Below are 72,089 nucleotides of genomic sequence, written 5' to 3' on the forward strand. Positions count from 1 at the left end.
GACCAGGGCTCAAACTCGTGTCCCCTGCATTGGCAGGCGGATTCTTAACCACTGTGCCACCAGGGAAGTCCCTAAAGTCATTCTTAAAAGTTGAATGTTGTTGGCACAGGAAGGACTACACTAGAATATCCAGAATGTGGGTGTAGAATAAGGAAAAAGTCATCACCTGAAAGTGAAAACAGAATGTAATCATAATACCAATAGCTGAAGAGACAACTTACAGATGTGTTGTTGGTAGAGTTGGAAATGACCAATCCCTGTGTCAAGAAGACATGGCTCAAATGCCACTAATGTAAAATGAAACTGTTCCTTCTCTCCAACTGCACTGTAGCTTGCCTGTCACGTTGAAATGGTACCTGTGGAATTTGTCACTGTTTTCCAATACTCTCCAAGAGGAGGCTGCTTTGATTCTAGAAGACCAAGAGCTCTAATCTGGATAAAAGTATCCCCAGAATAAAGAAAGCTAATTTCCCAGACTTAGATGACTTAGTGGAGATATCTTTTGAGAGCATCTAACACTCTGTGTCCTATTCTGTATCTGTCAAGCAAATTATTAACACGTAAACTGGTTTTAGAGGGAAACTGCTGTACAGATAACAGGATCCCATTGTTAAGTCAGGTTTATTTCACATGGCAATGTATTAAATTTTCCCTCGAGGAGACCAGTCTATTGTTTGTCGGTTTAGTTAGTGTTTCACAGTCCCCTATAGGTTGATCAGCTTTCAGCAACCTAATGGAACTACTTTTGGACCAGCTCTAGTACCATGGAGATATCCTTAAGCTATTTTTTTTACATAAAGAACATAGTAGCTTCTCTTTTGCCTCTCTCTTCATCTGCAATAGATATTTATTCTCAAAATAAGAAAATATCAGTAGTAAATATCCAACTTACTAATATTTATTTAGTGTTTGGACATTTTCTAAAAATGCATTTTATTTCTTTGCATATGCCAATAAATGAACAACACCAAAAGAAGAAAATTATAGACGATGAAATTTTGCAAGAATTGGAAAGAAATTGTTTCTTTTCAGAAAACGATTTGTCTATTCCCAACAGCTTGATTTGTGTAGACTTGGTCTCAAGTTACCCTGTGACTATAGAAACACAGGATCAGAACTCACTCTGGGGACAGGAAACCAGCACCAGGCAGAATGAAGCTGGGGAAACTGAGATCTACAAAGACTGGTCTGAAACAAATGGCCAGGAAACCCCAGAAACAAAACTGAAGAACGGAGAGCAACATAACTCTTTCTAATTATGGAAGCATTTGGGGACCAGGTATCCATGTAGGCATCAGGGCACAGGAAGGAGAAATCCGGATAGTAGTCAAAAGTCAGTAGGCGGGCCTTCCCTGGTGGCGCAGTGGTTGGGAGTCCGCCTGCCGATGCAGGGGACACGGGTTTGTGCCCCGGTCTGGGAAGATCCCACATGCCACGGAGCGGCTGGGCCCGTGAGCCATGGCCGCTGAGCCTGCGCGTCCGGAGCCTGTGCTCCGCAGCGGGAGAGGCCACAGCAGTGAGAGGCCCGCGTACCGCAAAAAAACAAACAAAAAAATTCCGTAGGCAAACAGGTCATCTCATAATTGTCTAATAGAAATCTCAAGCTTTAACTGCCTAAGTTTAACTCTTATTAATTTGATTCCCCTAAAATTTTTTCTGAAGTTGCCCACAACTCATTTAATGGAACCACCCAGCAGTTAAAGCCAAAGCCTAAGAATCATCATCAATTCCACTCTTCACACAGCCCTCAACAATCTCCTCCTCTCTTGCACACACATCTTACGTCTCAACAAGGCCTGTTAACTCTACTTGCAGATATCTCAGATCTGTCCATTTCTTTCTCTTTCCATTCCTGCGATCTCAGTCCAAGCCACTTCCATTTCTCATGTGGACTACAGTGGTCATTTAGTTGGGTTCCTCACTTACTCTCTTACCCCTTACAGTCTGTTCTGCATACAGCAGCCATCCAATGCAAAGTTGATGAGCAGAGTTGAAATAGCCAATTCAGACCATGGGATCAAAGCCTCACGTTGAGGATGACAAAACAAGACAGAGCGTGGATTCCTGAACCATTCTATCATCTCTGCACTGCTTATTCTCAGAGAAAGAAGTAAACTTAAATATTATTTAGGCCATTGTGTTTGTTTGTTTGTTTCTCTTACAGCCAACTAAGTGTAACTGCATCCTAATACAGATTTTATGTGGAATGATGTGCTCGACAAGGGACATGGATTTAAAGAGGTAACGTCTGTCCAGTGTTTCTCTGCCTTCCATGGAGGACCCTGTAGACAGGGTACTATCAGCCCACAGGGGGCTGCAGCCTGTGTATCCTGGGCCCTAAGAACAGCAGGTAAGCAGTGGTTCAGGGTGGGATGTCAGCAGAGCAAGGCTAAAGTACGGTTTCTGAAGCGATGTGAAAGGACCTTCAGAAGGAGGGAAAACTAGTTCTTGGGTTTCCCCATAAGATTGTTTGCCCCTAGAAGGCAGAGTTTCTATCATATCATTCTCTGTAAGCCCACAAAGATCTTGAGTATAGTAAGTACTCAGGAAATGGAATAAAGGCCTTTCTAAGATGCAGCCATCCCTTTGAGCCCAGGCTGAGCTTGGTCTCCCTCTTTATCAGTGAAAATTATGAATATTTATATTAACTAAATCAATTATAATTCCTATGTTTACTATTCAACCTCTAGGCAAAAGGTATTGCCTTCTTTTGTTTATATACCAGCTAGAATAGTACCACATGGAATGAAATGCTTAATAAATGCTTTGAAATGATAGTGATAACAATTTATTGAACAGAAACTCTTCTTAATTTTTTAAAGTCTAGGCATTAATACATTTAAAGCATCCAGATGGTAACTGAAAACTATTATTGACAATATAAGAGCCAATGCTGTATTAGATTCAGTATAATGAAACAGTGAGCATGTAATGTAAGATTATAAAGTAATGAGAGTAGTTGAATAAATATATATGAGAGTAGGTCATTGTTTAGTGATTACTCCTTAGAAATACTCATGATCACTCTGGAAAAAAGTATAAACATTTTTTGCTAGCCAACACACATTTTTCTGAGCCTGCATAGGGAATAAATGTGGCTTTGCTGGCTTTAAAGTAGCAAAACTGGGGAGGGTGGGGGAAGGATGGGAGGATGGGTGGCAGAAACAGGACTTTAACCTACATATCCTGCTTGGGTTCCTTCTGAGTACCAGGCAGGCCACTAGCGTTCCACTGACGTTAAGACTGCCTTGGGCTGTTGGAAGAAATTATGACGAGAACTTTAGGAATGATGGAACTACCTGGAATGGTGAGATTATTACCCTCTAATAAGGAAGGAGACAGAAGAGGCAAAGTCTAGGTACAGATTCCTTCATGTAGAGAGAGAATGAATTCACTCTGTGACAGGAGATCCCTGAGGCACCTGGACTTCTAGCAGGTAGTGATAAGGAGATTATTGTCCTTACCCACACAACAGTCATTTCTTTTTTTTAATTTTATAGGAGTATAGTTGACTTACAATGTGTGTTAGTTTCAGTTGTACAGCAGAGTGATTCAGTTATACATATAATACATATATCCACTCTTTTTGAGGTTCTTTTCCCATATACAGAGTATTGAGTAGGGTTCCCTGCACTATACAGCAGGTCCTTATTAGTTTTCTGTCTTATATATAGTAGTATGTGTATGTTAATCCCAAGCTCCTGATTTATCCCTCCCCCACTCTATGTTTCCCCTTTGGTAACCGTAAGTTTGTTTTCAATATCTATAAGTCTGTTTCTGTTTTGTAAATAAGTTCATTTGTATCATTTTTAAAATTAGATTCCACATATGAAAGATGTCATATTTGTCTTTCTCTGTCTGACTTACTTCACTTAGTATGATAATCTGTAAGTCCATCCATGTTGCTGGAAATGGCATTATTTTGTTCTTTTTTATAGCTGAGTAATATTCCATTGTCTATATGTAACGCATCTTCTTTATCTGCTCCTCTGTTGATGGACATTTAGGTTGTTTCCATGTCTTGGCTATTGTAAATAGTGCTGCTATGAACATTGGGGTGCGTGTGTCTTTTCAAATTATGGTTTTCTCTGGATATATGCCCAGGAATGTGATTGCTGGATCATATGGTATTGATAGTTCCATTTCTAACCCCCTTCTTCCTTGATGGTGGAGCTTCCCTCCTATTCCAGAAACTGAATATGCCAACATTCTCACCTTTGCATTCTCCCTTGCATCTAGGGCGTGGGCATACATCCAACTCTGGGCAGTAGGGCCCAAGGGAAGTCTGTTGGGGGCTTCTGGGAAAGATTTTTCCATCTAATAAAACGAGAGACGTGCACATGAAACAAAACCGCACTTTCTTTTCTCACTTCTGCATGTTTTTGTGTGAAGTCATACCTGGAGCTGTGGCAATCATCTTGTGACTTGTGTGACAAAGACACTTCTTTAATAACATTGAGGATAACAGAGGAGGAAAAAGAAAGAGCCAGGAATCTCGATATTTTTGAGTTACTGAACCCACCCTTGAAAAACCTACCCCAAGACTTCCTGTTGTAGATGAAATTAAGCCCCTATTCCTTAAGCCACCTTTAATAGCAATAGTGTCACTCCTGGCACTGAAAGTATCCTATCTGAGAAAAGTGAGGGGAGGTCTGTTTACTGAAACAGGGTGGTACCATCCCAACACCCTCTATGTAAGCCCTTGGAAAGTTGTCCCAAGTATCTGAGATGAGAGGACAATGAAAGCCAGAATTCTTTTTAAAGGTGTATTACGAGCTGTAATTACTAGTGGGCCAAGAGCCTTACCCAGCACTACCATTTACAGAAGTCCAAAGCCACTGCATGAGCACAACTGCAGGGCATGTGGCTGCAGAAGGATGACAAGCAGGCTAGAAGAGGCTACCATGCGTCAGAACAAAGAGCGGAGAGAATGACCCCCAATCCAAGAGTGGTCAATGCATTGAAATGAGTGTCTGTGAAACCTTGGGAAGGAAGGAGCTGTAATAATTTGGAAGGGGAAGAGAAGACTGTAAATACTAAACCATTTTGTTTGTTTCCCAAGTTCTTGATTGTCCCACAAGGTTGGTGTGACTTGGAGAAACAAAAGGAAGTCTAGAACAGTGACTTCTTTTTTTTTTTTTTTTTTTTTTTTTTTTTTTTCCTGCGGTACGCGGGCCTCTCACTGTTGTGGCCTCTCCCGCTGCGGAGCACAGGCTCCGGACGCGCATGCTCAGCGGCCATGGCTCACGGGCTCAGCCGCTCCGCGGCATGTGAGATCTTCCCGGACCGGGGCACGAACCCGTGTCCCCTGCATCGGCAGGCGGACGCTCAACCACTGCGCCACCAGGGAAGCCCTAGAACAGTGACTTCTTATACGAGCGTCTAATGTATCATAGGTGTGGCTCAGCAGAACAGAACACTTAAAAAGCCTTGTACCTAAGGAGGTGGCGGGGGGAGGGGCAGGAGGTGGATCCAGAGCATAGGTGAGGGAGATTAGCCTGGGCCAGGCCAGAGAGAAGGGCATCTCTTTCCCTGAGCCTGGAGAAAGAAGAAAACGTGTGTAGAGGTTTATATCTGTCAGGATAATCCTAGTTATGCTGTGGTGACAACCTCCAAAATCATCACGGTTGACAACGAGAAAGGTTGATTTCTCACTCACATTACACGTCCAGCGCCCGTTGGCTCTGATTTGGTTCGGTGTCACCCACATTTCAGAATTTAGGCTCATGGCTCAGCCCCCATCTGGAACCCTGCAGTCTTGGTGGCAGAAAGAAAAGAGAGAATGGCAACCATGCCTGAGTTAAAGCTCCTGCAGGGAAGTGTTGCATATCAGCTCAGTCCACATTTCATGGCTAAAGCAATTCCTGTGGTCATGCCTGAGTTTGATAGCATGACGATGTGGAAGAGGGACTTTGAATACGGGTGAACAATGCAAAAGAGAGGGACTTTGAACATGGGCAGATGATATAATCTACCACAAGGTCCATCCTGCTTTTGCTGGTGATAGAAATAGCTCCATTCAGCCAGTAAATATTTACTAAGCCCCTGCTGTGTGCCTTGCACTACACGTGGCTCCGAGAATAGACTTCTAAAAAAGACAGACCACTGCTCTCATAGCTATGGTAGTTTAGGGAGTTCCTATTGATGACCTTGGTTTTTCTTACATAGGGGACTCTATCGTCTGCTAAGAGGGAGACAGTTGTTTGAGGGTAAAGAGTTTGAGGAGGGAGGTAAACATTTCAAAACACCGCTGAGCAACATGGGAAAGACTGCTGAATGGGGGGAATAAAAGGACTGCCAGGCAGCACCACATTGTCCTGCTGTGGATGACAGATTCATGGCTGTGTGATGTTTCCTACTGGTGCTCAGCAGCCGGGATGCTCCAAGGGCAAAAAAGGTAAGGATCTGAGGGCGAGGGCCAGCTAGGAAATAAGGGGGCCACAGGTGATGCTGACACTAGAAGGAACAGGGCTAGGTCTAGATAAGGAGGAGAGTGAAGTCTTATGGCCAAATGCTGAGCAACAAAGTTCCAGGAGGAGAGTGAATGAGAAAAGCAGGATATACTGACCAGAGAAAGCAAGGCTGCAATTTAAAGTTTCACAGGTGGAGCAGTTCTTGGTAGAGAAAAAGTCCAGGGTGTGGACGTTGGGTGGAAGGTGGTTGATCTTTATCCAGGCCTTGATTGTTCCTTACAAGTTGTTCCTGTATTTAAGGGTCATATCTATATGCAGTTTTACCTTGATTTTACAGTCCAATGCTGAATATACTGGGAATTATGAATCAGCTACCTGTATTGTTTTATTTCCCCCAACTCCAGATCCCAGTCACTTCATAGCTGCTTTGGAAAGGAACAGAGGACAAGTGTGACATTTCTTTTTGAAGTCTTCATGCTTCTTTGTACGTTACTATGTATATACTAGGTGTTTTTGTATTCCTATTGAACTTAATCGTATTCCTTTTCCTGCTTCCTACTCAATAGCAAGAAACTCCTTTTGACATTGGGCTTCTATAAATGTTCAGCAACTGCAACACAACTATCCTTTCTTGTTTTTTTAAAATTTTTCTTTGAGTATAGTTGATTTACAATGTTCTGTTAGTTTCAGATGTACAGCAAGGTGAATCAGTTATACATATACATATATCCACTCTTTCTTAGATTCTCTTCCCATATAGGTCATTACAGAGTATTGAGTAGAGTTCCCTGTGCTATACAGCAGGTCCTTATTAGTTATCTATTTTATATATAGTAGTGTGTATACGTCAATCCCAATGTCCCAATTTATCCCTCCTTTGCCCCCTGGTCATCATAAGTTTGTTTTCTACATCTGTGACTCTATTTCTGTTTTCTAAATAAGTTCATTTGTACCATTTTTTTTGGTTCCACATATAAGCAATATCATATGCTGTTTGTCTTTCTCTGTCTGACTTCACTCAATATGACAATCTCTAGGTCCATCCATGCTGCTGCAAATGGCATTATTTCATTATTTTTTACAGCTGAGTAGTGTTCCATTGTATACATGAAACACATCTTCTTTATCCACTCCCCTGTCCATGGACATTTAGGTTGCTTCCATGTCTTGGGTATTGTAAGTAGTGCTGCAATGAACATTGGGCTGTCTGTATCTTTTCAAATTATGATATATGCCCAGGAGTGGGACTGCTGGATCATATGGTAGTTCTACATTTAGTTTTTTGAGGAACCTCCTTACTGTTCTCCATAGTGATTGTACCAATTTACGTTCCCACCAACAGTGTAGGAGGGTTCCCTTTTCTCCACACCCTCTCCAGCATTTACTGTTGATTTTTTTTTTTGATGATGGCCATTCTGACAGGTGTAACATGATACCTTATTGTAGTTTTGATTTGCATTTCTCTAGTAATTAGTGATATCGAGCATCTTTCCATGTGCTTTTTGGTCATCTGTATGTCTTCTTTGGAGAACTTTCTATTTAGATCCTTCACCCATTTTTTGATTGGGTTGTTTGGCTTTTTTTAATATTGAGCTGCATGAGCTATTTGAATATTTTGGAGATTAATCCCTTGTGTATCGCTTCATTTGAAAATATTTTCTCCCATTCTGTGGGTTGTCTTTTCATTTTGTTTATGGTTTCCTTTGCTGTGCAAAAGTTTTCAAGTTTAATTAGGTGCCATTTGTTTACTTTTTTATTTTCATTACTCTAGGAGGTGGATCAAAAAAGATCTGGCTGCGATTTATGTCAGAGACTGTTCTGCCTATGTTTTCGTGTAAGAGTCTTATAGTATCAGGTCTTACATTTAGGTCTTTAATCCATTTTGAGTTTATTTTTGTGTATGGTGTTAGAGAATTTTCTAATTTCATTCTTTTACATGTAGCTGTCCAGTTTTCCCAGCACCACTTATTGAAGAGACTGTCTTTTCTCCATTGTATATTCTTGCCTCCTTCATCATAGATTTGTTGACCACAGGTGCATGGGTTTATCTCTGGACTTTCTTTCTTCTTCCATTGATCTATACTTCTGTTTTTGTGCCAGTACCATACTGTTTTGATTACTATAGCTTTGTATCAGTAGTATAGTCTGAAGTCAGGGAGCCTGATTCCTCCAGCTCTGTTTTTCTTTCTGAAGATTGCTTTGGCTATTTGGGGTCTTTTGTGTTTCCATACAAATTGTAAGATTTTTTTGTTCTAACAACTATCCTTTCTCTAAGGAGAGCAAAATGGTGCTCATTTCCAAATCGTGTAAAGTAATATGGGAACATGGAAATGGAAACATAAGAAAACAGAATGGGAAAAGAGGGGGAAAATATTTTAAATGATTTCAAGAAAACCAGTCTTTAGTTTTCTTGAGATATAATATATACACAATTCACCAATTTTAAGCATAGACTTCAATTAATTCTGACCTATGTGAACAGTTGTGTAATCACTATCACACATATCATTTCCTTTACCCCCCAAAGTTTCCTCATGCCCCTTTGCATTCAGTCAGCTTCCCTTAGCCTCAGCCTCTGACAATCACTTTCTTTCACACTAGTTTTGCCTTTCTAGAATTTTATATACATGAGATCATACAGTATGTAGCCTTTCCTGTTTAGCTTCTTCAAGGAAACCAGTCTTCTGTTGAAGATATGAAAGCAGCTGACAGGTTAGGAAAGGCAAGGAAAATAACAAAGTTCACCAGTCCAAGTGCCCATCAACTTTGGCTTCATCCTAAGTAATGATTCCCAAGAAGAAAATTGAGTTTTGTGTGCTAGTTATATTTTTCTAAAACTCATTAAAAATAAATACATAGTGCTTCCCTGGTGGCGCAGTGGTTGAGAGTCCGCCTGCCAATGCAGGGGACACAGGTTCGTACCCTGGTCTGGGAAGATCCCACATGCCGCGGAGCAGCTAGGCCCGTGAGCCATGGCCGCTGAGCCTGAGCGTCCGGAGCCTGTGCTCCACAACGGGAGAGGCCACAGCAGTGAGAGGCCGCAAAAAAATAAAATAAAGTAAATACATAATAATTGAAATAAAAACGCATATCTGTGTACCACTGATATGTACCACATACTACCATCAGTGATAAAAACTCTCAGGAAAACGCTGCATGAAAATATCTTGACAGTCTTTTACAGTCCTAACAGTCCCATTCTCTCAGTCATTGATTGTGGCCATTGAGTCTAAAAGTGGCCATCAGCAAAATTTATAAGTAATTATGACATCCAAATCCCCACTCATAGCATCATAACACGTACACATTTTCCTTACTTTGCCCAGGAAAATAGTTGGTTAGAAGAGTGTAGCACAGTCAGACCACAAGACTATAGAAAGTGTACCAGAACATTTTGTAATGGAAGGTCTATGAACAATCCATGTATGTGTGCTAATTCTTCCTGTATGTGGGTCACATTTACTCTATCATTTCTATACTTTTAGACTAAGACTCAGCAGTTTTCTGTGTGTCTCTATGTGATTGTAGAGGACCCAGCAAACTGAGTCAGGGGTGGGCAGCGCTGATAATCAGATTCACAAAGACCCATGTCTTTCTGTAGATGAGACCTTTTCCTTACAAAATTAGAACTCTGGGGTGTCCCCAAAGGGCCATGGAAGTTTGAATAAGAAAAAGCTTTAAGTTTAATTTTAAAATTCCTCTTTTACATTTGTCTTCGTGACAGCTTTTGCTCCTTGGTTAGGCTAGAGAAAGTTATGTAGGGTAATGGATAGGACCATTGTCAGGTGTTCCGGGTGGGTGAGTCCCACACCTACTTCTCCAGTGTTATTACTGAGGTGAACTAAGGTTTGATTAGAATATCCGAGGCAACTTTGAAATACAAAAGTGTACCAAAGGCTGTCTGGAAGGGTGTGTGGAAACAGGATGGTGCAGGAAAACCCACTTTGATCAAATGTATGAGTCACAGGCCTTTCGTAGCTCTCTGAGGAAGATAGACAAGGAGCTGGATGCCCAATTCACCAAGCTTGACGGGTTGTTTGGTAGGAGTGGCAGATTAATCCAGGACTTTGAACAAAGTGAGGGGGCCCATTTGAGTCTTTGTTTTCATCATTATTTGTCATGTTGCGGGGACCTATGAGAAACAGTTTCTCAGATCTTTTATATGCTACTAGATAAACATACTAAATGCTAGCTGTTAAATTGTCCTTCAGGGGAGGCCATTTCAAAATGAAACCTTGACTTTGTATTTGGTGATAATTTCATAGTTGTAAATCCTGACTAACTCAAAATTGTTCCTGCTTAACCGTGTAGTAACATATAGAGTGTGTCTAATTCTACCTTAGACAAATGGTCATTTTCTATTGGTAACATGACTTCATTTTCCTCTCTGGAGACTGCTGTGAGGGTTTAAGTTGCTAATATGGGTGCAGGCTTTATGAGTTTCTGCGTTTAACAAGCAATGCCAGTGTAATATTAACATTTTTACTTGCACTGATATTAAGGCTTTTCACTTTAAAATTGTAACTTCAGCTCAAAGAATGCAGTTCAAATTTTATTTTGCTTTTTTAAAAAAATGCTACCATAAACAAAGCCCTCTTTGTAATCAGAATTCTTTTTTTTTCCTGCATAAGGTGCATAGAACAATAGTCAGTTATATACATACATGGATTCCAGGAAGCTAAGCGAAAAGCATTTATCATTTAAGTAAAGTAGGTTATAGAAATTTTAAATGAATGAAGGAAAAAAAGCTCCAAATTAAGAGGAGCAAAAAGGATTATTTTTCTTTGAATGGCACTGCTTAAACTAATATAACAGAATCTCCCCTAATAAAATTTTTTATATTTTAATTATTTAAATAGTTTTAAAAGTAATTTCCCCTAGTAAACACACGTAAGGTCAACCAAAAAAGCCTCTTTTGTCTTAAACCTTGTTGTTGAAAATAATTCTACATGCATTAGCATTTTTCACTACCTTGGTGAGTGCCTAGGGGATATCTCACTACCTTGGTGAGTGCCTAGGGATATCTCACTACCTTGGTGAGTGCCTAGGGATATCTCACTACTTCTGTGATCTTTGCTTGTACTGCATCTACCTATAGATGGAGGCATTTGTCAGGAATCTGTACTGACTCTGTGACATTGTCTGGACTGAAGTTGCTTTTAATTGAAGCGGTGTCCGTTTTCGGGCAATGAAACTCTCAATTCACAGCCTCCACCCCGACCCCCCACCCCCATAAAATGAGACTTTCACTAATTTGAATGACAATCTGTAAAGTTCCCGTACTGGTTTTCATTAAATCGCTTTTTCCCAGCTACTTGTATCTTGTAAAACCTAAATCTTAAAAAAAAAAAAAAAAAAGCAGCTATTGATCATGGGGACAAAGGGAATCTTAGTTTTACGCAAAAAGGCAACCACGTATGAGAACTGCGCAAATAGATGGTCCGCATTTGGCTGAAGTCATCCGACGTCGTTTCACTCGCTTTTTTATTTCCAGGTTGCCAACCCGTTTCCCAAGATTGAGCGATTACAACGATGACAAAAGTCAGTCTCACACCCTGTCAAAGACTTGGCTCGTTGCCGTTTACTTCTCGGCAATATTAGATTCAACTAGGTCTTGTCCTTTGATTATCTGTGAGGATTGAATTCAACCCCCGACTTTGGGCGCAGTCTATTTTCTCGGGGAAAGTCTAAACATCCTCAAAGGATCAAGAGCTCAGCCATAGAGCCGGAGGAAAGCGGAGTCGATGCTTCAGATTAAAGGGGACCCCCAGACCTATTCCTCACCGCCGCTCTTCAGATTTTAAAGCGAGGGTTAGGAGGACCAGGAGGGACACGAGGGATGGAGGCAAAAGGCTCGATCCTTAATCCGAGCCAGAGACAAAGGTGAGTACGTGCGCGAGGGGGACGGAGAGACGGGCAGAGGGAGGCTCCTTGGCCCCTAGCCGGGTGGCGTGACTTCAAGAGGACTCAGAAAACGGGCCAGGACTGGGTAGGATAGGAAGGTGCCAGCGGGGCGGGCGAACCGGCTAATCGCAGAGGTGGCGAGGCTGGGAACGCCCCCTCCCGGCCCCGCCCCACTGCGCCGGGCAGGGAAACGAAAGCCAAGCCGGCGCCCGGGTCAAGGGCCGGGGCGGCCTCGCAGCCTCAGGCTTCCCGGGATGGGCGTCTCCGAGGAGGGAGCGTGCCTCACGTCCTACCCGCCCCGCCCCCTGCGCGCTGCGCACGCGCGGCCGCGCCCCGCCCCTCGCGTCCCCGCCAGGGCGATGGGGCGGGGGCGGGGAGTCGGGGTGAGGAGGCCGCCGGAGTCCCTAGACTGCGAGCGCGCGCGCCGCCTCCCCCGCCGCGTCACGGCTCCCAGGCCTGCCCTCCTCTGGTCCCTCCTCCCGGCTCCGTTTTCCCCTCCTCTCACCCTCCCTCTCCGACAGAGCGGTGACTTAAGCAACGGAGCGCGGTGAAGCCCATTTTTCTCCTTCCTCGCAGCCGCACCGGGCAGCCCGCGGCGCGCGGCCCCTACACTCCGGCCCGAGATGAATGCTGCGGCAGAAGCCGAGTTCAACATCCTCCTGGCCACCGACTCGTACAAGGTAGAAGCTCGGGGCAGGGGCAGGTGACGGAGGAAGAGAGGGCGCGTCGGGGACCAGCGCGAGGCTGCGGGGCAGGGTCGGCCGGGCTGGGGTCGTGGCGCGAGGCGGCCCCGAGGGAAGGCGCGGTAGCGGTGGCGGCGGCGGCGACTAGGGGCAGGTGAGGCTGGCGCCGCAGTGGGGAGGAGGCGGATGGAGGAGGGATGGAGGGATAGACGGCAGGAGGCGGGGCCTGGGGGTGCGTGGTTGGGGGGGGCGCGGCGAGGGGCTGAGGCGGGCCCGAGCTGGTGCCGCGCGCCTGCTGCCCGGGGTTCGGGGCGGCTCAGCTCGGCTCAGCGGGCCGGCGGCCGGGGTGGCTGGGGCGTCACCGACCGAGCTCACGCCTTCCGCAGGAGCACGGCCTTTTGGCCCCGGGCCGGGCTGAGCGAGGGTTCGCCCGAGGAGCGGGTCAGTTAGGTAACGGCCCCTGGGGTTCCACGGTGGAAAGACTGAGCCGGGTTTGAGAAGTGGGGTTTCCCCCGCGGAGCTGAGTCGAGCGCGCTCACGCCTTAGCCGGCAGGTACGCCCCTTCCCGAGGAACGGGTGGGCGAAGTTCTAGGGGTGCCAGAGCAGCCAGCCACGTTCCTGTGCCTGTGGCCCGGCTGGATCCCCCGTCCCATTCCACTGGGCTCCGTTTCATACTCCCTTGCTCCTGGTGATCACTCACGCTCCGTACCTCTTCTTGGAAAGGCCGATCTGCCCATATTCCGTTAGGACCACTGTGAGGTTTCTGTGAAAAGGAAAGTGAAACACGAGGTGTTAAAGGAACTGTAGTTAACCTTGGAGAACTTGTTGAGAGAGAAGCGACACAACATTCTCTTACTATGGCTATTGGACGCTTGCATGTATAGCTGACCCGTTAATTTTATTTGAAACTCACACACATTAGTAAAGGGAAGAGTGATTAAAGAGAAATCCGGCAAATATCCTTTCCCCTAGTTTCCAAATTATATGAAATAAACTGGATTATACTTTGCTAACAAGCTTTGTTAGCCAGGACACCTAGAAGATGACATGTCAGACCGGAAACTCCACTTTCGCAGAATAAATTTTCGTTTTTACTTGAGCAGCATGGTAGTTTGGAATGTAGTGATTAAAGCATAATGTTTTCAGATTTGGGGTTTTGTTGTGGTTTTTGTTGCTTTTTGTTTTTTCTTAAATATTCCAATAAAGCATTTTGGAGAATCCCATTTTACTTAAGTTCTCTGTTGAACTTTCCTTCCCAGCTGGTTTAAGATTCTACTTATGATAATTTAGGTGGGTTATTATTTAAAGTAGAACCAAGTTTCTTTAACAAGTGGTCTTTTAAATGGAATTTTAAAGTGGAAATCTACACAATTGCAAGGATATCATAGCGCTATCAAGGGTATTTTTACTTGTGCTCCTCTTGTGGTCTCTTAGTTCAATTATAGTGTTTTGAGTATTTTTAATAGTGATTTTAGAATGGTCTCATGCATAGTTTTCTAGAACTTTATCCTTAACTAAATCTTTAAAATAATTTTCAGATTTTTTAATGTAGTAACTTATTTTATTGAAAATGGGAAATGTAAACGGAGGTTGATTGGTCCAACTTTTAAAAAAAACAAAACAGACGTTTAAAGTATATATTCAGGGCTTCCCTGGTGGCACAGTGGTTAAGAATCCGCCTGCCAATGCAGGGGACATGGGTTTGAGCCCTGGTCTGGGAAGATCCCACGTGCAGCGGAGCAACTAATCCCATGGGCCACAACTACTGGGTCTGCACTCTAGAGCCCACGAGCCATAGCGGCTGAAGCCCGTGCGCCTGGAGCCCATGCTCTGCAGCAAGAGAAGCCACCGCAATAAGAAGCCCGCGCACCGCAACGAAGGCCCAACACAGCCAAAAATAAATAAATACAATAAATAAATTTAAATAAATAGATATTCATTTCTGTAATCTCATACTTTATTATACATAATGATGAACTAAGGAAATAGGTAAATGTGGTTGTTTCTTCTGTTTTTATCCCGGGTTCTTGTTATAAATGAAAAGGACACGTAAGTGTTAACCATTTATATTTTCAAAATGGTTTAAACATTACAAAACAGTGTGCAAGCTTCTTTCGTTTGTAGTTCCTCTAGCCATTATATATAAGGAATGTAAATTGCTTTAACATCAATTTCCTGGGATGAAAGGTAAGAGTAGTTACCTTAAAGTTTTCTAATCTGCTAGCGAGGCATACTTAACAACACTATCAGAATTTGCATCTATTTAATAAAGTTTATTCCTGTACACTTTCAGGTCAGACTGGTGTATTTTATCCCATTTCGAATATAAAACCTTTTAAGAAGATTATCACCTTCGTAAGATATTTCATTTCCCTCCCTTCCCCACAAAAAACCCTCAAGAGGATTCAGTCAGGATGCTATGTTTTATACCAGTGGTTTACAGCAGTACAGTAACATACGTAGTGTATTGCACACTCACAGTTTAGTCCTTTAAGTTTCATTTTCCTTACACTTTTAGTGGTCCTTATAGCCTCTTTAGCATTTTCGGCTTTTAATCTTCTTGGATGACGAGGAGACAGAAATGGTAATCTTGAGTCTAGAAGTAGTGAAATTACACTCTTATTAGGAAATTACATGAGAATGTTACATGCATATCCTTATCAGTACTTGCATACTGTTGGCCAGTTAAAGTAGGGAGCTAACAGCTTTAGATGTATTGGTGGAAGAGAGCAGGATATTGTTGATTTATTTTTTCTAGAACTGAAGCAAGGATAATTGGCTGTCTAGGCACTAGAGAAAGGTGTTTTGCAAGTAGATGGGATAGTGTCCAAGCGCATGACAACATGTGGGAATTTTGTTTTCACTTGTATCCTTTCCAGAGGGATCAGGACAATTTGGGCCAAAGGAGAGGCATTTAAGGTACATACTCATTTCTGTAATCTCATACTTTATTGTACATATTGATGAACTAAGGAAATAGGTGAATGTGGTTGTTTCTTCTATTTTTATCCTGGGTTCTTGTTACAAATGAAAAGGACACTTAATCTTAAGTGTTAACCATTTATGTTTTCAAAATGGTTTAAAGTAAAATTATCTACTGTGTTATATTTACATTGTGCTAAGCCCGCTAGAGAAAGGTGCGTTTGGGCTGGCCTTAGCCATTGCAGTGCTTAAAAAGCATTTGGAACGTTTTTTTGTGAAAGAGACAGGTCGTTTTTTTCAGTTATTTCTGGGACAGCCATTGATCAGTTTCTGAATAACCGGATCATTAAAAGATTCATTTCTGTTCTATTCTTCCTTCCCCTTCTATGTAGATAATGTTTGTAACAAACTACAGCAGAGAATCATTTTAACATTTCCGAACATTTTACCTGTTAGCAGATTAAAATGGATGATGTTGTCAATTGAGCCCTAGTTGGAAAAAATAATGTATAGCACAAGAAAGTAATCCCTAAGCAATTTACAGTTTAAACCACATCACATGTTAGTTATGAAATGTGCTGTCCAGTGTGGGTTGCTTCTCAAAAGGTCATTTAAAAATGGTTATCTAGAACTCAGCACATTTTCATGCATTAATTTAATAAATATTGGAGACCTACTACATATTATAAAATACGAAAGATGTCCCTTACAATCTAAGATGGGTGAAAGTTGATTTTAGAAAAGTTATAAGAGGCTGTATAATTCATGTACGATGATTAAGCACCCAAGTTAGCTTTTTTTAAAAAAGAGCTTGCTTCCTCATTAGTAGTGGAATAACAAATCTTAATTTGGGGCTTTTTGGAGGAAAAGATTTGGGGATAGATGAGAATCTTACGGGCAAGTTAGTCCTGCCTTGGACTTTTAGCTACGCAATGTCTTCCTCTGAGCTGTTCCTATTTTTCATAGTTGCTTCTCTTTCACAGCTTCTGAACAGGCACTTAAGTATGGTCACAGCAGCAGCCTAAGCCTTGTGAGACACGTGGTCCTGCTGCAGTTTGTATGTCAGAGAGTACCTGTTCATTCTTAGGATAGAGTTTTTCCAGTAAGTTTTATATTATAAATTATAGGAAAAACCCAGGCAACAGAAATAAAATCCTGCATGTAAATCATGAACATGCCTCCTAGGAAGGTTGGATTAGGTCAGTAATGATTGTAGAGTATCTTGCAAAACAAAAATACCAGAAACTGGTATCCTTTTTGTCAGTTTATGAAATCTCTCTTAAAGGTGCGGCAAAAAAAGGTACAAGTTGCCAGGAACTCTGCCCGATTTAAGGAAAGAGGCAGCATAATGACAATGGCTGGTTTTACAATTTATCACCTTCACCAAAATAATGTAATCCAAAAATCCTTAAGTTGTATTTTGAAGTTATTACCTCAAAAGCCAAATAGCAATGAATTATTTTCTGGGGCAGCAGAAGTCCAGGGCTTGACAAATCTTGAATAATATTGAAAAGAAGAAAGAATCAGTTACGATTTTTGCTGTTTCTGGCACATCACCTTTGAAGAGGCAGAGAGTCTTAGCCAATGTAAGTGCCTCTTATGAGTGCCCTTAGATATTACATAGGTAACATAGCTTAGTTTGTGACTTTGAGTCTGATTCCACGTGCTCTTCCGTACACATGGTGCTGTTAAAATGTTGGCTTGTGATTATTTCTTAGTGATTAACTGTAAAAGGTGGTTAGTAGTAGTTGCCTTTGGTCGTCTGATCCCATTGTGGGAGGAAAGCTCTTGGAAATATATCACGTCACCCATATGGGAAATCTAGAGAAGCTCAGGAGAAAATTATACTTCGCTGTCACAGAAAGATTCTATGCAACTTAAATATTTCTCATACCTCTCTTGAACCGTTATACAGGGATATCTGGGATTGCAGTTTTTAGAAGCTTATTTTTTCATGAAGTAAATCAACCACATAACTAACTGCGAAACTAAGTTTTATTAGAAGAGCTACATTTTCCTGTGTGCCTCTGTTCTTTACCACACATATATTTAAGTACTGGCAGTGCTCTGTTAGTTGCAGGAAGGCTATGCCACTTGAGGAAACATTTTGGGGGGTAATGTTTGGTTTTTTTTCTCTTCATCTTATAAGTAATTTTAAATTTATTGTACAACTATTTTCTCTAGTGATGTAAGTCAAAGCAATGCTGAAAACAACATGATTTAAGGGCTCCCTTTTGGCAGGTCACTTTAATTTTGAATATTATGAAACTTTTTGTTAGTGTTTACTTAACATATTTAAAACTAAGCTCTTGATTTCCCTACCCAGTCCTTCCATGGCTTTCCCCATCTCAGTAAATGGCACCATTATTCACTCAGTTGCTCAAGCCAAAAATCTAGGAGACATCCTTAATTCCTTCCCCTCTTTATTTCCAAACCTAATCTATCAGCCTACTTCTCCAAAGATACTGAGCCAGTCTCTCACCTAACCTAGTCTTTGGCAGTAAGTAGCCTCTTAATGCTCTGTGTCCACTCTGGTCACCCCATAATCCATTCTCCATCTCTGCCAAGCTGATCCTTGTCAGATGTGAATCAGATCATATTCACCCCAGCTTAAAGCATGCTAATGGCTTCCCACGGCACTTCAGGTAAAATTCAGGCTCCTTGGTAGCCTGTGAGCCTTACGTGATCTTGTTGTCTGTGCATCTCTCTCTCTCTGACCTTACCATGTGCCTCCTCCCCATTCTCTAAGCACCAACCACAGTGGTCTTCATTCTATTCCGTCCCTGAAGTCAAGATATTTCCTATTTCCTCGTCATTAAATCTTGTTCACATGTTACTATCTCAGAGAAGTCTTCTTGGCCTCCTCTTTAGTCTCCCAGGCCCCTTCTAGTCCATCATTTTCTTTTAATTTTTCATAGCATCCATCTAGCTCAAATTATTTTGTTTATGATCTCTCAGCCCTCACTAGCCCTATGGGAGGAAGGACTAGTCGGTCTGTTTTACTTCCCCATCCTCAGCATCTGAAGCAGGGCCTGATACACAGTTGGTACAGACTATATATTTGTGAATGCAGGAGCTATTTATAAAATAACAATTTATTGATTTGTATTTCTGCTATATCATCTCATTTTCTGGTGAAAGTTCCAGGGGACTCAGGGTGATAAGTTTAGCAGAAAGTAAAATGAAGAGGACAGTAAACCTAGCAAAACTAAAATTATCTATTGGCTATATTCTTAGAAAATATTTACTGAGAAGCTCTGTTTAAATTTTTTTCCCATTAAAACAATGTGTATATGCTAATATAAATAGATTTGAATAATACTATTTTATTCCTCTTTAAACATACTGGGTGTGAGTAGGTGGTTGATAGTAAATTATGTTTCATAGTTAATTGACGGAGAGTTTGCCTTACCCGACTTAGATTCTTTAGCTAGATTCTGAAACAGTTTTCTTAAGTTTCTCCAAAGAAGATTTTAGAAGTCATACTTCATTTCTAATTAAGCCTAGACAGTTTTGTCTTTTTAATAACGTTTGTTTTCAGAGAGGCATTCTGAATATTTATGCAAGGGTTTTAAGTACCATAATTAAAGAATACAACTGAAGCTTTAAAATTATAAACATATTTAATTATTGTCCTGAACAGGAACTGTATTTGTATGATGGAAAATTTTCAATATACTTTTAGACCAAGATGGAGTTAAATGGCTTAGGGACAGTTTCCATTCAGCTTTTGGCTGCTTGGTCTACTCAGAGGATGAAAATAATTCATTTGCCTTCTCATATTTTTAAATCTGATACAGGAAAAGTAAATTTATAAAGATGCACCATTAAGTATCTGAACTGTAAAGAAGGTCAGACGTAACTGTTGAGACACAGCTATGAATCTGACTTTATTCAAATTTTACTTCATCGTGGTTGACTTTTCTTCCACCTCACTGCTTATTCCCACTAAGGGAATTGGAGTTATTTAGATTGTAAACTGGACATTTTCGTTTTTATATACATCTTGGGTACATTTTCAAGTGGTGATATCTTTTTCTAATCAGTTTCTGAAGTAGTTAAAGTAGTAGTCATTTATTACTATGGTATCGTTCATATGTATACATGTTTTTGCATTTTAGTGAATCGGCTAGTGGACTTAAGTGCTCTGGATTCTGTATTAGCTATTTCACTTAGCTACTTCTTAAATCTTAAACTTACACTGGTATCAGTCCCTGGGTTCTGACTTTTAAAAAACTGACATATACTTGTAGGTTTTGATGAGGCCTCCGTATACCTTGTAGTATATAGATATGTGTACCTGATCAAAACAGAAAGTTCCAGCTCTCTTACCTGACTTAGGCAATCAAACCACATATTAACATAAAGATTCACCTCCAAGATTACCTATGAGCTGCATCAGGGTGCTATTTTTATAGAGTTGCAACTTGCTTCTATTAGAAAGGAAACATATTTTAAAAACTTGTGACTTTTTTTCTCTCTCTCTGTATTCGTTTTAGAATTTTTGTGCAAAGCCACAGAGTTTCTTTAGGTTAAGACCAAGTTTTACTAGGATTGAGATTGTGCAGCCAAACAAGGAACACATTAGTTTTCCTAAACTTGAGATCAGAGCTGAACAGAAAAAATGGTTTATGTTCACAGTGGTCATCCATGAAACTTGGTCTGCAAAGATTTATTCCACCATTACCCTGACTCACCACCCTATCCTTAAGCTTTAAGGCATTATTATTCCTCTTCTTTCAAATGGGAAAATACACACTATTCTTCCAGTTATTCTTTATTGGTAAAATGTTGTAACCGTATTAAAATATAATAAAATTCAAATTATAATGAACACTTTTTTTTTCTCTTAAAACAAAAATAGAAAAATTTTCAACAGTGGCTCTTACCCAGATTCATGGAAAAGAAAGTTGTGATAATGCCTCTTCGTATCTTTAAATTCATAGGGATTTGATGTTGCATTGGATAGGCATTTATTTCGCAATTCAGAGGTAATTTGAGAAAAAGAAAGATTACAAAACAGGATATTTTTTCCACTGCTGCTGCTATTGCTTTCATCCAGGTTTTCACAGTGTCATTATGAAGACTAGAAGGGGTCATTTTCAGTACCTCACTATACAGATGAAGCAGAGTCGTGAGAAGTCGTTGACTATTGACTTGTCAAGAGTTCCACACTTAAATAGTAACAGTACCAAATTCTGCTTTCAGTTCATTCTTTTATATCATGTGTTTGTCCCCCAGGCAGCTGCTTTTCTTTCCCGAATGAAGGCTGTTCCCCAAGAGTAAATGAGATCTTTCTTGGTATTTTTTTTCCAAGTGTCCAGTTTAGAGGCCTTGTACTTCCTTCAGTTCAGTCCGTTTGTTTATAAAATTTAATACTCTCCTGCGGTTTTGAATTTAAGATACTGAACTATTAAAAGTATCTTAATAAGCATGATACTTACTTTTTATTCCTTATAGCCAGGAGAAGAAGCTGATCAATAGCAAATAAGTATAGTTTCTCTGGTTTTAAATAATTTCAAGCTCTTTTTATCATAATTTACATTCTATTCTTCTGGTATTTTCTAATTCAGGTATTTTCTCTTTCATATAGGTTACTCACTATAAACAGTACCCACCCAATACAAGCAAAGTTTATTCCTACTTTGAATGCCGTGAAAAGAAGACAGAAAACTCCAAAATAAGGAAGGTGAAATATGAGGAAACAGTATTTTATGGGTTGCAGTACATTCTTAATAAGTACTTAAAAGGTATTGTTTTTCCTAATATGTTTAAAACACTGCTTTTATATACCTCATCATAGTTTTCCTCTTATATTGTTGTATTATTTTAAGTACCTTTTTGAATAGTCTAATTTTGATTTTTTTTTTTTTAATTTATTTTTGGCTGCATCAGGTCTTCATTGCTGCACGCGGGCTTTCTCTAGTCGTGGCGAGTGGGGGCTACTCTTTGTTGCGGTGCACGGGCTTCTCATTGCGGTGACTTCTCTTGTTGTGGAGCACGGGCTCTAGGCACACGGGCTTCAGTAGTTGTGGCGCACGGGCTCTAGAGCACGGGCTCAGTAGTTGTGGCGCGCGGGCTTCGTTGCTCCGCGGCATGTGGGATCTTCCTGGTCCAGGGCTTGAACCCGTGTCCCCTGCCTTGGCAGGCGGGTTCTTAACCACTGCGCCACCAGGGAAATCCTAGTTTGATATTTATTTAATTACCCTAACTATTTTAGGGGTTGTTTTGGAATTTTTAGAAATCTGTTAATTTGAAAGCATTAAATTTTATAATTTGACATATGTGCTTGATGTTCTAAATATGACAAAGATTTTCTGAAACTAGTAAGATTGGGAATAAATTTAGAAAAGTGAATAATTTTCTGAGGCTAATCTGGTTTGTTAATAGACTTTAGTCATTAATTCAAAATAAAGGATTTCTTACTGACCTGGGAACTCATTTTGAATTGTGGTAGCAATTATAATTAGAATATGTTTTGCTAGTCAGTTTTACCTTAAAGGCCTATTTTTCAAAACTACCTGTAACGGTGGATTTAGTCTCAAATGCATTTTTTTTTTTAAGTTTTTGGCCACACCCCACGGCATGTGGGATCTTAGTTCCCAGACCAGGGATCAAACCCTTGCGTCCTGCATTGGAAGGCAGAGTCTTAACCACTGGACCACTAGAGAAGTCCCTCAAATGCATTTTAAAGAAGAAAAAAATCCCTGAAATAATTTCTGTGCTTTCTTATTTGAAAGTCCATTTCTAGTCTTATTTTGTAATGGTATTTGGGGGGGAGGAAACAATGCCCAAGTTTTTTATACATTTTGGAAAATTTCATTTCTAACCTTTTCACATAAAAGTAATCTCAGAATTGAATACAGAATAACTTGAGTTTTATGCAGATAATGACGTTTTTCTATAACCTTGGCAATTTTAAGATCAGATAGTTCAGATATGTTATACTATTGAAAACCTACTTGGATATCCAAAGCACTTCATTGCAACAAGATTACCCAAGATATTTTAAATGAGTTTACTAGCGATCTTATTTGGAGAAAGTTACCAAAGACTAATGTCACACTTCAATTTTCTACAGCTTAAAAACTTTATAAAATGTTATTAATTACAGCTAAAGTATATTGTGTGTTATAGGCCAGCATTATTCTAAGTGCTTTAATTCAGATGTCTTAACTCATTTCGTCCTCACAACCACTCTAAAAGTAGGTACTGTACTATTATCTTCATTTTACAGATAAAGTTAGCTAAAAGTATATTTGGGGGGCAAAAACTTAGGCATTGTAAAAATTATTGGATTATCAGCCCCAAAGACATCCTTTATGAATAAAGTGAGCAGATTCACCTGGAAAGCCAACTATCAAAAGCTTACTCTCAAATCTGAAGACTGTATAAATTAATAGAGATTTTTTTTTAAATCTCCCAAGTTAATTTATTACTGTGATTTTTTTAAAATACTATACATGTAATAATCTCTTCTATTGCAAATTTGCTTTTCAAATAAGAAATTAACATTTATGCTTAGAGCGAGTGGTTAGAAGTGCAAATTCCTTTTCTGACTCTGCAGTTGACTCTGGGTGAATCATTTAACCTCAGTTCTTGTTTTTTTAATCCACAGAATGGGCGAAGTAGCTAGAAACATTAATCCTAACAACTCAGCAACTCACAGCATGCCTTTAGAAATGTAAACAGGAGATGTTTATTTTTTTTAGGTAAAGTAGTGACCAAAGAGAAGATCCAGGAAGCCAAAGAGGTGTACAAAGAGCATTTCCAAGACGATGTCTTTAATGAAAAGGGATGGAACTACATTCTTGAGGTAAAAAATGGTTTCATGTTTCGACCTATGTATTTTGGTTTTGCTTTTAGTTCAGAATTTCTTGCCATGGAATTTGAATAGAAGATTAGACTGTACACAACACAGGTATTCAAACCTTGGACAACACAGGTTTGAATTGCATGGGTCCATGTACATGTGGAGTTTTTTCAGTAGTAGATACTGCAGTACTACACAATCTGCAGTTGGTTGAATCCGCAGAGGCAAAAATCACAGATGCAGAGGAACCACAGTTACAGAGGGCTGACCATAAGTTATACATGGATTTTTGACTGTGCAGAGGAGGGTGGGTGCCTCTAACACAAGCATTGTACTAGGGTCAACTGTAATTATAACTCTTTTCTGTCTGTGACCCTATAAATATAATGGCTATTTAGACATTCTTGTGAAAAGTTAATGTTTAATTTTTTTTTTCCTGGTAACACATCATTAGTATCTAAAATCTATAGCATATCTAAGTAATTTGTTGTAATATGTATTATAATTTAAATAACATTTTTCAGAAAGGTAATTTAATCCTTTCTTTGAAAATACATTATAATTAAGAAAGAGCATGATTATTTGGCAACTTGAAAATTTAAGCCTATTTTCTGTACTGTACATGATCTAAGAAAATAGATGCTGTGAGTCTGTCACTATGCAATACTTCTAGGACATTTCCCTTACTGAATAGTTAGAAGAATGGTTTGGTGCAAATCTATGAAGTTAATTTTCATTCTTTATTGTACTGTAATATTCCTACCTAACATGTTTGGATTCCTTGCTTAAACTTTTGGGCATCCAAAGACATGGGAATTGAGTCATAAGTGTTGAATGTCCCCTGGTGGTTTTCTCTGTTACAGAGATAGGTTGGGAATGGGATCTATTGGCATCTTGCTATGTTAAGTGTTCATTATCTTTAAAATGAATGTCTTTTTCATTGTAAACTATCAAACACAAAGTAATTAGAAATACTTTAACTTTCCTGCCTGTATCGTAATATTGAATTTTACTGTTTGGTAATTACTGGTCTTTGAAGAAGTTGAGTAAGCATGCTGCTAGTTTTCCCATATCTTGAGTAAGGTCAGTAAAATATGTTGGCTAACATATTTTGATTATGTTGGCTAACTCATTTGGTTGACACTTAACCCATTTGGTTTGTTGTGAGGATTATAGTTATAGGTAAGTTAAGTGCTGTGCTTAGTAATAGAATTCTCAGTGGTCAGGGTGGTAAGCCTTTTTATTTTATATTCAGAGAATCTTAGGGATTCATAGATTCCCTAGAGATAATCTTGTGTAACCCCTTTTACAAGCATGGAGTCTGAGACCTTGCGATTCTAAATGACTTGCCCACAGTTTCCTACCTGCTTTTGCATCCAAGCTAGGATTTTAAGGCATTATTCTTTCTGCTTTAACATGATTTTTTTTTAATCTAGTTACCTTGTCCCAAATCACATAAATAAACCTTACTAGCCAAAAGTTAGCCACAGCTTTTAACTTGAAAAAGGGGGAGGCATAATTAAATATCTAGTAACATACCATGTAGCCACTATATCCTCAGCCTAATTTGGGAGAGAATTGTTGCGCTTGGATATTGACTGCCAAAGCTCTAGAAAGTATACTTATGATTGGTCTGTCTACTACCAAAATGGTATCAGGTCTACTACCAGTATAGAGAAAACCTATTTAAGATTCTTCTACTGGCAAGGAGTGCTCTCTTTTTCTTTTTTCTTTGTTCATTTTGTTGTGCTCTCTAATAGCAGTCCATTATTTTATCTTTCAGTCTTTAGCCTTTCTTTTATGAAAATGACCTACTTAGAAGAAAGATAGTCCTCTTAGAATATGTTAGAATAAACTCTTTTTTTTGGAAAGCATAGGAAAACAACTTTTTTGTTTCGAAATCAGTTTGAAATTCTCTTCAAATGACAAATTTTCTTAGCAGAAGTACTTTTATAGCGTAAAATTTAAAAATTAATGCTAGTACTAAACTGTTAATCATTTTAGCTAATTTTATTTCAGGAGGATAAGGATATTCTGACCAGATTACTAGCAATATAATAAGATCTGCAATTGCAATTTCTATGACAGTAAGTTTAGCTTCTGTAAAATATAAAGAACCTTATTTAAACAGGTAATGGCATACCACCTGTTGAATTAATAATTTCATTATTGTCTCTTACCAGAAATATGATGGGCATCTTCCAATAGAAGTAAAAGCTGTTCCTGAGGGCTCTGTCATTCCCAGAGGAAATGTTCTCTTCACAGTGGAAAACACAGATCCAGAGTGTTACTGGCTTACAAATTGGATTGAGGTGAATTGTTTTGTTTTGCTTTGCTTTTCACTTTTACTTAACATTAATTGTAGATGTAAAAACCATTCAACTGGGATTCTAGTTTAAAAAATGCTACCAATAAAGTTATGTAACCTCCTAAAATTTACTAAACCTTTCCAGGCCTCAATTTCCTCACCTATAAAATGACAGTTGGACTAAATAATCTTTAAGTTTCCTTCCAGTAAAATCTAGTCTTCTGAGATCTTAAAATCAAATTGTAAAAAATTATTACTGTTAAAGCTCAGTTGGCCTCCATCTTATTTGTTGCAATCCTAAACATATACCATCATAGGGAAAGATTACAAAAACAGCACAGGTGTATTTTTAGTAACTTAAGACATTTTATGGCTGTTCTGTTCCAGTTAGATTAAAAGAATTTTGTTCAGCTTCTTAGTAACTGTTTTCTTTATTCTTACCTAATCAGTTTAGGGCCTAGACTCTACCACCTGGTATTTCTCATTTAAATATATTCAAGATTCACTGATGGTTTTAATTTCTAATCTCAAAAGGAGAGTACATTGTAGGCTGTGAGTTTATATTACAGGGCTTTGTTTGCTTTCCTGGTATCTGAACTTAAGCAATCATGTTTTCACACCCTCATCGCTTTGATATTAATAATCTAATTAGATTATCAATAGCTTAGATTTTTATCTATAAGAAGAAATATCCTAGGAAGTAACCGTAGAATAATGTCACCCCACTATCTGAGAGGTGTTTACTTAGTGCTTGGTACTTTTTGTCTTACTAATGTATTGGTTAAACTAATTTGTTCTATTATAAAATAATACATTTGAGGTTCATTTATAAAGACTGGAAAAAGTTTAGAAAAAGTAAGAGGTCAGGAATATTTTTGAAATACATTTTTGCTAAGTCGACAGGAAATTTAAAACTTTCTTTTTAGACTCTGGGTGGGCCATCAATTTATAATAGCCTAACAGGCTCTGAAACAGTGAACAATTAACTAAAGTAAAGATTTAAAATAGTTTACTGCTATGTCTTAAAACTTTGAATTAACTCATGAACTCAGAGTAAAAGGAAACATATTATTAACAGTTCTCATGCTATTTTACTGGCAGATGTTTTATTTTGAGGAGAAGGCATTATAAAGAGTAGAAGAGCTCTGAACCGCATCATCTAGTGTATCCTTTATGCTCAGTGCCAAAAGGTCCCAAACAGATAAATCTTATTTTGAAAATCATCATTTGTGAATCACCTTGCTTCACTTTTTTTTCTTTTTAGTTTTCTGATTGAGGATTTAGTCAATAAGTACTCTTCCCCTGTGTTGAATTGGAGTTTCATAAAGCAGATGTTCAGCAGAGAACTAGTTCCAAGTCTGCCTTGCTTTTCATGTATGTTTTACTTTATCCTCTTAAGAAAGTGAAAAACACTAGCCTTAAAAAAAGTTTTTTTTTAACTACCTGTTTTAATAATCGTTATTTTGGTGTATTTCACTATAAAAAAACCGTAAAGTAGAAAAGTTTATATACGGCCATCTTAGCAGCAGTTTGTTAGCAAATATAAAAATATTTTTAGTTTAAAAATTATTAAACATAAAATCCAATATGAGACTGTTAGATTTTGAAGAAAAAAAATTCCCTGTTTTCATTTGCTTATTGAGTTTACCTCCTATTCTAATGTATATTATTTAAATAATTTCATTCCTTGGTAGGTATTTTTATCTAAGGCACAAAAATGTATGTTCTGAAACAATTCCTTTGTGATAGATCCTATGTTTTATAAAAAATTGTGTGTAATCTAAATACCGAGTCTCCAGAAGCCGCTTTCTCAGAGTCACTTTGCCTCTTTCATGGGTTTCTGTGTGGGGTTAGAGGAGGTTCAACTTCCTCTTATCCATCTCCAGCCCAAGTTTACCACCTCATAAATGGAATCTGTTACCAAATCCAACAAACTTGTTATTTAAAAACTTGAGATTTTCTTCAGGAAATCCTTGATTTAAAACATTTTAAATAACAGTACTAAGTAGTATTCCTTCCAGTTCCCTTTGCCAGTATGTGTAAAGTGTGTGTGTGTGTGTGTGTGTGTGTGTGTGTGTGTGTGTGTGTGTGGTGTTTTTTTGTGGGTTTTTTTGGCCACACTGCGCAGCTTGTTGCATCTTAGTTCCTTGACCAGGGATTGAACCCGGGCAGTGAAAGCGCTGAGTCCTAATCATTGGACCGCCAGGGAATTCCCGGTGCAAAGTTATTAATAACATTCTTTGATTCACTGTACACTGAATTTTAAAATCCACTAAAATTATTGAATTGCTTTATCAATTTCAGTATCAGTGCTAGAAGAAACCTTAGCCCTCAAATCAGATTTCAAAACATGTTTAAGAGAGCCTAAGTGTTCTTCAGAGGTGTCTCAGACTTGTGAGGGGCTGAAGAATGAACATATTGGGCTAAACTTAACCATTTCTTCCAACCAAAAAAACAAAACAATACCTTTTTGCTGTTAGAAAGAAGACTTTAAAAGTATTACATTGATCAAATGCCCTCATTTCACAGATGAGGAAATTGAGCCCTGAGAGGTGAACGGGCTAGATAACAGTGTAGGTCCAGTTCCCTTTCGACTATACCACACCATTTCTTGTTCTTTAAGATTCCTTATCCTGGACAGTAACGTTATAATGAACACTTCTTAAATAAAACTTGCAGGTTCATTTACTTTAGTCTTAGTTTTCAGCTAAAAATTTTATCTTGATTTGTGTGGGCAAATTGCTGTTTTGCAGAAGTTTCCAACAAGGCCACTTTGTTAGACCTTGAATTAACCCAAACTAACTTGCCTTTTTTTCCCTTGCTTACACCTACAGTGATCTTTTTTAAAGGGGAGTGATTTTATTAAGAGTATAATTTAAGCTGATTTTGTTGGACTATGAAAAGGAAATGGTGATGTGAAGGATCACTGTGTCTCATAGTTATTTCTCTCCTTCCCTGGCATTTTTCGAGGGGTAAGGTCAATCTTCTACCTTTATAACTCAACTAGAGTTTTTCACATTATGTTTTCTATCTTTCTCATACTCCTAGATAATATCAGTCTAAGTTAAATTAAAAATGTGAGAGTTGATTGAATTAACTTCAGCAAATGAGTATTGATTACAGTTATATACCCAAAAAATGCTGGGCACAGAAATTAGAGTAAGTTATGTCTTACTTAAGGGCCTTTGGAGGAGGAGCAATTTATTCTCAACTGACCACTAATATAAGTAGGAATGCTGCATTGGTAGCAAAAATAGGGAATTCTGTCTAAGATATCATGAAGTGGAAAATAGGCTTTTAATAAGGGACAGGAAAAGGTGAGGTATTCTTAGAATGGCAAGTAGCCCAAGGGAGACTATAGCATAAAAGTGGAAAATACCATAAGGGATTAAGTCTTTAGATGGTAAACAAGGCAAGTTTGTAAAAGCCCTCAAATTTCAACACGAATTGGCCATCTTCCTCTGTGGACAATAGATAGCCATTAAAGGATTTTAAGGAATGGCAAAACCTGAATAAAACTCTTAACTTTGGAAGGATAACCAGTGCAGTATAAAGAGTAAGTCAGAGAAGCTAAAGATTAGAAGCAGGATAATCATGGGCACTGGCAGTGGAATCACTGCAATTACGAAAGAATAATTTCAGGAGCGGAATGCTTAGAGGTGATTTGTCATAGAGTTCAAGTTAGGAGTTGCGTCAGTTTTCTACTGTTATGTAACAAACTACCCCAAAATAAAACAACTGCTATTTCTCATGATTCTGTGGTTGACTGGATGGTTCTCTGCTGGTCTTGCTTGGACTCATGAGTCTGCGTTCAGCTGAGGGTTCAGCTCGGATAAAACAGTCTGAAATGGCCTCACTCCCATGTCTGGGCCTCAGCTCCGGTAACTGGGACTGCTGGACCTCTTTTCATGACTTAGGCTTCTTTATAACACAGCAGTCTTGAGGTTCTAAGAAAATGAGAGTAGAAGCTATAAAACCTCTTGAAACAGAAGCTTGGAAGTCATAAATATGGCCTCTGCTACATTCTGTTGGTCACAGGCAAATCAAAAGGACAGCTCGGAATCAAGGGATGAAGAGATAGATTCCATCTCTTGATGGGAGGAGCTGCAAAGAATTTGGAGCCATAGTTAATCAATCATAGGAATCCAATGCTGCAGTTTTTCTTAGGTGACTGAGTTGGGAAGTCCAAGGTTAAATAATCTGTTTGTTTGTTTTTACTTATTTTATTTATTCGTCACTTAGCTGGTATTCAGCAAAAGATTGTTTTGTAAAACTTAAGGAAGTAAGTAGCTTTTTGAGTGAGCACAGATGTTGTTGTCATCTTAGCAGCTCTTTCTAAAACAAATTTGAAGCTGCTTGTAATAGCAGACTATCTGGTTTACAAAATAAAAGGTAGAAAATTATGATCCTAGAATGGAGGAGTGAATTCCTAAGCTATAATAATTTGTATAGTTGCTGTGATTAAGCATCAGACTTTCTTTGGAGTTTCCTGGCAGCCAAGGAAAAAAGGGAAAGCAAGGGACAGTTCTTAGCAGAAAGTAGGAACCCAGCAATTCTTTCATTTCCTCACTTGGGAACCTGTGTAATAGGAACTGAGTTACAAAGTAGACAGCGACCTCACAAGTTTATAGCATATGCAGAAATGTTTCATGTGACTCTCTTATAATGACTTTTGATAAAAGTCAAGGACATAAAGCATAGCTCAATGAGTAGAATTGTCTAGTGCTACACAAAAATACCTCAAGTACATAACCTACCAGTAGTCCTGTTAGATCCAAGGAAAAATTAGATCCAGTACTACCTAGAGGAGTAAATAAATAACTTATTTAGATGTAGACTATTTAAGATGTAGTCCAAGGACCAGTGCTGGTGCATGAACAGATGCAGGTCCACATTAAATACAGAAATCAAGGACAAGCGTTTAGAAACTTTGATGGCAATTGCCTCAACATGCAAGTGTGAGTATATTTTATAAAACTATTGGTCCACAATAGATTGAAAATAAAAAAATACATTGGTCCTTCATCACAGATAGTCTTTCTAAATATTATTTGCTTCTTTGGAGCTTTGGATGGAAAATAGGTAATTTGACATTCTTTACTGTTGAGGACCGAGTTTGCTTATCCTCTGTGTTGCGGATTTGAGAGCTGAGCTCGGCACTGTATCTGAAATGCATGTGGTAGGCGTCCTGCCATACAGTTGAAATGTCCAATTGGTATTTCTAGTAGTATGGAAGTCCAGGACATACCTCCAGAGAAAGCTAGGATTTTCCTCAGAAAGAACCCAATTTTTTATGTATTAATGTTTGTGGTTGATTTTATTACTACAGACTATTCTTGTTCAGTCCTGGTATCCAATCACAGTGGCCACAAATTCTAGAGAGCAGAAGAAAATATTGGCCAAATATTTGTTAGAAACGTCTGGTAACTTAGATGGTCTGGAGTACAAGTTACATGATTTTGGCTACAGAGGAGTCTCTTCCCAAGAGGTAAGAAACGGAAGTGAACTTCAATTAATAAAATGTGGATGGTCGGTTAGGTTATGGTTACCACTGTAAAGTTTTTGGGAAGTTACTGGGGTTGATCTTGCTTCTAAGTAGGCCACATTTTGAAATTCCAGAGATTCAGTCAGAGATATACATTAAATACCTAAGATGTGTTAGCCTATTTTAGAAATACCTGAAATACAGCCTTCAGTAAACATCCTTGTCCTTTACGTATTGGATGGATGGATGGACAGATGGATAAACAGATAAAATAAATATTAGCAGATGTCAGATAATGCTACAGGGAAGCCAAGGCAGAGTAAGGGAAAAGGAGGTGATGGGAAGTGGGGGTGGATCGCTATTAAATAGGTCTCTTTGAGGAGGTAACAGTTGAATCCTTAAATATTTAGGAAAAACTGGATCTTTGTCATAAGAAACTATTATCTCTGATAATAGTTAAATATCTCTTTAAGAATAACTGAAGACAATAATTGCTTTGGGGGCTATGCTCTATACCTCAAGTATGGGTCTTTTCTTTTTTTGGATTTTGGTTTATGGTTTATTTTGCAGACTGCTGGCATAGGAGCATCTGCTCATTTGGTTAACTTCAAAGGAACAGATACAGTAGCAGGAATTGCTTTAATTAAAAAATACTATGGAACGAAAGATCCTGTTCCAGGCTATTCTGTTCCAGCGGCAGAACACAGGTAAAATTCTGTTTTCATCCTCCTATTATCTAACCTTGGTTTTCTATAACTAAATTTTTTCATTCTGGTAACTCAGTGATGTTTTGTTTAACTACAGAGCCAGGTAGTACAGTAAATATTCATGAATTTAAGCAATACTAATTCAGTATTCATACTCTGTATAAAGACTGGTCTCGGGGAGGTAGAAAACTTGTAACTGTCCTAATAGAAACAATTTAGGAGCTTGTTTCCAACTCATATATATTGCTCTGTAGGTTTTAAGGATTTTTTTAGCTTCTCTATTGCCGTGTGCAGATAGGTTGTATTCATTAAGTCTAGAAGCCCTCACTGTGAAACCTGGTCACTGTTTTCCCTTTCCCTGCTTTCTACATGACTTCACTTATCTTTGTTCTGGAAGTTATCTTCTGAACCCAGTACCCTCAATTATAGATGAGCAAGTTAGCCCCCTTTTTTTTTTTGCGGTACGCGGGCCTCTCACTGCTGTGGCCTCTCCCGTTGCAGAGCACAGGCTCCGGACGCACAGGCTCAGCGGCCATGGCTCATGGGCCCAGCCGCTCCGCGGCATGTGGGATCTTCCCGGACCGGGGCACGAACCTGTGTCCCCTGCATCAGCAGGCGGACTCTCAACCACCACGGAAGCCTGCAAGTTAGCCCTTTTGTTGAAAGGAAGAGTGTTAGAGTCTTCTTACGCTTCCTTATCTGATTTTACTAAAGCATCTCAAGTTAAACTAGAAGACAATTATGATCTAGGCTATAGCTGCTCTGATCCTAGAGTTAATTTTATTGCAAGTTAGTGGAGTTTTTAAAATGTACGCCAAACCTTATTTCTGGTTCTTATAACAAAAATTATTTAATGTAATTCGGGGCAGTTTATTAAATTCTACTCATACTTGAATATTGCAGGGTGTTAAAACCAGCAGTGAATAATGCTGAGCTTTGATCTCAGGCAGTCTCCTGGGTGCTACAAGGGATAGAAAGATATAAAGAATTAATCCTATCTTTTGGATTAAAAATAGTACACTAGCAGCGTTCTGCTCTGTTAAGTGCTTTTAAAGAGGTACAATTAAAGTGCTCTAGCAGTGCAAAGGAAGGAGAAGTAGGGTCATGTTCCACTGATAGGGTTGGATTAAGAAAGGTTTTATAGAGATGGTATGCAAATCTTGACTTCTTGAATGATTGGTAAAATTTAATGGCAGACATTAGGAGATTATTCATTCTCTAAGTATTTATTACATGCCTACCATGTGTTAAGCATGGTCCTGAAAGAGCAAGAATGAAAGAGGCAAATATGGATGTGTTTAGGGAATAAGAGCTGAAATGTATTTTGTAGGGACATTTTGTAGGGAATGTAGGGTAGAGTGGAAAGACAGGTTAGTAAACACCCTCAAATTTATTTTGATATTGAAATGTTAACTATTTGCTCATCATGCTAGATTATTCTAATTCCATTTTCAAATGGGAGTGGGCATGGAAGTTTTTGAGCAAAGAAGTGATGTCATCAGAGAAATACTGTCGAAAGAGTAATAGCGGGGCTATCTTATGAATTGAAAAACAGAAATGAAAAGTTAGGAGGATTTATAGGAAGCTGTTGCAATAATTTTGACAGATGATGAGGTTCAGATCCAAGTGGCTAAATAAATGGAAAGAAGGCGACAAACATGAGCATTGGCTAGGGAGATGAAATTGCTGGAACGTGATGATTTGAATTGGGGCTCAGTAGAGGGTACATTCAGCTAACATATATTAGCATTGCTTTATTAGTAGGCACATGAATACTTTCACATGTAAGTTTCATGACTGGTGAAACTGGGAAAATAAGAGTGACATCAACAGACCAGGATTTTAGGGTTGCAGTATTTTTATTTTTGGTCTTAGATAAAACTTCTTGTAGTACCCATATATTAGACTCTTCATTGATGCTTTTGTTTCAAAGTAATAACATCATGAGTATGATACTATACATCTGAGAATAAAGGTGATATCTTCTTTAGGGCTTTATGTTAAAACAGGTTGAAAATCGATTGTATTTTTATAGTCTTGTAATATTTACTACATCTGCAAATTTGACTCTTTAATGTGTCAGATGTTCTTAAATAGACAAGTCGTTTAAACAACAGCAAAGTATAGTGAAAAGAACTGTAGACTTAAAGTTGGGAAATCTGAGTGACCTTACAGCTGACATACTGGGTGGCCTTGGGCAAGTCATTTATCTCTCTGTTCTTCAGTTCCTCCATCCAGGAGGAGCTAAAATTTTACATCTCCTACATCAGAAGGTCATTGAGGGAAAATGAATTAACATCCAAGATAACTTTAAAATAAGAAAACACTAAAATTTAGAACATTGCCATTGTTATAAATATTTTCTTAAAGAATATATGAATCTGGACTTGAAAATATTCAATTATATAACTCTTCCTCAAACTTTGGAAAGGTATCAAATTAAATTAAGTAGAATTCATTGAACAAATATTTGTGATCTCCATATACCAAATATTATACTAGATGTTATTATGATTAGATTATGTGGAGGGTGCTGTGGGGAATGTCTGTGGGACGATGAGATGAAGAAACTCATTTTCCTCCCTAACAAAATGGATCTGTATTCCAGAAAAAAAAAAACCTGGGTTAAGGTACAGATTTTGGAAACTCTCACTACAAAGGTATTTTTTAAAAGCTTTGAGTGTTTTTCACATAGGGAGGTGTAGAGAGAGACCAGTGCCCCAGGTCACATTGAGAAAGGAGAGCATCTAGGGGAAACTGAAGAGGACCCACAGAAGTATGGGGAAAAAAATCAAAGCATGGGATATGTCATTGAAGTCATTGGGAAAGAAAGCTTCAGGAAAGTTCACATGCCAAAGAGAAAGCAAGTAAGATAAAGGCTAAAAATGAACCATTAAGTTTGCTAGACGTGATACACACAAATAGCAGAGTTAGTTGACTGTATTGATACAATGCTAGTAAAAAATAAGTGCATAAACAGTGACCTCTTAACTCTTAAGAGTTTGTTCTTACATTGCAAAGCTCTCCAGTGTTGGTACTCTTTGAGCTTAATTCTCTCCCTTATAAAGGGGACCATAGCAATTCTTGATATGAAGAAGGGGCTTCTCTTTATCCATGTCTTAATTTTCCCTTTAGCCTACAGATACTTGCATTAAGTGGAGAGTTGGCATCATAGCTACTTTGTTCACTGTAAAATGAGTTTTATATAAATACGCTATCTCTCCATTTCAGATGAGAGTAGTTCTGGGTAGCTAAGTCTTTACACCCCTGAAATGTGCATGCTCTGCCATCCCCAGCATAAGAAAAGTTGTTTACTTCAGTCCTTTAGAAAAAAATAAGAATAAAACAACAATTTCAAAAATAAATTAGTATGACTTTTCAAACAGTGTTGAGATAATCTTATATCTGCATGGGGTTAAATGAATGGGTTGTTTTACTTTCCATCATTTTACTTCGGAAAATGGGGTAGAGGCAAAGACTAGCAAATTAGGGAGAAAGAAAAATTACTTGGCATGAGAAAATGGTAACAATTCTAAAATTCATTATGAAGTTTTCTTTAAGAATTAAAAAAAATTTTTTATGTTATATATTGGTTAACCAGCAAGTACTTCGGTTACATGTCATTAATCTGTCCAAAAAGAACCACCATTATTGAGGACAGTGTAAAAATCACTATAATAATAATTGCCTAATAGAAACTCACACGCTTTATTTCCCATCTTAATTATGTTTTGCTGAAACTAAATATTATAATTCTTATTCCCGGAGTATATATTAAGTACTAGTGGATAATCTGTAAGTGAAATAAATGACTACCTGTTACTGGCCAACTGAAGATATAACAGGTAAAGAGTTAGTTTACTGTATCTATGCATGGTATAGTATAAATAATTGCCTAAGTAATTGCTTTTAAGTGTAAGATTTTGAAATGTAAGAAAGATAAAATGTGTCCCTTCTATTATTGGTATATGGTTTTGAAAATGCACAGAAGGGAGCCAAATGCTTGCATGGCCTAGCAGAATAATGGGAGTATGTGTTCATTCCTTCTAACATCTCAGTGTAACGTAGAAAGTGTCTGCAGCAGGTACTTTTTAGCTCACTCATTTTAAATGGGTAGGTTCAGGAGGTAGGTTCAGGAATACTAAAAAAGAAAATAATGTAGTTTATAGTTGGTTGAACATGACTTAAGAGTTTAAATAACTATTGGAGAGGAATGAGATTACTTATAGTCTTAAAAATTGGCCAAGGAGTGGTTTGGCTCAGATACTCAGTTAACCTTTTGATGTGCATTTATTAAACTAAATCACTCACCTTCTCTGCAGTGTTGAAGGTGTAGTATAGTAAACATGAGGTATGATTCAGGAACATATAATGTGTCTGCCTAAGTAAATCTGTATTTTCATTTTGTTTTCTAGTACCATAACAGCTTGGGGGAAGGACCATGAAAAAGATGCTTTTGAACATATAGTAACACAATTTTCATCAGTGCCTGTATCTGTGGTCAGCGATAGCTATGACATTTATAATGCGTGTGAGAAAATCTGGGGTGAAGATCTAAGACATTTAATAGTATCAAGAAGTACAGAGGCACCACTAATAATCAGACCTGATTCTGGAAATCCTCTTGACACTGTATTAAAGGTAAATTTTAATACGTAAGTTGACTATTAAAGTGCCTATAGACCAGCTGCATCGACACTACTTTTAATTTCATTTATACACACACCATTTCAGAACTCTCTGGACTAGTCCCCTTATTTTAGAGTTGCAACCCAGAGAGTAATAGATTTGCCCAAGGTCACGCATTAATAACAGAGAAAGGATATCCAGAGTTATGGATTATTTATATACTGTCAAAGAAACAGTTAAGTACTGTTGAATAGATACTTTCTTTTCTTTTTACCTTCAAAATTAATTAATGGTGTTAACATTTTAACCAGTCCTGTGATTTGGTTACCAAGTTTGTGGGTTCGTTCTTTTTCCTTTATCATTGCTGTACCTTTGAAGGTTTTAGTGCAAAAGAAATATGTGCAATGTAATGTGGAATAAAAATAATTTGGAAATAGTTTTCAAGTAGAGATTCTTTACAGATACTGTTGATTCTCAATATAGCCTTGTTGCATTTTTTTTAGTGTTTAGGACTTGGTTTACCTTCTTTGAAAAGCACTAATAAGAGCAGGTTATTGATGCTTACTACTAGAAAAATATAGTGCTATGTGTGCTTTGCTTTAGCTATGTCATTATTTAATCTCTGAAAATCCTATGATCAATATTACAATCTCTTTTTTATAGACAAAGAGACCAGCTTAGAGAGGTTAAAATAAACTTGCTCAAGGTCACATGACATGTAAAATAAGCCAAGTTCCAACGTAGGTCTTCGTGGCTATCACCTTCCCTCTTTACCACACTGTTTGCCAGCTGATGATTAGGTGATGAATTACCCCTTAAGAAAGTGGGGTGTAGAATCAAGGACGTCTTTTCCTGTCCTGTTAATAGGCCATCTGAAGGTCTGATCTTAGCCCTGAAATATGAACAGATTTGGTTTTAGCAAACTGAACAGGTTGCATGTTTTTCCTGTTACCTAATAAAAATATCCAAACCTCGTTTCAGGAATCAACAGAGTTATCAGTATGGAATGTTTTCATTGTTAGAACAGTTTATTTAGGAAAAGGGAGTGATTGTTGGGTAGATCTTTGGAATCTCTGACCAAGCGTTCTGAGAAATTTTCAGTCAGTGTTGAGGTATTTCAGCTGCTCCCAAACTTGCAGTAGTTAATGAATAAGTGGGACAACTTGGCATATTAAGCAATTTGGTTTTAAAAATGGGTGTCATTGTTAAGTGAGAAGCACCTCAGAGAAACTATGGGTTTTATCTGCTTCATTTCCAGCTTTATCTGCGTATCATGATTTCTTTGAACTTTGTAATTCAGATGGATTCGTGTCAGACAAATTAAATTATTGGGCACAAGCAGAAAATATCCAAATCAAAAGTATAATCATGTTTTTTAAATGATGTTTTATATACCTTTGAAAAATATTATATTTACCACTGTAAGCTCCTAATGTTAAAGGGTTTTTTTTTTCCTGAATCTAATTTGAAAAATGTGAGGGAGGGAAAACTACTTGTGTTCTGAGCCACTTTACAGTATAAGTTGACTTGGTAGAAAATTGCATGCCTGTTTCTAACATAATCAAAAGGAATTGAGACAAAATTTTAGAAGGCTTATACATAGTATTGTAAAATTTAATTTAATTTTTATGTTCTCGACCTTGCTTTGCTAACAATCTTGGTTTTTTTTTTAAACTTTGGAAAGCTTTAGCACTTTTTTTTCAGTATTAGTTATTTTGTGTTTGGCTGTGTATTTTTCCATACAGGTTTTGGATATTTTAGGTAAGAAGTTCCCTGTTACTGAGAACTCAAAGGGCTACAAGTTGCTGCCACCTTATCTTAGAGTTATTCAAGGGGATGGAGTGGATATTAATACCTTACAAGAGGTACGGATTTTATATTAACAGTTTCAATAAAGCAATCCTTATAATTAAACTCCTTTTTATTAGTTTGATAAAGAACACATTAATAATTTAAGTACAGCTGTGATTCTTTTAATAAGCGTTTAAGATGGTTTATGTCTTTTCTGTTAATTGCTTAAAATTGAAAATATAGAAGTATATTTAAAATATATTAACTTAAAATACAGAAGTACCGGCCAAACCATACTGCCAGTCCTCATTGGCCGCCCTGGATGATGAGCCCAAAGAAGTGTCACTAGGAAACAAGAAAATGCCAGTCAAGGAATATTTTTTGTATATACAACAAAAAGTCTTGACACTGTACAAATAGGTCTCCGTTTTAATAGACTGGAGCTTCATGTTACGCTAACAGTGTGAAACTTGAATGATATTCATCTGTGCTTTTTCAAAAAGTATTGAATGGTTTGTCACCTCTTCTAAATTTAACATTGTTACCACTATTAGCCAAATAGCGTACGTTTTATGCTATCTTAAAACTTTTTCCTCTTTTGTTTCTCGGATAAGCTTCTAAGGAACTCAGTTTTTATGGAGTATTTTGGGTATTAAAGACTATCAGCGATACCACGCTGTAGACTGTCAGCTACTATAAAGCACTGAAATTCTAATGTATATAGTTTCACATGGAATTTTCTGCTTGAAAGAGTTCAGTGTGGTTAGATTAAGGGTCAGTACCCAAATTATAAATAGTTTGTTTTCCAAGGATTCATTTAGAAGTAAGAACTATTGGGACCTCCCCAGCAGTCCAGTGCTTACGACTCCATGCTTCCACTGCAGGGGCCAAGGGTTCCACCCCTGGTCGGGGACATTGCACATGCTGCACAGGGTGGCCAAAAACAAATAAAAATTAAATAAATAAAAGTAAGAACTATTGCATATCACTATCAGTACTTCTGTGGCGATATGCATTTAGAGCTTGAAAATGATGTCTGGAATAGATGTCTTGCAATAACAGAAATGAGGTTTCTTCTACCAACTCTCCCAAACTGCCTTGCCTAAGAAAAGTGGAAACTTCCCCAGCTCTTCTAAGGCTTTGATGTGAAAAGGAAGGAAGAAACAGAAGAAAAATCTGCAGCAAGGAAGAGGACCTGAGCATAGAAATCTCAGCTGGCATGTTTAATTGCAGTTGTCCTGTCGCTCAGCTGAATTGAAGGTTTCTGACCTTGTATCAGTTAAGAACTAGTACGCATACCTCCATTGTAGCGGGTATCCTCACACATACTTATCCCCCTTTCGGATGAAGAAATGTGGGCAGGGTACCGTATATCAGAATACGCATTAGCCCAGTGCGCTTCCCGTTGCTTATACCTACCCTTACTTGTTCTTAGGGGCAGCTCTTTAAGTTCGGTTGTTCCATCAGGTATTTGAACTTCCCTTTAAAAACTGAAGCTCTTTGGCTTTCCTTTTTTTCTTTTTGTTTTCTTTTTGTTTTCTAAATAAACTTTGAAAATGTGTATGCATTTTTAAAGTTGAGAATCAGTTCAGAACTTGAACTTTTTTTTTTTTTAAACTCCATGATCAAGAAGTTAAATATTGAGACAGATATTCTCTGGCATTGGTGAAACCTTAAACAGAATGGTCAGAGAATGAATAGTTGGTATTAATGCGGATGCGCTCATTACCTAAAGGGGGTAGTACCTGCTACCTGCTTTCTTCATACTGAAGGTGGGTCAAAGTAAGTCTTTAGAAGCAAGAAAAGGAAATTCATATAGCATTTTTGCTATGTCTAGTCAGATTTCCTTCTGATTTGTATGTGCAAATATTTTTAAACAGTAATTTTTACTCTAATTCCATAATTTCCTGTAACATTAATAGAAAAATTCACTTAAACTTTAAATTGTCTAAATTTCACAAGTTTTGGCAAAGCTATATGGGAAGAATATCTTATTGGTCCTAAAATACAGAGATATGACATTAGGTGATACTGTTCTTTGTGATTTACTCCTTCTTGTGCTTCTGAGGCTTACCTAAAACAGGTGACAGTTCTGAAACTATTTTCTCTGTATATTTTACCCAAATCTCCTTACCCTCCATCTGTTTCCATTTCTTCTCCCCCATTTTTTTGTTCTGCTCCTTGTATTTCTTCAGTATCGAAATGCACTTTTTAGAACATGCCTTAATTTTGTGTTGTCTTATAAGGTTTTTATTATTATTTTAGTTATACTTAGTTTACAGTTAGTTCAGTGAAAAATAAATCTGAATTCAGGGCCCTTGAGTACTTTTGGGTTCAGGTATAGTAATGAAAGACATGAGACTGGGTTTATGTACAACCTAAGGACTCACTTTAAAATAAATTGTATATGTTTCCATCTTGATTCCTGACATATACCAGGAGAATTAGATGGCTGAGATTTTTTTTAAGTGTAGGCTTGTTAAAAGATGAAGGTCCTTGGAGTTTATCTATTTGTGTCTTGCAAGGTTGAAAATAAGGATAGATAAAAGGTCAGTTTGAGACTTTTGGTATTGGGAGGAATATGGCAAATTTATATTAATGATTCACTTAAAACTATTAAACTTGCTTACGATTTTCTGATCACTTCTGAAAGTTCTGTTTAAATAAAATGAAACGGGACTTTCCAGTTACTTCCTTTTGACTATTCTTATGAAATTAAAAATGGTTATTAAATTTTATTTGCCACCGTCTACCATAAAAGTGATGGAATATGTTAAATAAGAAGACAGATGCTAGGTAAATAAGTCCTGCTTAGGAAAAAGAAATACAAATGATATTGATAATAATGTAGATTAATAAATTAATGTAACTTTTAAATTATGTGTCCCTTGAAAGAACTATTCTAGTTGCTGGAACTCTCTGTTCATATAGGTCTCTCTTTCTGGCTTTTAGATGATCATTCTCCCAAAAATGATCCAATGATAAATCTTAACACCCAGTCAGTTCATAATTTTGCTTACGGCACTGGAGTACCAGCCAGAGTAAGAGGACTGCCAGTGTCTCAACTGTTACGCAGGAGAGGGTGTTTTATACTGTTTTACCACCAATATCCGTTGACTTTTAAATGCCCCATTACATATGACATGTGATAACATGTATTGAGATTTATTAGTGATGAGGAGTGTCATTTCTAGAATCTAGTAATTTGGGGCAAACATCCAGGCCCCATTGCTTGCGCTACTGACATCTGGGCAGTAACTGCAAGAGGTAGATGAGAGTTTACTCAAGTAACCTTAGGTATTTATAGCTATTATTTTTCTCCCTCTCATTTCCTCCATTCCCCCAACCTAAACCACAATCACTGTGACTACAACACAAATTCAGGAACTTTAAATGAAATCCCCTCCTTCTACACTTATCCCTTGGGCTGCCCTTTTTTGTGGTTGGTGGGTCTTTTAAAAGAAAAGAGTGGAATGTAACTTTGTGTAGACCTTATTCTTATCTCATTATTTACTGTGTTATAAAACAGCTTTGGATGGTGTATTCATCAATATGGCTCATGGATAATTAGCTCCTTCCTCTTCCAAATTACTTGGCTTAAATTTATTTATTTATATCTTATTTTTAATCTAGATTGTGGAAGGCATGAAGCAAAAAAAATGGAGCATAGAAAATGTTTCCTTTGGTTCTGGTGGAGCTTTGCTGCAGAAGTTAACAAGAGATCTCCTGAATTGTTCCTTTAAATGTAGTTATGTTGTAACCAATGGCCTTGGGGTATGTCATTGAACTTTTACTCTTGTGTTGTTAATATTTATGTATGTATGTTGAATGTACTTATTGAACACAATAGTCCAAGGATAATATGGTCTTGAACTGTTACTGTATTGTCAGGTACCCCTGACCTTGAGGCAGAAACAAAGAAGGAAAAGAGACAGGGGCTGATAACTTGACTTCAGAAAAAAATGGAGATTTGGGAAAATGAGAGATTATTTAAGAGAGATGATGCAGGTCAATTCATTTCCACTACTTCAGTATATACCTTTGAATCAAAAAGTTGACCATATTTGAACGAGAATGTCAGCTAACCTAGCCATCACGTATGTAAACACTGTCAAAGAATGTTTTAGGAAGGTGAACTATGACGTGTGAGTTGTGTTACTAGAATCATGTTCTGGTAGCCTTAAAACAAGGGAACCCAAGCTGCGAGCAGCTGAACAACAGTCTCCCTAGCTCTTCATAAGCTCTTGAGAGTCTGTGTATTAAAGGGTGTGTGTAGGAGATCCTAAGAACACAGGGGTTGGTTCCCTACCTTAGTTCACCACCAGCTTTCTTTGGCGAGTTCTGGGATTGCCTCTTCTGCTTCTCTTCTTATAGCCATCTCCAGCTGCTTCTTCCTTTCTGATCCTGAAACATTGTGCTCTAGGTCTCTAGGTTCTCTAGGTCTTCTTTGCTTCTGAGAGTAACAAGGTAATAGAATAAAAAGTAACAAAAGGGAAAAGGTTATGAAATAGGAAAGGCTTTATCGTAGTAAACTCCTCGTTCCCTTGCCACAGATTATATAATTGAGTTGACATAGATTGATTTTTCAGTAACACACATGTGCTGTACTTAGATCAGTTTAAGGGCAAGGCATAATACAAAAGGAGATACCTTAAGGGTCACATTGTTAACCTCAAAGACTTACTACAGATGGAGTATTAGTATTCTACACTGGTAAGAAAGGATATCCAAGATTTGGACTTTGTTCATACCTTCTTCATCACAGAGGACTCTGTCCTCCAAAACAGGCTAGAGTCTTCTCTCTAAAAGCCAGGTGTGGATTAGTTTAATTAATTATACGTACAAAGTGCCTTAAAATTTATATAAATTAGGTACACACTTTTTTTTTTTTTAATGGGGGTTGAGTGAACATTTCTGATGATTAGTCTTGTATTTCTCCAACTTTCTTAATTTGGATTCCAGATTAATGTCTTCAAGGACCCGGTTGCTGATCCCAACAAAAGGTCCAAAAAGGGCCGATTATCTTTGCATAGGACACCAGCAGGGAGTTTTGTTACACTTGAGGAAGGAAAAGGAGACCTTGAAGAATATGGTCATGTATGTATCTATGCTGATTTGGGTTTTTTTTTTTTTTGGTTTGGTTTGGTTTTTAAACAGTAGTAGGTTGACTCTTCAAATTAAGAAAGGAAGCTTTTATGTTTTATTTAAAGTGTTTACAGTTGCTGACCTAGCCTTCCAAAATACGATGAAAAACAAGAAATGGCTAGATAGTAAATATGAGACTTTTACATACATTGGGTGAAATATTTTGTAACATTCCAAAAAAAATTATGGTTTTCTACATAGTGATCAGCAGGGAGTGATTGATGAGCTTCAGTGAGTTTGCATATATTTGATCTTACTCTCATTGCCAATTAGCAGTGAATCGTTTCTGAATGGGAATAGTTAAGAATACTTAAAGGATGTTCTTCTTTGACTGCTCATAGCTATTTATGTTATAGTAAAACTTTGGTAATTTTATTAGATAAAAGAAGGGCTATCCAAATTCTAAAATGTTGTTAAAGACAATTCCCTTTTTCAAAACAATAGAATCTAGTTCAGATGGTTTTCTTTAGTCTCATTTGATTCTCCCAGCAGCTCTAAGGCAAGTTACGTTATCTTAGTAGTGTAAGATGTGAAAACAGTGAGACTTGATTCAGATTATATAACTAATAAATGGTGAAACCTAGACTTAACCAAGTTTTCTGATTTTAGTCAACCAAACTAGAAACATGTATAGTATGCTAAAGTAGTCTCTATGCTCGTTAACATACAAAAGTACACTTATATTCCTGAACTCAATAGTTTAAGCCACCAGATTGAAAAAGAAAATACTCTTTTTTAGAGGAAAATTACTCATGAATATTCATATTCTCAGAGGAGGGTTTACACTAAACATAAATACACTAACTTATTACTTTAGATGTTTTTAACTTTTGATCCTTTATACCACATCACATATTTTGCTTATGTTACTTTTATTATATTCTTTTAAGATTTTGAGCCAGAATTAATACAATATGATTTTTCTGTTTAATGAAAAATATGTATAAGTCCCTAAAACTTTTAGAATTAGATTCCTTTATATAGCCTGTTACGCAGTTCTTTGCATAGCCTTCACTTAACTCTTGTACTGCCAAGACTTTAAGAGTATGTGAATGATACTCGAGAACATTTGAGTCACTAATCAATTTATGATCATCTAGACCTTTTGATTTAATAGGAACCACCTTTCCTCAATAGATTAAAGTTAAATTTATAAAGAAAATGTCACAGGAAGAGCAGTGTGATTTGAAGCAACACAAGGACAGATAAGATTGTTTCAAGATGGTGGAGTGGGAAGACCCTGAGCTCACCTCCTCTCACGGGCACACCAAAATTACAGCTATTTACAGAGCAAATACTGACGAGGAAGACCAGAATCTACCAGAAAAGATCTGCAACTAAAGCTATAAGGAAGGAACTATGACGAGGCAGGTGAGAGGGGCAGAGTCACAGTATAGTCAAGACCCACACCTGCAAGTGGGCAACCCATCAACAGGAGAAGAATATAATTTCAGAGGTTCTTCCAAAGAAGTGAGGGGTCTGAGCTCCACCTCAGCCTCTCCAGCCTGGGGCAGGTCCTGCACCAGGAAGATAAGCCAGCAGGGCTTATTTCGGGACACCCAGGGGGCTGTGGGAAATAGAGACTCTACTCTTAAAGGGCACACACAAACTTACACATGCTTTGAGACGCAGGGCAGAAGCAGTAGTCTGAAAGGAGCCTGAGTCAGACCCAGTAGCTGACCTTGGAGACACCTTGGGCCCCTCAGCTAGCTGCTCTTGGATTCAGCCCCACTCACTAGCAAGCCAACACAAGCTTCAGGACACCCTGGACCCCACAGCCAGCTGTTAGCAACTGGCCCTACCTACCAGCAGTCTGACACCAGCCCTCAGGACTTGGCTCTGCTCAGCAGTGGGCTGACACTAGCCCCGGGACCCCCCCTCCAGGGTTCCACAGCTAGCAGCCTTATAACTCAGCCCCACCAACCAGCCGCGAGCAGTCTACACACAAGGCCTGGCAACCAGCGAGACTGTGGAAGCTGTAGTCAGTCTTCCACAGCAGAAGGACCCAAGCAACCCACATAGGAGGAGCCCTACCTAGAGCAGCATATAGCTCTGGTGACCAGAAGGGATTCACTGCTGGGACACAGAGGAGTTCTACAAAAGGCAACTTCTCAAAGGTCAGAAAACATAACCAGCCTACCACGTACAAGAGTTCAAGATAATGATCTTAAAAATGATCAAAGAACTCATGAAAAGACTGGCTAACCAGAGTGAGAGTTTAGAAGTTTGTAACAAAACGTCAGAAAATATAAAGAACCAGAGATTAAGAATACAATAACTGAAATTAAAAATACACTAGAAGGAATCAACGGATGAAATGATACAGAGGAATGGATCAGTGAACTGGAAGACAAAGTAATGGAAATCACTTAAGCTAAAGAGAATAAAGAATAAAAAAAAAAATGAGAACAGTTTAAGACACCTCTAGTACAACATCAAGCAACTAACATTTGCATTGTAGTAGTCTCAGAAGGAAGAGAGAAAGGGGCAGAGAACATATTTGAAGACACGGTAGCTGAAAACTTACCTAACCTGGGAAGGGGAAGCACAGAGAGCCCCAAAAGGATCAAATCCAAAGAGGACCACACCAAGAAACACTGTAATTAGATTGTTAAAAGCAGCAAGGGAAAAGCAACAACTTACAAGGGAACTCTAATAAGGCTGTATAATCTGACTTTTCAGCAGCAAGTCTGCTGGCCAGAGGGATGGTACAATATATTTAAAGTGATGACAGGGTGAAACCTACAACCCAGAATACTCTCTACCTGGCAAGGTTTTCATTCAGATTTGAAGATATCAAAAGTTTTACAGACAACCAAAAGCTAAACGTTCAGCATCACCAAGCCAGCTTTATAAGAAATGTTAATAGGAGTAAACATGATAATTACAAAAGGAAATACCTCATCAGTAAAGGCAGTTATATAGTAAAGATAGCAAATCAAGCATATACTAAGGAAGTTTAAAAGACAAACAGTAAAATCACCTATAAGTAGTTCAGGGATACACAAAACAAAAAAGATATAAAATGTGTCAAAAGCAGTAATGAGCCTAAATGTAAGACATGATACCGTGAAACTCCTAGAAGAGAACATAGGCGAAGCACTCTGACACAAATCATAGTAGTATTTTCTTAGTCTCCCAAGGCAAAAGAAATAAAAGCAAAAATAAACAAATGGGGCCTAATTAAAAGTTTTGGCACAGCAAAGGAAACCGTCAATGAAACAAAAAGACAGCCTACGTTGATGGGAAAAATATTTACAAATGATATGACCAGCAAGGGGTTAATATCCAAAATATCCAAAAAGCTAATGTAACGTAATATCAAAAAAACCAGTCCGATCTAAAAATGGGCAGAAGGACTGAACAGACATTTTTCCACAGAAGACATCCAGATGGCTAACAGGCACATGAAAAGATGCTCAGCATTGCTAATTATTAGAGAAATGCACATCAAAACCACAATGAGGTTTCACCTCACACCTGTCAGAATAAATGGCCATCATCAAAAAGTCTACAAATAACAAATGCCGGAGAGGGTGTGGAGAAAAGAGAACCCTCTTACCTTGTTGGTGGGAGTGTAAATTGATACAGCCACTAGGGAGGACAGTATGGAGATTCCTCAAAAAACTAAAAATAGAGTTGCCATACGACCCAGCAATGCCACTCATGGGTATATATTCAAAGAAAATGAAAACATTAATTTGAAACCTATATACACCCCAATGTTCACAGCAGCATTCTTTACAATAGCCAAGATACAGAAGCAACCTAAGTGTCCATCAACAGATGAATGGATAAAGAAAATGTAGCACATATATACAATGGAATATTACTCAGCCATTAAAAAAAAAGGAAATTTTGCCATATGCAACAACATGGATGGACCTGGAGGGTATTATGCTATGTGAAATAAGTCAGACAGAGAAAGACAAATACTGTATGTTATTACTTGTGTGTGGAATCTAAAAAATAAATGAATATAACAAAACAGAAACAGTCTTACAGATACAGACAACAAATTAGTGTTTACCAGTGGGGAGAGGGAAGCGAGGAGGGGCAGGGTAGGGGAGTAAGAGGTACAAACTACTGTGTATAAAATAAATAAGCTACATGGGCTTCCCTGGTGGCGCAGTGGTTGAGAGTCCACCTGCGGAGGCAGGGGACACGGGTTCGTGCCGTGGTCCGGGAGGATCCCACATGCCGCGGAGCGGCTGGGCCCGTGAGCCATGGCCGCTGAGCCTACGCATCCAGAGCCTGTGTTCCGCGACGGGAGAGGCCACAACAGTGAGAGGCCCACGTACCGCAAAAAAAAAAAGAAAAAAAAAAAACTACACATGCTGTACATCACAGGGAATATAGCGAATATTTTATAATAACTTTAAGTGGATTATAATCTAAAAATAATAAATCATTATGTTGTACACCTGAAACTAATATTGTAAATCAACTATACCTCAATAAAAAAATTTTAAATAAAAAATAAAACTTAGGATAAAAAGGAAACAACATAATGACAAAAATGTTAGATAACATTGTATGCTCCTCACCTTCCGATGAGATGGAAAACTTCGGCATAGTAGATTACTTCTGTGGATTTTTCAGGAGAAACTAGAGGCAGATAATTCCTTAGTGAGACAGGGATGGCTTTACCAGACTCGAAAGGGAATTCAGTCCTAATTCTCTTAACTTGTCTTTGTTTTATCCTTGTGTGGATCAAATGGATTACACGTATCAGTGACTTCCGGAATATACACAGAGTTTTTAAAATCAGTGGCTGTGCATTAGTCAAGAAATCAATTTATGTTTCTCTTCTGGGTTTGGTTGCTTGTTTTCAGTGTTGGCTTTGTTTGCTTGCTTGCTTCTTTAAGGCCAAAACTCGTGATTAGAAAGTTTAGTAAATTCCAAATTGAGAAGTTTAATCGGTGTTGAGTCTTGGCTAGGAACGAGGGAAGGTCTGGCAGGCTTTCCTTGCTGATCTGTCAGTCATGCTTATCCGTGACAGCCATAGTTCTTCTGGGCAACCAAAGCAGTAAGCATCTTCCACCTGAAAAAAAAAGAGATGGGTCAACTAGGTTTTTTCATTTTTCCTTTAAGGAAAACTGTTTTAAGAATGTACTACTCAGATCATTCCTTTCCATAAAAGTTAAATGTCTCTACATCCCATTTTAGATCATGCCTGCTCTCCCAGCATTCTTTGTGAATAAAATCATTTCATAATTTGAACACTATCAGCATCTCTGTGTATTTGACTAACCTCATTCATCAAAGCATCACTTAAGAATTTTGTTTGATAGTCTAATATCATTAAACTTTAATATTGTTATATTTGTGCAGGATCTTCTCCATACTGTCTTCAAGAATGGGAAGGTGACAAAAAGCTATTCATTTGATGAAGTAAGAAAAAATGCACAGCTGAATATCGAACTGGAAGCAACACCTCATTAAGCTTTGTTTTATGACTGGGTATGTGTGTGCGTGCCTGCGTGTGCGTGTGTGTGTGTTTACGTGCATGCACACACGTATACACCTGTGTGTGTGAGTATGTAATACATAATGTTTATTGTACAGATGTGTGGGGGTTCTTTGTGTTTTATGATACATTACAGCCACATTATTTGTTGGTTTATGGACATACTGCCCTTTTCATTTTTTCTTTTTTCCAGTGTTTAGGTGATCTCAAATTAGGAAATGCTCTTAACCATGTAAAAGATAATTGCTAAAGTAAGCTTTTTAGGGCCCTTTGCCAATAGATAGTAATTCAATCTGGTATTGATCTTTTCACAAACAGAACCAAGAAACTTTTATATATAACTGAAGATCACATAAAACAGATTTGCATAAAATTATCATGATTGCTTTATGTTTATATTTAACTTGTATTTTTGTACAAACAAGATTGTGTAAGATATATTTAAAGTTTCAGTGATTTAACAGTCTTTCCAACTTTTCATGATTTTTATGAGCACAGACTTTCAAGAAAATACTTGAAAATAAATTACATTGCCTTTTGTCCATTAATCAGCAAATAAAACATGGCCTTAACAAAGCTGTTTGTTTTACTGTACAATTTGAAAATTATGTCAGGACATACCCAATAGAATTACTAAACCTCACTGCCCCTTGTAGAATATGTATTAATCATTCTACATTAAAGAAAATAATGGTTCTTACTGGAATGTCTAGGCCCTGTACAGTGATTATACACGTTGGTCATTGTATTGTACCAGTGAAATGCCAAATTTGAAAGGCCTGTACTGCAATTTTATATGTCAGATATTGCCTGTGGCTCTAATATGCACCTCAAGATTTTAGGAGATTTTTAGAGAGAATTTCTGCTTACACTCTAGAATATATACATAAATGTAAAATATTGACAGAAATGGAAGCAGTGTATTTTAAAGTAATTACACTTCTGAATTTATTTTTCCTATTCTATAGTTGATATGACTTAAATGAATTACTGGAATGGGTAGTAAGTGTACTTATTTTTAATGTTTTGATTCTGTTATATTTTTCATTTTTTTCAAAAATTAAATTGGATATTCAATTTTATGGACATCATTTATTAATTTTAAACTGAATCCCTCAATAAATAATGCTCAGGCAAGTTCTTAAATGAAGATAAATTATCCCAAATGAAAAGCATGATGACATGAGTTTGAATAATCTGAACCAGAAGTGGAAAGTTGGCTAAATTCGGTGTTCAACATCAATGTGTTCTAGAGTGATTAAACTGCTAGATTCTGAGTCAGTCATCACATTGGACTAGAGACCAGGATTTTTTAGATGTCCTTTCTGTTCTACGGCAGAGATTGGCCAGCTGTGGCCTGCAGGCCAAATTCGGACTACTCTTTCTGTAAATACATATTGTCTATGGCTGCTTTCTCACAAGAACAGCAGAACTTGAGTCATTGCAGTAGTGACCCTGTGACCCACAAAGCCTGAAATGTTTATTGTCTGGCCCTTTACAGAAAAGTGTGTCAACCCTGTTGTAAGAAAAGGAGTGTGCCTTGAGACAGAGTTTTTCGCTCTTTCGTCTTTTCTCATTTAAGAATCTGATATTAGAAGAGTATTTAGAAAAGCTTTAACAACATGACATCTTAAAAATGGAAAAGCCATAAATCATTTGGCCTAAACAGTTACATGAGAAAATATTTTATCACTAGAGTAATCTAATTAGAAGCGAGTTATCTTTATTAAACATCTTTTATAAGCATTATTATTAAGAAGAATATGGGATTTTGCAGATGATTCTAAACACCTGTCTAATGAGAACAGTAGGCATCATTCACACTTCTAGTAAGAGTTTTCATCCTGTAATCCCTGGTAGAAAATAATTTTAAGCTGATTTATTATTTTTAAAATCTAAGTAAAGAGTAGGAGTATTAAGAACACACCTTGCTTCACAAAACATGCTAAGGGGCTTATAGAGAAGAAAAAGAAACTATTACCAATAACAACTTTGATAACCACCCATAATTTTGATTTTGCTGAAACACTGCAATTATACTGCAGATAACAGTCTTTATACACTGTGAATTTCAGCCGTTTCAGAGTATCTAGAGGAGTTTTATTTTAAAACTTTCAGTGAATGCTAAAATCTGTACATTTGTACATGGCCATAGATTGGGGGATGGAACGATTAACTCTGTTAGCTCTTAGCCACTTGGAATTGATTAATCCTGAATCTCCATCACGTAAGCACTTAGTATTTGGCCATCCCCATTCTGAGTAGAAACTGGGTGACATAGATATCAAATAGAACTCTGTTGTGTCACCCTTAAATTAGCCTGACTCTTGCAGACAAAAGCAAATGGCATGTGTGGGTTTGCTCAAGTCATTAGATTTGCAGTTTACAATAGTCAGTCCCCCTCAGTTCCTAATATCCTGAAGTATTATTTGTATTTTAAATAGGAGATAGGAGTTCTGCGTTAAGACTCTTTATTTGTACTCTATACTTAAAGTAAAATGGTTTTAATGATTATCCCTTATTTCCTTTCTTGAAATAAATTGTTATGAAAAACATTTTATAATGAAATCCATCTTGGAAAACTAGAAAGAGAAAAATGGCAAGGTAATTATTGTTCTGTTTGCCATAATTTAGAATACAAACTTAAACAAGTATTTTGTAGTTTTACATTCCTTTTTAACCCATCTAATGGAGAATGTCAGCTTTTCTCCCAAGTTGTATGTTAAATCAATCTAATATGTATTCAACATCAAAGATAAACATGTAATAAACATGGAAATAAAGTTTAGCTCTATTAGTGAAATGTTAAATTTGACTGTGTGCTTCAAATAATGGCATTTACAGAGTTACCTTTTTTAGGTATTCTTCCAGTTCAAAGAATTAGAGAATGAAAGAGGGAGAAACATCTAGGATGCCTTACTTTCTGCCTTGTGCACTCTATGGCAGTGCCTTTTACTAAGGACACTGGAGGAAGATCAGATTTGGGGGCAAAGAGCACAATTCCTCAGGTAAGATTTGAGATGCCTTTGAGACATTTAAATGTGGATTTTAGGTAGCTGGAGATACTGATTTGGATATGAATGTGATGTATAGATGGTCATTGGAGACTCAAGAGAGGATGCTTCTCTAGGCAGAGTATAGAGTATGGCATGGCAAACCACAGGCTATAGGCCAAATCCAACCCACCATCTGTTTTTGTAAATAAAGTTTTATTGGAACAGAGCCATGTCGATTAGTTAAACTATTGTTCATGGCTGCTTTCATGTCACAGTGGCAGAGTTGAGTGGTTGTGACAGACCTTATGGCCTGCAAAGCCTAGAATAATTTATTATATGGCCCTTTAAAGAAAAAAAAAAATGTGCTGATCTCTGCTATAAAGAAGAGAGGGCCCAGGGCAACACCACAGGCACTCTCAAAAGTTTTAAGTGGCAGGTAAGCAGGCAAAGGAGACTGACAAGCAGTAGCTAAAGAAATGAAAGGAAAACCAGGAGGTGGAAAGTCATGGAAGCCCAGGGAAGGGCTTTTTTTTTTTTTGCACAGGTGTTGAATACTGCTGAGAAATCAAGTAGAGTGAGGGATTTGAAAGCATCTATTGGATTTGACCTCCTGGAAATAACTGGCAGCTTAGAGACATGCCCTTCCAGGTAGTAGAGGAGGTAGATGTCAGAAAGAAGCTACCCTTGCACAGCTCCCAAATGTTGGAAGTGTGAAGGAGGAGAGAATGAGGCAACAGTGTGTCTCCCTTTCCCTTTTTAGGTACTGCTTTATCTCTGAGAAGGACCCAGGAAAAAGGGAGAAGTGGAAGACCAGAGAGTCTAAGGAATCAGCATGGTACTGGGTTCCAAAGAAGGTGGAGGAGGATGGGGTCCAAAGGATTGGCTTCCGATGGACAGAGTGCTTTTAACCTAGAAGAAAGGAGAGGCTAGTGCGTATGCAGGCTTTGGTTTTCTCTGAAATTTGAGACCAGGGCAGATGGTTGAAAATCCAAGTTTTAAAACAGTTATTGTGGAGAGTAAAGTGCCCAGAGGTGTTGGGTCCTTCACACCATTCTGTAGTTCCCCAACTAGTTGGTGATCGAGAACTACACTGAAAATTTGCCTCTTGTGGTTTTATTTCTGTTGCCCTCCCTAGTAACACCCTGATGCCTAGGTACAGACGCGCAGAAAATAGAGATAACTTGGAGTTTTGCCAGATAAGTCTTGACTAGAACAAAGGACAATAGCTGAATAATTATTAAAATTGAGTTGTTGAAAAAGGGTCCTACGGTACTTAAACTGAATAGGTAAGGACGTGAAGGCAACACACAGTGTTGGGAAGACAGTAGACAGCCCAATGGGCAGTCTGACGACAGCTCTGATCTACTGGGAGTTGTTGAGCAAGCAGCTTGGGAAGGAGAGAAAATGCTAGCCTGAGACCAGGATGCTTGGATTAGTGATATGAGAAGAGCAAGTTCGCGGTGTAGTACGATCCAAGGCGTGACCTTGCAGTGGCTACATGAAGTTAAAGAAGATCACTGGAGACAAAACAAGATCACAAAGCCTAAAAAGACAAGTGGGTTGGACATTAAGATCATCCAGAGTCGTAGTGGAGAGGAAAACTAAGTCAGGTGGCAGTGTGTTCAGTGAATGAAGGGAAGGGAGCAGGGGGCAGCAACAAGGAGGGATGTGAGCCTCAAAGGGATCAGGCAGTGGAGACCGCTGACGCAGGCAAGCCTGCAAGAGGAGGAGCTCTGCCTCCTGGAAGGGTCCAAACATGCGTGGACGAGTAACAAACTGATGAAAAAGTGCTCTGTGTATTGCCAAAGGCTTGATGTCCTTTACCAGGTGCTTAAGCACTATTTGTTGAGTTAATGAATAGACGGAAGGAAGGAATGATCTCGGTTTAAAGTTTCTCGGTTTTGCCAGCTTGCTGCAGCATCCCCTTTCAACTGACATAGGCCCCAGTGTTCCAGCCTTTAAATATATTTTTGAATTTTTGTTTTTAATGTTTTAAGAGTCACATTTTCTTTTTTAAAGAAACCAGCCAAAGCATTCTGCGCCAGTTAAAATCGGTCACCGCTTATTCAGGTTATTCCCACCTCAAATTAGTTTATTTTATTCAAAAGTTTCTCTAATTATTATTTATTCCCCCCAGAGACAACTCTATCTTAATTGGTTCACAGTTCTTCATTCCATTAAAACTTATTTATTTGTTATTCCAGCAAAGAGAAATATATTCTTGAATGGAATTTTAGACTCACTCAAATTACCAACTTCACCAAAATTTTTTTTAACTAACGTGAAAATGGGTCCTTGGTAATCAAGAATTTTGCCTGCGTGCTCTCACGTGGGCTGACTGACCCCTCACCTTATTGGTGTATACAGGACTCTTGGTGACTTAGTTGGTATATTCACAAGGGATCTTTTTACCACTTTTCAGGGCTCGTACTGTTCTCTTGGCGAGTAGAATAAGCTGTCAATTGACTTTTCTACCAGTTTATAGCATAATCTTTGCAGAAAAATACAATTTTGGTTTACATTGATTTACGTTCATCCCAAAGAAGCATCTTTCTTTGGTTGCCAGCAAAATACTATTAAAAATATAGTTATCCTGACTTACTTTATTTTCTTATCTAATTATTATAATTGCCTACTGAGCTGTTACTTCTTTGAGGTAAACTAGGGAAGACGTTCTGCAGTTTTTATTAAGATGGATGGATCAGCTGTTGGGCTCAGGAGCCCTCCTGATGGATTGACTACGAATTTAGTTCTTTTTAGCTCTTCCTAAGTAGCCTGAACTCTGAGCCTGGGAAAAAACAACTCTTAGTCTTCATCCTCTCCCTGTCTAGTCCTTCCTCCTCAGCCAACAAACGTGTTCCTGTTTCTCCAGTCCTTAAAAAAAAAAAAGTCACTCCCTTGATAGCACCAGTTCAGTCGCCCTTCTCCCTTTCATATCCAAACTCTGTGTACACTTCCTCTCCATTCACTGCCTCACTTGCTGTTCATCTCCCATCTGGTTCTCATCCCTCATTAAACAAAACAGACGCCTCTTGATTGTCAAACGAATATGTTTAGTTCTTATCTCACTGGAGGCTCTCCCCTGCATTTGCCACTGTTAGTAATTCAGTCCTTGAAACTGCTTCATCTTGTGCTGGAACAGTTCGGGTGCCTTCTCTCTCTGGGGCTCTTCTTCACACACTCACCTTTTCCATTTTGGCGAGTCCTACTTATCTCCTTATTTATCTCGGCTGATCTCAGCCACTCATGCTCTCAGCAATCACCTGTTTCTTCAAGCCTCCACGCATTTCTCTCTCTAGCCCAGACTTTTCTACCTGTGATGCATTTCCACCCAGATACCTGCTCACATACGACAAGGCCAAACTTATATTCCTCCTGATTCTCTACCTCATTTGGGGGTTCAGCCAACCGCCCGAGCGGGAGTTCCCTCTCCATTACCCTACACATGTCCTCAATTACACATTCCTATTGATTTACCTACTAAATAACGTCTTCTCTCCCACTCCCACTTTAGGCGCACAGATCTCTTCCTGAAACAATACAAAACATATCTAACTAGATTTGACATCCTTAGCCGCCTCCCCCTGCTGCTGTGTACTACCAAAAAAGTGTTCCAACAAAATCGAATCATTTCAGTCCCCTGCTTAAAGCATTTGGTGTTGTCTTTAGCCCACGATAATGCCCAGAATCCAACCTAACCCACAAAACCCTCCCTGATCTGGCCTCTGCCACACACGCAGCCTCATGTCTTGCCCTCTGTTTTCTGTGCCAGCATCACCTACTTGTTCTGCCTACACACACTCCCACACGTGCACACACGTCACACCATTTCCCCACTCCTCTCCTTGCTTATGCCGCATTTGACCAACTCATTTTAGGTGTTAGGTGGTAACACCCCCAAGAATCATGCAACAACTCACTCATCTGCCATCCCCACCCCACATGCCCTTCCTCTGGCCTCCATAGGTACTGAGTGTATTTCTAAAACAGCGCTTACAATCCATGGTTCTGGGTCCTGCATGAGGCAATATAGAATGGTGTTTTATTCATCTATATCTCCTGCATTCAGTACATTTAAATGTTTGTTGAATAAATGTCATTAAGATGAACACTTTTCCACAGTGTTTTAGTACCCTTTGTAGTACCCTGAACACTTTAATAAGTGTTGAAAAACAAACAAACAAAAAACGAGTAGAACGTTTTACTAAGTTGTGTTTTTAAACACGGATAACTTTTTCAAAGCATGTTCACATATTACTGTCTTTTTGGAAAACCCTTAGAGTAAATTCATGAAGTGTTTGTTTCATCAAAATATAGGTTTGAAAACTAACATACAAAGAGGATAAATTATTTGCCTAAGAATTCCTTGTATGTACTTAAGTAGTTCATAACTTTCCTTGGACCTTAGACCTCTGAGACTGTGCTTACAGCTGTGGGCCTTCTTCAGAGAAAAACTCTTATTTGCAAATAAAACATTTTGCATATAACTTAAGGGGGTTGCTACACAGACTCCACCATGAGAACTCCTAGTTACGGGCAGACGTCGGAGATGTTGCGGGTTCACTTCTAGACCACCTCAAAAAAAGCAGACGTCACAACAAAGCGAGTCTGGCTCGCTTTTGGCTTTCCCAGTGCCTATAAAAGTTATGTTCAGACTATACTGCAGTCAGTTAAGTGTGCAGTAGTATGTCTAAAAAGACAATGTACGTACCTTAATTTAAAAATATTTTATTGCCAAATTCTAACCATCATCTGACCATGCAGGGTTGCCACAAACCTTCAATTTGTAAAAAAAACAAGCACAGTAAAATAATGATGTATGCCTGTAATTGCAGAGCAGAGATTAAGGGTGCTCTCTACCAAATGCCCTTCCCTCTTTATTTGAACGTCTACTGGTGCTCTTAGAAATTTTAAGGTTTTAATCACCTTAAATTGTTTTTGTAACAAGGCAAAGTAAGTAAATGGGATTTCAATTCAACTCGCAAGGGGTTCTGCAGACTTCATTGATGCAGATTCCAAAATTGGTGGCTATTTTAAATGTCTCTTTTACAGATGGAGAAACAGAATCTTCTCTGTAAACCAAGCAACACCAAACTTTTGACAAAAGCTTTCTCTGTATTTTTATAACTAGACGATTCTGTTTCCAGAAATGTAAACAGACTAGGTAATTCTGACTGCCTTCCACTAAAAGCCAACAAAAACTAATGGGTAACTTTTTTTTTTTTGTATTGAACTAACAAACATCAGCAAGAAATGACTAGGTCAAAATCCACGTGAAAATGGGATGTGGAATAGAGAAGCAAGTACGGAAGGTAGCTTTGTCCCGGGGCATCTACCAAACCTGAGGAGTATGAGCTTCAGTTTCCAGGGCCTGACGGGACATGTGAACAGAAATCAAAGACCCTTTATAAAGCAGGTCCTGCAAAGGGCTACTTCTGGATGACGGTGAACCAGGAGTAAACCTTTACCCCAACACCACTAGGGCACTGTAAGAAAAGTTGCTTTAGCTCTGGGCAGACCGAGTTAAGAAAAACCTCTGACAAACTGTCACTGCAAGCTAGCCCTTGCACCTAGTTGCAACCCAAATTCACACCCTGTACATGTTACAAAAGCCTCAAGCTGTAAATTTAGATTAAACTGGACTGGGGGAATTCCCTAAACACTGGCCAGAATGCAGATCCTCTGAAAGGATACTGTTTCATCCTAAGCCTCAGAGGACTCCCAAAATAATATTCTAAGGAAAATGAGCAACTCAAAAAGTAATCACACAAGGAAACAGGACACCATGAATGAGAGTGACCAAAAAAATCCAAAAGTTTCAGATACGGAAATTATGAGACATTATAAAATATGCATAATATTTTTGTTAATGAAATAGCTTGACGCTACACGGAATAGGAAATCTTTTTAATAACAGATTTGAAAAAGGGATTAATGGAATTTGTATAAATAAAAAATACAGAAACTGAGATTATCAGATTAGATAGCTGTAGAGGGAACCAAAGGGAAGACAGGTCAGAAGGAATTATTCCGAACGCAACACAAAACAAATGGACGAAATCAAGGAGAAGGTGAGCAACGTGGGAGAGGGGAAGGGCCTAACGTATGTCTAATCAGAGCTCTAGAAGAAGAAGAAAGAAAATGAGGTAGAAGCTATATTTCAAGATCTGAGGGTTCAGGGTTTACCTGAACTGATGAAAAGCAACAAGTGAAAGATAAAGAAGCTCAGTGAATCCCAAGCGAGATACATTTTAAAAAGCCACACCCAGACATGTTATAGTGAAAGTGCAAATCAACAATAGTACACAGAGTGTCTTAAGGGCAGCCAGAGAAAAAGAGATTGTGGGAATTCCCTGGCAGTCCAGTGGTCAGGACTCTGTGCTCTCGTTGCTGAGGGCCCAGGTTCGATCCCTGGCCAGGGAGCTAAGATGCCACAGGCTGCAGTGGAAGCCAGGAGACAATGCGATGACCTAAGAGGAAATAATTACCAACGTAGAACCCTACTCCCATGAAATACAATTTTCAAGAATGAAGATACATTTTCAGATCACCAAACTCAAAGGTTGTCCCTAGCATACCTTCACTAAAGAAAATTCTAGGAGATGGATGAAGAGCAATAGAAGTAGTAAATATATATGGGGCGACTAAACAAAATTGACTGTATGAAACAACGATGGTGTCTTATGGATTTAAATTAAATATTTAAAATCTATAGGCATAGCATAACTCAGGAGCAAGGTAAATGGAATTGAGTGTTCTACGGCACTTGAATCGTCAGAAGGTGGTTAAACTTACTGATCAATTTTAGACTTTGGTTAAGTATGTATATTGAATTAGTAGGAATAGGAACAAAGTATGTTACTTTCAAACTAACAGGAAAAGATCAAAATTTTTCAAAAGGTGGCCAAAAGTGAGAGAAAAGGTAACAAAAACAAGAGGGACAAAAACAGCAAAAGAATAATAATAGGATGCATGCTACATACATTCAATATATATAACATATGTCAATAGTACATAAACATATCCTACACAAACACACAGTTAATGGGGTTTTCTAATCCAACTATTTGCTGCTTACAAGAGACATGTCTAAAGTATAAGATGCCAAAAGGATGAAAATATTTTTTTAATTAAACAGTTTACTGAAAATAATTGCTGTTATTTACCTTTAAATCAGAGAACTTGTTTGCTTGGGATTTCTGAACAAGGCGGGCTGAAACTACACATTACATCACTGGGCTCCCAAGCCGTGCCAACCAAGCGTGGCACAAGGAAGAGAGCCTCCCTGCTCTGGCTCAGAGCTGTATTTACCAAGCTTTGGGGATAATATGTACCTCTGGCAAAGAGCTGTCTCCCCTCAGATTATGCTGATGCCCGGGAAGCCACATTTAGGGATGTCAGTGGACGCTCTACTGCAGGAAAAGATGCATCTGAGAAATAGTGCCTCCTGTTTATTTTTGTCCTGAACCCTTTAGCTTCCAATGTTTATATTTTTCAACTCTACTGTCTGTATCTTTGAGCAGTGTTTACATGCATTCCCCTTTGCATCAGTAGGTGCAGTAGGAGAGGGTAGGGTAAGAATTACCTGTGGGGCTTTTCTGAAACATACACTTACTCCTGAACATCTGATACGTTCCTGGATATGACAGTTACAAGTGTCTGTGTAGTTTGTTTCTTGTTTTGTTTTTGTTTGTTTCTAATTTTTTTTTTAGGAGTATAATTGGTTTACAATGTTGTGTTCGTTTCTGCTGTACATGAAGTGAATCAGCTATAAGTATACCTATATCCCCTCCCTTTTGGACCTCCCTCCCACCCCACCCCCATCGCATCCATCTAGGTCGCCAGAGAGCACCAAACTGAGCTCCCTGTGCTGTACAGCAGGTCTGTGTAGTTTGGATAAACCACCAGAGAATTCATAAACACCCATCATCTCTGGTTGAGACTCACTGCTCTATATAAACCACTACACAAATATTGATGCAGAACTATAAGCGCTTTACAAACACCAGCAGTGTCCTTTCTGCTTAGAGAACAAGGCACTGTGAAAGATGGCCAAGAATGGTTCAGTGAGGTTTATACAACTTGACACCACCCTAGCCTGCCTGAGGAAGCAAAGGTCACAGCATTTTTTCCTACAGGGAGGAAAGAGGACAATGACTTCAAACCATCTCCATCTAGTAACAGCAAAACATGTCCTTTCGCAAGTGAAATAAAAGCAAAAATAAACAAATGGGACCTAATCAAACTTAGAAGCCTTTGCACAGCAATGGAGACCATAAACGAAACAACAAGACAACCTACAGAATGGGAGAAAATATTTGCAAATGATGCGACTGAAAAGGGCTTAATTTCCAAAATATACAAACAGCTCATACAGCTCAATAGCAGAAAACAAACAAACCAATTTAAAAATGGGCAGAAGACCGTAATTGACATTTCTCCAAAGAAGACATACAGGTGGCCAGTAGGCACATGAAAAGATGCTCAACATCACTAATTATCGCAGGAATGCAAATCAAATCCACAATGAGGTATCACCTCACATCAGCCAGAATGGTCTACAAATCATCTGTCAATACAGTGGTCATCAGAAAGTCTGCAAATAATAAGTGCTGGAGGGGGTGTAGAGAAAAGGGAACCCTCCTACAGTGTTGGTGGGAATGTAAATTGGTGCAGCCACTGTGGAGAACAGTATGGAGGTTCCTTAAAAAACTAAAACTACAGCTACCATATGATCCAAAAATCCCACTCCTGGGCATATATTCACAGAGAACTCTAATTTGAAAAGATACATGCACCCCAATGTTCATAACAGTACTATTTAAAATAGCCAAGACATGGAAGCAACCTAAATGTCTGTCAACAGATGAATGGACAAAAATGTAATGCACGCACACCCATATACACACACAGACACAATGGGCTATTACTCAGCCAGAATAAAACACTGAAAATGCCATTGGCAGCAACATGGATGGACCTAGAGATGATCATACTAAATGAAGTAAGTCAGAGAAAGACAAATATATGATATCACTTATATGTGGAATCTAAAACATGGTACAAATGAACTTATTTACAAAAGAGAAATAGAGACATAGAAAACAAACTTGTTACCAAAGGGGAAAGGGGGTGGGGGAGGGATGAATTAGGAGCTTGGGATTAGCAGACACCAACTACTATATATAAAATAGGTAAACAAGATCCTGCCATAGAGCACAGGGAACTATATTCAGTACCTTGTAATAAACTATAATGGAAAAGAATCTGAAAAAGAGTAGATGACATATATAAAACAGAATCACTTTGCTGTGCACCTGAAACTAACACAACATTGTAAATCAACTATGCTTCAATTTTTTTTTAACGTTCTTTCCTCTCCTCTTCACATAGGATAACCTGGAAAAAATTAACCTCTAAAGAGGTTTCTAACAAGAATTTCCATGTACAAAAGAGATCTAGGTCTATACTCTGCTATCTGTGTTCTCCACAAGGGGCAAGTATTGCTGTTGTTACCAAGAAATGACAAAAAGTATTTCTGATCAACAGAATTACAAATGCTGGCCTCATCAGCCAGGACAGCGAGGTGCCCAGCACTCCTCTGGAAATGAGTTTTTCCAACTGCTGGAGGTAGGTGAGGAGAGCTTTCTGCCATTGGGAGTCACTAGCCCATTGAAAAACACAGGATCCCAAAACTCACAAGCAACTTAATTTAGCATTGTGTACGTATGTGTACGTATGTGTACGTGTGTGTGTGTGTGTGTATGTATACGCACAGAGAGGGAGAAATACCTCATTCCCTGTCAGCTAGTTTTGAAACTAGGAACAGAGAACAAAGTAATATGTGTGCCGCAAACAGTTAAAAAGCTATTTCAGTGCCATGTTATATCCAGGGACACATTAACTCTTAATAGGCAAAAAATATAACTCATTGGAATAAATAAATAACTACTTTGGCAGGCCCTTATCTGTTTCCCCACTAGATGCTATGCTCTGTGCTGGCAGGCACAATGCCTGACCTTTTAGCCGCGCATGCATGTCTCAGGGCTAAATTGGGGCCTGACCCCCGGAAGACATTCACCAGGTACCTGCTGAGCGAATGGCGCTTCATAATCCTACAGCACTCACTTCCTCCCTCCATCCCTCACGGTCCAGCCACATCTCACCCCTCCACCTGCCTCTCCTACTCCATGCCCCCAGGTCCTCGTTACCTGGAGCCAAATACTCATGCTTTTTAAGGCAAAAAGGTCAGTGGGAATGGGTCAACCATTCAAGGAGCCCTCATTCATCTGCATCTTGTGGGGAATTCCAGACTAGAATTTCCAGCTGCTTTATGCAAAAAACGGTCAAATGATATCGTTCCCCAACAGACCCCCAGATTACTACAAGTGGTACAAAGATCTCTGCAGGAATTCACTGGTCAGAAGGCCTGAAATCCCAGGGTAGTCAGAACTCCCTAAATAAAATCTCTGATCCTCCACACCATAATTTTTGCCTGTTTGTTTTTTTCTTTTTGACAACAACCTTCAGTAAGAAACACATTTCATACTGCAACTCCGTCACGCACATATACGTATGTTACTGAAACCCTTGCTTGGTGCAGTGCCCTCTGATACAGCCAAATGTGCTGTTTGGTTATATCCTACTCTACTGGGTTTCTTTAATGCTGGTTCTAGCCCACAGAATTGGGATCTTGAACCACTAATGGTCATGACCTGCAGTTGAAAACCACTGGCCTAAATGGACCCAGTACAGCATCACCCACCCTGGTCTTGTATGCACAAGATCATAGCTCTCCAGGAAGCCCCACATCATGTGGGCTCCTAAGTCAAACTTAGGGGCTCCAACTATAACCAGATGAGCTTCAGGAATGTGGTGAGTAAACAGACTTTCTCACTGTGCCATTTCCTAGGTGAAGAAAGAAAGGAAAACTTACGCTCGCTAACTCTATGTTATGCTAGGTACTCTACGTTACGCTAGGTACTTTGCGTGAATGGCCTTCCTTAACCCCCTCAGCAGCTCTCTGTGGTAGTCATCATCCCCACTTTGGAGGTGAAACAACTGACGAAAACAAAGAGAAAGTAACCAGCTAGTAAGGAACAGAGTGAGACTTCCAGCCAGGGCTGTGCGACTCCACAAGCCACCATGCTCACCCTACTGACTGCACTACATCAGCCACGACGAAGAGTCCTTCCTTCTTTCCCTCACCCCTGTGCCTGTCCACGTGCAGCATCTCACTCCAGATCTGGCCTGCTATCATTCCTCCAGGAAGGCCCCTCCAAGAGCCACTCTCCGCCAAACTCTAGACGTACAACTGGCACGTTATTTTTCCACGAGGTTCTGCAGTGCTTGGTCAAGTGTGTGCAGTATGGGTGTGTGTGAATGCGTGCGTGTCTATCGCTCTTCAGCTGCCAGAATCACACACCGGCTTTCCATCAAGCAGCGCCTGCAGGTCTCAGGGCTGTATGTCAGTCTCTATTACTTTTCTTCGGGTGCCTCATCTGACCCAGCTACTTGAGAATGACTAGCTAGGGCATTTCCATCTGTTTTTACTTCCTTCTGACTCTGACCTAGGCTGTTCACTGAGGAGCTGGGAAGGGCTGTATCAACCTCATCAAAACAACTTCTCAGGCAGCTGACTGCCTGCAGATTTGGGACAAGGGGTGAAAAATAAATCATGTGCAGAGCTTTCCAAGTGGGGAAAGAAAGAGCAGGCGATCCAGAAGGTCCACCAGCAATCCAGACAGCTACCTCAGCCAGCTCGGGCTGTGGGTGAAAAGAGGGCAAAGAACATAAAGAGGGAGGTGAGGGCACCCTAACAAATCCGCAACCAACCAACCCCTAAGAGCAAAACCATGAACAGAGCCAGAGGTGGGCTCTCCACCCTGACCTCTTCCTTAAGCTCTCAAAGGTTTTCCAGTGTATGTGGTACCGTGGGAAACTGGGAGCAACCTGTGTAGACTATGCACTTGGAGATCCTGCACTCACACCCCGGTAAAGCGGGCTGAGCCTATTAGACACAGGACAGATCCCTTTGATCGGAATATGTCCTTCCTCAGACTGGAATACTCAAAGCAATCTAACTGCCCAGGTGCCAATTCAGCACATATCCTGATCCAATCTCATTCTTGAAAACTTTTCTAAATCGACTGGTTTAAGAATATGCAGAGAGAATATAGATATACAGAGATATATGGAATATATAGAATATTCAAAGAGGTTATACTTAACACTTTCACTCTAAGAGACCCACATTAGGAGTGATAATTAGTACTTTGCAGAAAAACTGTCTTTCAGTTCTTCTATTTGTATGAATTTACACATTTGCTTAAAGAAGCTCTAGCCCGAAAGAACAAATCAGGTCTTTCCAAATAATTTGAACTAGTATTTCTGTTTTGATTTAAGAAGACTAAAAAGAACTAGTTTCTCAGCCTATCTCTGTTTTTCAGAGTAATGTGAGAAAGATAGCATTCTATAGCATAGTCGATGACTTCTTTTTTGTTTCCACAGCTTATCACATATCTGAAGATTTATATGTCTGTGTTCAGAGCTAGCTCCTTTTCAAAAGTTTTTGACACTTAAATAACCCATATATCTATAAGCACATTTCTTAATGAGAATAGTAGCATCTATTCCAAACAAATTTTTAGCATAATCAATGAGCTGCTTCCTATGATAGAATATCAGAATTGAGAAGGAATTCATTTTCACCCCATTCTAAATGAAACCCAAATTTCATTGTTTGTAATATATTTCATTACACCTGAAAATAACAATGTTTAATATCATCAAATATCTATCTAGTCAGTGTGCAAATTTCCTCAATCGTCTTATAATTCTTAAAAGTCTGTTGGAGGGAATTCCTTGGTGGTCCAGTGGTTAGGACTCTGCGCATCCACTGCAGGGGGCCTGGGTTCAAATTCTGGTCAGGGAACTAAGATCTCGCAAGCCACATAGCACAGGGGAGGAAAAAAAAAAAAAAACAGTCTATTGGAAGCACATATGGAACATTCTTCAGGATAAATCCCATGCTAGGCCACAAAATAAGTCTTGATAAATTTAAGAATACTGAAATAGTGTCAAGCATCTTTTCTGACCACAATGGTATGAAACTAGAAATCAATTACAAGAACAAAAGTAGAAAATTCACAAATATGTGGAGATTAAACAACATGCTACTGAACAAAGAAGAAATCAAAAGAGAAACCAAAAAATATTGTGAGACAAATGAAATTGAAATACAACATATCAAAACTTATAGGATGCAGCAAAAGCAGTTCTAAGAAGGAAGTTCATAGTGATAAATGCCTACATTAAGAAATGAGAAAGATTTCAAATAAACAAAAAGAGAAAGAGAGACAATCGAAAAGAGTGATGAAACTAGGAGTTGGTTTTTGGAAAAGATAAACAAAATAGACACACCTGTAGCCAAACTCACCAAGAAAAGAGAGAGGACTCATATAAATATCAGAAACGAAAGAGGAGACATTACAACTGATAACCACAGGAATACAAAGGATCATAAGAGACTACTACAAACAATTATATGCCAACAAATTGGATAACTTAGAAGAAATGGATGAATTCCTAAAAACATACAACCTACCAAAACTGAATCAGGAAGAAATAGAAATTCTGAACCAACTAATTACTAGCAAGAAGATTGATTTGGTGATCAAAAACCTCCCAACAAAAGAAGTCCAGGACCAGATGGCTTTACTGGTGAATTCTGCAAACATTTAAAGACAAATTAATACCAAACCTTCTCAAACTCTACCAAAAAATAGAGGGGGAGGGAACAATTCCAAACTCATTTTATGAGACCAGTATTACCTTGATACCAAAACCAGACAAGGATACTACAAGAAAAGAAAAGTATAGGCCAATATCCCTGATGAACACAGATGTAAAAATCCTCAACAAAATATTAGCAAACGAAACTCAACAATACATTAAAAAGATCATACACCATGATCAAGTGGGATTTATTCCAGGGATGCAAGGATGGTTCAACATCTGCAAATTAATCAATGTGATACACTGCATTAACAAAATGAAAGATGAAAATCATATGATCATCTCAATAGATGCAGAAAAGCATTCAACAACATCCTTTCATGATAAAAACTCTCATCAAAGTTGGTATAGAAGGAACATATCTCAACATAATAAAGGCCATATATAACAAATCCATAGCTAGTATTATACACAATGGGAAAAAAAAGCTCTTCTGCTGTGATCAGGAACAAAATAAGGATGCCCACGCACCACTTTTACTCAGCATGGTACTGGAAATCCTAGCCAGAGCAATTAGGCAAGAAATAAAAGGCAACCAAATCAGAAAGGAAGCAGTAAAACTGTCACTATTTGCAGATGACATGATATTTTATATAGAAAACCCTAAAGACTCCATAAAAAAACTATTAAAAATAATAAATTCATTAGAGTTGCAAGATACAAAAGTCAATATACAAAAATCAGTATGTTTCTTTACACTAATAATGAACTATCAGAAAGGGAAAATAAGAAAACAATCCATTTACAATTGCATCACAAAGAATAAAATACCTAGCAATAAATTTAGCCAAGGAGGTGAAAAATCTATACTCTGAAAACTGTAAGACATTGATGAAAGAAATTGAGGAAGACACAAATAAATGGAAAGAACATCTGTGCTCATGGACTGGAAGAATTTGTATTATTAAAATAGTCATACTACCCAGTGATCTATAGATTCAATGCAATTCCTATCAAAATTCCAATGGCATTTTTTCATAGAAATAGAACAAATAACCCTAAAATTCAGATGGAACCTTGAAAGACTCTGAGTAGCCAAAGCAACATTGAGAAAGAATAACAAAGCTAGAGGCATCACACTGCTTGCCTTAAAACTATATTAGAGGGGCTTCCCTGGTGGCGCAGTGGTTAAGAATCCGCCTGCCAATGCAGTCGACATGGGTTCAAGTCCTGGTCCGGGAAGATCCCACATGCTACGGAGCAACTAAGCCTGTGCACCACAACTACTGAGCCTGTGCTCTAGAGCCTGTGAGCCACAAATGCTGAAGCCTGCACACCTAGAGCCCATGCTCCGCAACAAGAGAAGCCACCGCGATGAGAAGCTCGCGCACCGCAACAAAGAGTAGCCCCTGCTCAGCACAACTAGAGAAAGCCAGTGCACAGCAACGAAGACCCAACACAGCCAAAAGTAAATAAATAAAATAAATAAATTTATTAAAAAATAAAGTGAGATTTATTTTTAAAAACTATATTATAAAGCTATAGTAATCAAAACAGGATGGTATTGGCATAAAAAGAGACACATAGATCAGTGGAACAGAATAGAGAGCATGAATATAAACCCATGCATATATGGTCAATTAATTTATTACAAAGGAGCCAAGAACACTCATTGAGGAAAGGATATTCTCTTCAATAAGTGGTATTGAGAACATTGGACAGCCATGTGCAAAAGAATGAAACTAGGCTACTATCTTCCACCATACACAAAATCAACTAAAATGGATTAAAGACTTGAACATAAAGCCTGAAACCATAAAGCTCCTGGAAGAAAACATAAGCTCCCTGACGATGGTCTTAGAAATAATTTTTTGGATTTGACACCAAAAGCAAAGGCAACAAAAAGCAAAAAGTCTACAAAAGCAAATATAAACAAGTGGGACTACATCAAACTAAAAAGTTGCTGCACAGCAAAGGAAACCATCAACAAAATAAAAAGACAATCTAAAGAATAGGAGAAAATATTTTCAAATCACATATCCTATAAGGGTTAATACCCCAACTATATAAAGAACTCATATAACTCAGTAGTAAACAAACAAACAAACCCCAAACAATCTGATTTTTAAAATGGCAGATGATCTGAATAGACATTTTCCCAAAGACATACAGAGGCTCAACAGGTGCATGAAAAGGTGCTCAACATCACTAATCAGGGAAATGCAAATCAAAACCACAATGAGATATCACCTCACACCTGTGAGAATGGCTATTATCAAAAAGATTAGAAATAATAAGTGTTGGTTAGGATGTGGAGAAAAGGGAACACTGGTGCACTGTTGGTGGAAATGTAAATTGGTACAGCCACTATGGAAAACAATATGGAGGTTCCTTTAAAAACTAAAAATAGAACTACCATATGATCCAGCAATTCCACTCCTGGGTATATATCCAAAGAAAACAAAAACATTAATTTGAAAAAGTATATGCACCCCACTGTTCACAGCATTATTTACAATTGCCAAGATATGGAAGCAACCTAAGTATACATCAACAGATGAATAGCTAAAGAAGATGTGATATCCCCGTCCCCCCCCCCCCACACACACACAATGGAATATTACTCAGACATAAAAACGAATGAAATTTTGCCATTTACAACATGGATGGACCTGGAGTGTATAAATGCTAGGTGAAATAAGTCAGAAAGAGAAAGACAAATACTGTATGTCATTTCTTATGTGTGGAATCTAAAAAAATAAAACAAACGAATGTAACAAAACAGAAATGGACTAATACAGAACAAACTAGTGGTTACCAGCGGGGAGAGGAAAGGGGGGAGAGGCAAGATGGGGTAAGAGATTAAGAGGTACAAACTACTATGTATACAATAAATAAGCTACAAGGATATATTGTACAGCACAGGGAATATAGCCAATACTTTATAATAACTTTAAATGGACTATAGTCTATAAAAATACTGAATCACTGTGTTGTACCCTGCAACTAATATAATATTTTAAATCAACTATATTTCAAGAAAGCAAAAATATATAAAAATAAATAAAATGAATTATATGTGTTTATTTGCTCTTGTATTCAGTATAGTTTAATCTTTATTTCTGAAATGATTTTAAGTTACCTATACTTGTCTGAGGTAGTTTTGTCACCTTTATTTTCATATATTCCTATTTTTCCAAATACTTCATGTATGAGTTTCTGTACCTTTGATTTATGTTGTTCTTCCACGCTTCTATCATTTTCTTATTTCATTTTAGCTTTTTTAAAATTTAGCTTAGTTTTCATCTCTTTCGTGACCATGTCCTTCTTGTGTGCTTTCATCATCTGAAGGAACGTTATTCTGCTCCTTATATTTTTTTCTTATAAGAACTTTGTATGGACATTGACCACAGTCTTTTCCAGTTGCTCCTATTTACGTGAAATGAATTTTCCTTTTACTCTCACAAAGGGTGGTTGCCAATAATCATTTTTCTAGCCTCACAGCTCCAGAGCTCATTTTGTTCTTTTGGAATAAGGAATATGGCCTTAATACTTTCTAAATTATGCTCCTTAATACTTTCTAAATTATTTCTTACCCTCACCCATTTTTTCTGCATTCCCTCTTTCCTTTGTCCCTATTTTCCTTTTTCTGCTCAATTTTGATCCTACTCCCAGTACTTTTTCCTCAGTGTGAAAGAAAGCTTAGTAGGAGAAGAAAAAGAAGGTGCAGCAGTGATTTATGTAGCCCATAAAGCCTACTATACTTACTCTATGGCCCTTGAGAAACCAATTTGCTAACCTCTACTCCAGAGCAACTTTTTCTCTGGAGGGTTCCTCCACATTCCATATAGTCTAGGTGGTGCTGTCAATCACAGTGCACCAACACAGCAGTGAGATGGGACCCAAGCAGGGGTAATAAATGGAGTCTTCCATAGAATTAATAAGCAGACATTAGAAGAGAGGTCTTTCTATTAGGGTACTTGGCTAGGGGTTTGTGAATCTCAGGCCACTTGTGGACACTGCTTTTAGCCGCATGGAGAAAGCCTATGTCCAAGGAGAGAAAAGAAGGCTCAGATTATGAAGGAAGTTGGGGTGATTCGAATCCTCTGAATCAAGCTGACACAGCTGCATCCCTGGACTTTCCAGTTCCATGAGCCGATAAATTCACTTTTCTGCTTGAGCTCATTTGAGGTAGACTCTGATATTGCAACCCCAAAAGCCCCAGGCTAACACAGTTGCATGCATGAAGACACATGTACATGGCCACTTAAAGGATTTTTCTCAAATTTATTCACTCCTCTTGTTTTTCTTGGGGTTTTTTTGTTTTGTTTTTATCTGGAAGAGGATTAAAGACAAAAAAGCTTAACAAGGGATGAAGGAGAAATTACTTTGTGAGCAATAGAATTCCTTAGCTAAGATTCTGTAAATTAGTCTATATGTTTTAAAAGTATGCAATAGGGACTTCCCTGGTGGTGCAGTGGTTAAAGCTCCGCCTGCCAATGCAGTGGACACAGGTTCGATCCCTGGTCCAGGAAGATCCCACATGCCACAGAGCAACTAAGCCCGTGTGCCACAGCTACTGAGCCTGAGCCCTAGAGCCCACGAGCCGCATCTACTGAGCCCACATGCCACAACTACTGAAGCCCATGCATCTAGAGCCCATGCTCTGCAACAAGAGAAGCCACCACAATAAGAAGTCTGCCCACCACAATGAGGAGTAGCCCCTGCTCGCTGAAACTAGAGAAAGCCCACGCGCAGCAACAAAGACCCAACACAGCCAAAAATAAATAATTTTTTTTTTTTTTAAGTATGTAATAGGGCTTCCCTGGTGGCGCAGTGGTTGAGAGCCCACCTGCCGATGCAGGGGACGCGCGTTCATGCCCTGGTCCGGGAAGATCGCACATGCCGCGAAGCGGCTGGGCCAGTGAGCCATGGCCGCTGAGCCTGCGCGTCCGGAGCCTGTGCTCCGCAACGGGAGAGGCCACAACAGTGAGAGGCCCGCGTACAGCAAAAAAAAAAGTATGCAATAAATAAGTTCAACTTATGGTTTATAACTAAAATGAAGGGAATTAATTGGGTTAGTGAGAACAACTAACAGCACAAGGGCCAATGCTGACACAGTTTGAATTTAAAAATATAAAAGACTATTTTGTGGAATGGAGCCTATCAGAATCATCAGTGGAGTTTTTAAAAAACAGATTTTGAAAGGTTAGGCCAAGGACCTACTGCAGTAACCCTGATAAATAGAAAAGTTTGAGAATGACTGATCTCATACGGGCACCTTAATCTTTTAAAAATTATGTATATTTTATATTTTGCTTACTTTAGGGTTTTTTTTTTAATGATAAAGTTTCAAATTCCTTAGTCCTGTCATCTCTAAATATACATTCATACCACTACCAGGTGGTTTCACCAATGCTACGTAACAAGTTTTCAGCTGATTACACGTAGAGGTAATAAAGATTTGGGTAAATTTTGTAGATTTTTATACCAAGGTCAGGTCCCAGACAAAAATTAGCAATCACTAGGGTATCAGAGAGGCACCGAGCAAACATGGAAGATTCGTTAAGAGGTTTTATGATACTATCAGAGCAACAGTCTCCTTATCTTGAATAAGAGAGTGAACCAAAATCTGACCCAGATAAATAATTTAGGAATGGCTTTAACTAGCTCCTGATGCGATTCTCCAGATACTAAGGTCATGCGTGTGTAAGCATGACAGATGCGAAGCCCTTGGGCTCTTGAAAGCAACCTCTCTTCTCTCTTCATTAGAGTGGCTGAAAAGACCACCAGATGCTCTCTTAGACACTAGAGCGACAAGAAGCCCAGGATGGCTGCAAAGTCACCCTGCAACCCCGAGGATGAAATAACGCTCAGTGGTTCCACGGGAAGGACCCAACTGGCCATCAGTGCTACCAAGCGGGAGTCTCTGAGCCACATCCACGAGGGAGGGCCCATTCAGTTCTATTGGTAAGTGCACTGTAGTCTGTCCACACAGAGTTCTGTTGTCCTACTTCACGCCAGAAGAAAGATGTGTGAGAAAGAGGGCCAGCCAGGAAGATACAAACCCCTATTATTTTCTTTTG

General features: G+C 38.6%; 1 protein-coding gene across 1 annotated transcript; it reads left to right on the forward strand.

Moving 5' to 3' along the window:
* Positions 1 to 12,629: 12,629 nt before the first annotated feature.
* NAMPT (nicotinamide phosphoribosyltransferase) lies at positions 12,630 to 49,846 on the forward strand. The gene is made up of 11 exons (XM_065883389.1): positions 12,630 to 12,997; positions 21,516 to 21,672; positions 23,635 to 23,738; positions 25,919 to 26,047; positions 31,373 to 31,531; positions 32,099 to 32,235; positions 36,651 to 36,876; positions 38,610 to 38,729; positions 42,289 to 42,429; positions 43,618 to 43,752; positions 49,135 to 49,846. The coding sequence occupies exons 1-11, from the start codon at positions 12,941 to 12,943 to the stop codon at positions 49,243 to 49,245; spliced, it is 1,476 nt and encodes a 491-aa protein (XP_065739461.1). The 5' UTR covers positions 12,630 to 12,940; the 3' UTR covers positions 49,246 to 49,846.
* Positions 49,847 to 72,089: the final 22,243 nt, after the last annotated feature.

Source organism: Phocoena phocoena, chromosome 9 (assembly GCF_963924675.1).
Source record: "Phocoena phocoena chromosome 9, mPhoPho1.1, whole genome shotgun sequence".
Taxonomy (NCBI): domain Eukaryota; kingdom Metazoa; phylum Chordata; class Mammalia; order Artiodactyla; family Phocoenidae; genus Phocoena; species Phocoena phocoena.

What these genes read in the sequence shown, in the direction of transcription:
- NAMPT (XM_065883389.1), top strand. Translation starts at nt 12,941, where the DNA reads ATGAATGCTGCGGCAGAAGCCGAGTTCAACATCCTCCTGGCCACCGAC. An exon ending in GAGGAGTCTCTTCCCAAGAG is followed by an intron (nt 31,532 to 32,098) that starts GTAAGAAACGGA and finishes TTTATTTTGCAG; the next exon opens with ACTGCTGGCATAGGAGCATC. An exon ending in TTGTAACCAATGGCCTTGGG is followed by an intron (nt 42,430 to 43,617) that starts GTATGTCATTGA and finishes TTTGGATTCCAG; the next exon opens with ATTAATGTCTTCAAGGACCC.